We start from the raw sequence: 68421 nt of genomic DNA, 5'->3' as shown, positions 1-68421 counted from the left end.
ACGTGTAGTGCGCAACAGAACGGAACGTGGGCCTTTTTTTCATCCATTTCCGTAACCGAACCGACTCGCAGTGTAATCAATGTTGCGGGGGAACAGTTTGTGTTAATAAATTAAAATTCTGAAAATGAGGAGAAGATTTTTACCAAATAACTTTTATTTTTACGAGGATGTTTTCGTAACCGGCTTCCGTCTCCGCACTATTATCCTATGGGATCTTTGGTGCGGAGACGGAAGTCGGTTACGGAAATGGGGCCTTAAATTACCCATGAATCTGCCCATGACCGTACTACATCTTTTTCGTCGAGTGGACTATCTTGCTCGCTATAGGATCTTTGCTGCTACTCAGACTGGCAAGCAGTGGGCAGGATCTTATACTATGAATGTTACAATTGGGCGGGGTTATAATTACTAAGCATTCTAACTGGCTAACATGCTATAGCCAATGCTACATCTCTTCTATAAATGAAAAGTAGATACAGCGTTATCACTACGATGAGTAAATAAATTGTTAAATGCAAAACACTACATCTAAAAATAATGAAGTTAAACATAGTCGCCGTATCTATCAGGTGGCTTACTAACCCGCCCGGTCCGCGTACGGTAGGGAGCTGCCTCATCATCCTTTTCCTCGGAAAAGTTAAGGGCACGTCTGGGTGAACCAACAGGGCTCTGGGGGGACACCGTAGGGGAGGACCGTCGCGGGTGAACCGGGTACAAGGGGGGGTGAGGGCGTAGACCGATGCGGGGACTGGTGGGGGATAGCAGTTGCAGGCACTGGCGCGACTGGAACAGCGATCAATTTAAAGTTCAGCAGAGGAGCGTCAGGACCCTGGAACGCTGTACGTCGTTCCTTCACTGGAAGGATATGTTGACGGTTGCATCTATAGATGGTGCCGCCGACATCGACAAGGTAGGATTGTGATTCTTTTGCGGGGCCATGGATTAGCAATGTTACAAAATTTTGAGATTTTAAAAATCAAGTCTGCAATTTATCCCATCAGATAAAGCATAAAAATAAGTTTAATTTGACACCTAATTCACTTTCATATCTTCAGTATTGACTTAACACAAAAGTTGTGATCAAGGACAGTCAAATGGCCATAACTTTATTAAAAATTAAGGGAACTGAAAGAAATTTTCAGTTATTATAGATTGAAGCATTCTGAAACAAATATTAAACAATCTTACTTGGATGACCTGAAATTAAAGCATATAATTAATTAGTTACCCAATTGTAGCTAATTCCAAAATTACTAGATCTAAACATCTATCCATTTCTTAAGAAAAGATTTACATTTTTAAATCGCCTAAGTGTCCAAAGAACATTCACACTAGAATTCACAATAAAACATGATTTTTAAATCTCATTGTCATTAATTTATAGGCCAAATGGAAGGAATTTAGTGTTTAATTGCTGTAAATTAATGGCCATTTAAATCAGCTTATGAGTGGGATTTTGTGGAACGCGTTGGTTTGGAACGTTGCGATTGCAGTGATTTGAAGCCAATGTCGGCAAGAAAAATATTGCCGGTTCGGATGGGCCCCCAAGTCACCTTCTCTTAACTTAAAATTTTGAATGAAGGGATCTTAAGAAGCACTTTTAAATGTAAAAATAAACAGCCTACCTTGCCTTGTCCCCTACATAAGGTCTGTCCCGTTGTCGGCGTTCGCGGCTTTAGAGGATGATTTTTAATCTACTGTAGTAATTAAATAATCCAATTTAGTTTAGAAATAACTGCAGCGAACGATTTTCGCAGCGATTTTTCGTCAGCAACTAAGCAGGCTGAACAACCTCGATTTCAATAGCCTAGAGAAAACGGCGTTTTAAACCCGCCCCCTTCTCAAAGGCGCCAAAGTCGTGCACACGGGCAGCGGCAGAACTGCAGTTTTGCAACATACCTACATGGATGAACCCGTTTGGTATGTCCTTTGTTTGACTGTAAACGAACCACTTGGCCTTGGATTAATGGCTTACGTGGCTTGCTGGTTTTGTCGTAGGCACGTTTCTGCGCGTCTCGTTTGGATTGTACGCGCATTTGAATTACAGCAGGGCAGAGAACTTTAGGCTTTAGGTGATCCTGAGTCACGGGCAGTGGGGGTCTTGTCCGCCGGGACATCAGTCGTTGGGCTGGAGAGCTTAAAACACCGTCTCTGGCAATATTTCTCAGATTCAGCAGGTCTAGGTAGACATCAGAGTTTGCCAGGAAGGAACGTTCCATAAGTTGTTTAGCGCTGCGAACAGCGCGTTCGGCAAGTCCGTTGGACTGTGGATACTCTGGGCTGCTGGTGACATGTTTAAAGTTCCAGTGTTTGGCAAAGTCTTTGAACATTTGGCTGGAGAATTGTGTCCCGTTGTCAGTCTGAAGGCGGGCTGGAATGCCATATGCGGAGAAGTGCTGACGAAGTTTCAGGATGACTAATTCAGAGGGGATGGTTGGTAGAGAATCAATTTCAAACCAATTAGAGTATGAATCCACCAGCACAAGATAGTGTTTCCCGTGTCAGTCGAAAATATCAGCGGCCACGGACGACCACGGTAAGGGTGGAGCCGGTTGGGACAGCAGCGGTTGTTTTTGCTGGTGTGGCACTTGCCTATTGCGGATCTCGCATGACTCCGTTTTTTCCCGAATGTACCTGATCATTCTCGGCCAGTAAATCATTTATTTGGCACGTTGTAGGTTGGTCTCAGTGCCAGGGTCGGCCACCGTGGATCTCCTCGTAGTACTCCTTACGTAGAGATGGGGAGACGACCGTCTTATGGCCCTTTTCAATCACTACGTCCTGTAGCACAAGCTCGTCGCGTACCAGAAAGTACGGTCTGAGTTCGGTGGGAGTGTTGGATTGTTTGTTTGGCCAGCCGCTTTTAATGACTGAAGCTAGCAGCTGGGAGGTTTTATCCATGGCTGTGTGTTCGGCGAGGTGGCGAAGGCGGTCAGTTGGAACAAAGGAAACCTTTAGAACAGAGAATTCCTCACGTTCATAAGGATGTTGTTCGCTGGTGGCGCGTGGTGCCTGTGATAGAGTGTCTGCGATGTGCATGTCTTTACCTTTTTTGTAGACAATGCGGAAGTCGAACCGTTGAAGCTGCATCATCATGCGTTGAAACCTTGCTGGGGCAGCGTGGATTGGCTTGCTCAGTATGGTATCCAGAGGTTGATGATCAGTCTCTACCGTGAAGGTTTTTGCCAAAAATGAAGTCTTTGAATTTGGAGCAGGCAAAACCCACGGCAAGCAGCTCTTTTTCTATCTGGGCACAGCGCTGTTCGGTATCCGTTAGTGTTCTGGAAGCGTAGGATACCGGCAAAACATCGCCGTTGAAAGAGGTCTGCAAGCATGCAGCGCTTAGTCCATACTGGGATGCGTCGAAGGTGATTGTAGCCGGCAGGTTGAGGTTGAAGTAAGACAGAGTCGGTGCACTAGCGAGCTGTAGCTTTAAAGTCTCAAAAGCTCGCTGGTGGTTTGGATACCTGGACCAAGTGTTGTCCTTATGAGTTAGTTGACGTAGGGGGGCTCAAAGTTTGCTGAGATTGGGGATGAACTTCCCCAGGTAGTTAACCATGCCTAGAAATCGTTGTAGGCTGGTGACGTCAGTTGGTAATGGCAGCTTGTTGATTGCTGCAGTCTTCAATGGATCTGGTTTTAGTCCGTTGCTAGTGAACACGTGACCTACGTAAGTGACTTCGGGAACCCTGAACTTGCATTTAAGTGGGTTCAGCTTTAAGTTGATGTCTCTGGCACGGTCCAGTACTTTACGTAGGTTTGCATCGTGCTCGGTGGCATCGCGGCCATAAACCAGAATGTCATCAACTATGATAGCACAGGGGAATTCTGCAAACATTGCATGCTGGAAGACTTCTCTGGCAGAGTTGATGACAAAGGAACCGGTAATGTCTCTGGTTGATTTCCCTGTCAGCACTTGGGCAAGGTACAGGAGAGCTGCTGGGATCTGTGGAGCCGTCCTCCCTTTGGAGACATCATGTTCAAAAAGGGAGGAAAATAAATATTAAATGACTATGTTCAGCATGATATTCTGTTCATTATCTGCAAGTAATAAACTGAAGCTTAGTGCTGCTCAGAAATAAATTCAGCACAATGAAATGTTGCCTAGACAAATGTTCTTTCGAGATGAAGTCAAACAGTAGCTTATTTTTTACAGCAAAATCCCTTCTTCTGTACATGGTTAAAAACACATGTTTATGGAAAGTCCCAATATATCTTAAAGCAATCTGTTACCAGGCAAACAGTGTACTTTTTTGAGCAGTGCCATGGCAACTCCAATTAGTCGTTAGAAAGCACACAATTAAATAAGAATAATGGACAAAGATAAGCCAAAAATAAAAAAGAACAGAAGAATACTCTTTTATATGTTGCATTTATCTTTAAATGTGGTCACTACATTAAAGTGAGTGAAAAAAAGTGCTGGAAATGTAAAAAGAAAACAATGTCAACATTAACCAATCTTTCTCTATTGGATACTGCCCACCCGTTGTTCACCGTTAGCATTATATAATTATTTTCATAACCTGCACTTTTGTTATTTTTACTGTCTTGACATAGGCAAGTTATTTAAATAACCTTCAAAAGACTAATACCCTTTAAAAGAGGCAGTGCTTTTAATACTTGCACACGCTGATAGGAAGTTTAATTATTCAAAGAACATTTTCCATGAATCTTTAGGGAATAGTAACTGCTGGGATTTCACCCTCACCCAATGGACTCTGTTGGGAAGACTAACCAGAAAATGATATATCTTGACTTTGAAAGTGAATTTTTTCACACTGAAACGGAGGCCTTATATCTGGACAAGGAAAAAAGCAAGGATCTCAGGAGAGAGTTTACAGTGGATATTTGGAGAACTACATTTTAAAATATGACCATGGACAGGCAATAAATATCATTAAAGTAATAATTCAAAAAGGGGTGGGGACTGTGTGGAGTGAGAGGGAATGGACAAAATCTAACTAGAAAAGTGATTCATCTGTGGCAGAGAGCAAGTATGAGGCTTATAAAATTGCCAGAAAGCAGTAGCGCTGAGGGTTGGGGGCATTTTAAAACTCTGCAAAGGAGAATCAAGGAACTGATGAAGAATTGGAGATAGAATATGAGAATAAACTGGCATGGGACATGAAAATAATTAAGAGCTTTTAGAGATATAAAAAAGAAAAACAACAACAGAAACAGCAAATATAAATACCTTACAAAAGGCGATGTAAAAATTCATGAAGATAAATAAGGAGAGGACAGCTGAATTGATCAATTACTTCATGTCCATGAGTGGTCCATGAAAGTAGACCCTAAAATCCTACAAGAAATACTAAAAATGCCAGATAACCTAGAGTCTCAGGAGAATGAGAAACTGGAGGAAATTTAAATAACATTGTTAAAAAAAAAAAAATGTAAAGCCAAGTTTTAAGATTATTATCTTAAAATATTGTTTATATTCTGAAAATATTTCTGTGGGTTATATGGCAGAAAATGTGATCCCATATTTGAAAAAGGGAGAGAGAGAAAGCATTGAATTGTGCAGAAGGATGTTTCGTCTGGCTGAGGAGTCCAAAACCAGGGATCGCAGTCACAGAATAAAGGCCGTATCAAGGGTGCACTGACATGTGGAGAAACTTTGTAATTCAGAGGGTAAATCTTTCAAATTTTCCGAATATTGAGGGAATCAAGGAACATGAAGTTTGTGGGGGAAATGGAGCTGAGGGTGAAGATCGTGATGCTTGGCAGAGCAGATACAAAGCCTGATGGTGGACACCTGCTCCAAATTCATATATTCTAAAATGCTAACAGTCATCTTCCTTATTCAGATGCTACTTGATACCTTCTCATACACCTGGTGTAAATTGCTGAGATCCAGCAACATTACAGAGGGCAGAATTAATATTTAACCCCTCAATTTGTGCTGACTCCGTGTGACACAATACTATGAGATCATGAGCATGGAATAGGCAGTTCTCCAAGTTAAAGAAGCAGAAGAGCTTGGCAGGAGTCCAGGGTGAGTGTGGTAATGCAAATGATCTTGGTGGGGATGTAATATAAAGGTGTAAGTAAAATAAATCAGTTTCAATCAAGTCATTCATCTACCACCAAGTTTACTGTGTCCCACTCTTTCGATTAAATACATAGCCAAGGAAGAATAAAGTAAATATAATAAGACAAGCTGCACCAATACCAACACCCATTACTTACTGTGTAGGAAGGAACTGCAGATGCTGGTTTAAACTGAAGATAGACACAAAAAGCTGGAGTAACTCAGCGGGTCAGGCAGCATCTCTGGAAAGAAGGAATGGGTGATGTTTCGGGTTGAGACCCTTCTTCAGACTAGTTAGGGATAAGGGAAGCGAGAGATAGAGACGATGATGTAGAGAGATAAAGAACTGAATAAAAGATGTGCAAAAAAATAACGATGATAAAGGAAACATGTCATTGTTAGCAGTTTGTTGGGTGAAAACGAGAAGCTAGTGCGGAGCTGCGAGGTTCCAAGGAGACACGATTGAGGGCCTCATCTATGAGGGTCGAGAGGTACCCCCGCGTTCCCCAAATAATGAGGACATCTCAGATGTCTTATGGATAAAATATGTACCAAAAGTCACTGTTCAAATGCTCTTTATTATACAATTTCTAATGACTACAGTAAAAAAAACAACTTTAAAAATAAAATATAGTTATACATGTGTACATACTTTGTCAAATAGCAAAATACAGTCACATTCTGTGTTTTCTGTGAAATCACAGCATTAGCCCAAAATAACAAGGAATAATTAGCCCACAGAATCCTGAATCTCTAAGATGACATATTTTACAAAGTAACTGATGACATTATACTTATATATTCAATATTATGATCGTATTAGGAATTATCTAAACATGTTAATGTCATAATTTGAACAATAAGATTACTTTTTGGTTAGAACCAGCTTTACCCTCAACTGATTTTTCATTGGATAATTGAATACATTTAGTATAATCATTTAAAAACTGACATGGACATTGCTCATGCAGAAATTAAATGGAAACATTTTTACATTGGTATGTGCACCCTTGATAAGACTGTTCAATGTTTGTTTGACAACTTTCATTTAATCATTAACAATGTAAAGTGGTCTTACACATCTTGGTATTTCTGATCGTTTCCATGGAAAACATTTGAAAATGAAATTATGACGAATTATGTTCTTTAAATATGTATTTTCTTATTTTAAAGGCACTGTCTTAAAACAATGTGAAACATTGGTTATATATTAGATGGAGACTCATCACAGGCATAAACTGAGCTGGAAATCCATTGATCTCTATTCAGATTTGTATTTTTACCAACAAAGACAATACAAGAACACAGAAGAACATCATATATTTTTTGAACAGAGAGACAGTTAATATTATTATAACTGAAGCTGAGAATTCTTTCACTGAAAAATATGGAGTCAAAACATCTTGCTCACCGCATAAAAATTACTCACTGATGTGGGTAATCTGCATTTTGTATGATTGTTAAAGAAAAAATTTCTGTCAATTGAACCATATTATTCTGATTCTAACCATAGCTATCTATGTCTGTTTGTTGCAAAATAAAGCAGCATAATGTTCTATACAGAACCTCATTAAGTGTTAGACACAAAATGCCGGAGTAACTCAGCACGTCAGGCAGCATCTCTGGAGAAAAGGAATAGGTGATGTTTTGGGTCTCGACCCGAAACATCACTTATTCCTTTTCTGCAGGGACACTGCCTGATCCGCTGAGTTACTCCAGCATTTTGTGTCTATCTTCGGTGTGAACCAGCATCGTATCGTATAGTGTCACACCTGCAGATCCTTCTTACACACTCATTAAGTGTTAGCTCCATCTGAGTTATAAAAGTAGTGAAAACATAAGTGAAGGTACATATATCCAGTTAAAGCCATCAGCAATTTATTATGATTACAACTTCCGAGTCATGCTATTGTATATGGAGTCATTAAAGCACAGCTGTAAAATTAATAGCATTGCTACAGTTTAATCAGCTTTATGTGGCAAATTCAAGTTTATTTGCATTTGATTTTCCGAAACCATTTTGCATATCATAATTTGCAGGCAGTCTCTTCTTATGTCCAAAAGGAACCAACTTTTTCAGATCATAAACGATTTACTTTCTAATCTGAAGTAACCTGTCCTCGGGTTTTGTTGGAGCCGCATACAAGTCATCACATACTGCAGAATCCTGTTCTTCATAACAATGATTTAGCCTTGAAGCACTTAGACAACAAAACAAACCATCTTCCATTGTTGTGTAATGTTCTATCAAGGCTTTTATACTGGGAAATTGTGTGTTCAGATGCTGAAAGATAATAAGTACACGTTATGAATGTTAGAAACTATTACCGAAAGAAGAATGTCAAACTAAAAAAGTGTATTGTAATCCTACCTCAAGATAACATTTGCCTTCATCATTTGTACAGATCACGTAGTTTATCACACCAAATGGAGTCCGCATCATCAGTGTCCAGCACTTTAGAAGGCCAGAATTCGCCCAAAGTAAGAAAGCTCCCAGAACATCACGTTTTAAAAGTTCTAAGGCACAATCCCTTAATCAAAATAGTAAAAAATATTTGTGAAAAACAAATTCATGTTAAGCAACCTGCAGAAGATCCTGGGCATATGAAATGGAAATGCTCTTTGTTTTGGGCATACTACATTTCTTTCTACCTTAATAATTAGAAAATATATTTCTATAGCAGTCAGAATTACAGCCACGCCAACAGTGATCCAGATTCTGCATTAAGAGGGAATCTATTAATTTGCACGGCAACTTCTGGCATCTACACTTACGTGATAAAACAATGTATTTTCTGTTTTGCCCAACCAAAGCATTTGGTCATTGCAGACACATTGCCCATATGTTAGCAAATTTGATAATCTGCCATATTTTTGAACTGCTCGAGTCCATCTGGTGGAGGTACATCCACATTTCGGGAGTACCAGGATTTTGGAATGGTAATACATCTCCAAGTCATAATTGGAGTGGGACTTGCAGGTATTGGTGTTCCTCTGCATTTACATTCCTAGTTGAACTAGCGAACTAGAGGTTATAGGTTTGGAGGAATTACTACATGCAGCACACATGCCAGCTGCATTGTGCCATTGTTGAAGAAAGTAAATACAAAGCATCAGGTGCTATTATAACCACATGAGGTATGAAGTCATGGGTTAACACATGTTAGTGCAGCTTGCTGCATGGCCACGAGCAGAAGTAAATAGACTTGACACATTTTTAGAAGCAAAGACATACCATCCAATTGCCTGGCCCAAGGCTAGATTCAAAGGATTGGGATGGGCTGTGACCCTAACTTATGATGGTGAGAAAAGAAGCATCAGAGCACTGTGCCATGTGGTTTTGTGGAAAAGGCATCAGAATCCTACGCTGTTGTCGTGGCAAAATGATGGATAGTTGAGGCATCAGATGCCTGTATCTTTGAATGGAGCCTGAGAAGATTGTGCGACTGTGACTTTGTAAGGTCACGGATTAGGTGGTCAGGACCTGAGAATATAGGAGAATGGGGTGAAGAGGGAAAGGCCATGATTAAATGGCGGAGTAGACTTGATGGGCCAAATGGCCTAATTCTGCTCCTATCACTTTTTAACTTACTCGTGAACATGTGACTTAGGACCTGGGGAATGGGACACTGGAATAACTTGTAAAGTTTTGTTTCCATATTTTTAGAAGGCATATTTTTACATTGGAGACTGTCTAGTAAAGGTCACCAAGTTGATTCCTGGGATTGTCCTTGGGAACAATTGAGCAGATTACTGAACTCAACACTATTGGACAATCCTATTCCAATCAATTTGAGACTGTTACTTTGTTGAAAATATTAATTTTCAAATGTATTGCCATTGATCTCTCACTGACAAACTAACCTAGGTATCCCAGCGCTGGCCCAGACAGTGTCCATTAGGACTTCTTCATGCTGTAGTGGTGCAAGTGCTCTCCAGGATTCCAAGAGGTCATCTCCCCACCTGCAACTGTCTGTGGAAAATATAACAATTAATATTTCATACACACTGATGCCATTACTTGAACTATTCATGCCATTTGTTTTAAGTCTGACTTTGATTTCAAAAAATAAACTGCTTTTTAAAATCAGTTATTCAACAAAACATGTTGAAAGGGTACAAAACTGAACTAGAATCGAGCAGTCAGACAGCACAGAAACTTGCCTTTTGGCACAACTTGCCTATGCCGACCAAGATGGCCCATCTACACTAGTTTCACCTGCTGGCATTTGCCCTTTATGATTTTAAAAATCTCTCAGTCCGAAGGAGCGTCCCAACCTGGAATGTTATCTTTCCATTTCCCTCCACAGATGCTGGCTGCCCGGCTGAGTTCTTTCAGCAGTTTTTACATGAGATTCCAGCATCTGCAGTCTCATGTGTCTCCAAACTGCTCAAGGAACTCTATGGGTCAGACTGCTGACTGATACTGGATTTTGGATGTTCTCTGTATTTTGAATAGTGTATGAATAACTATATTCTAGAAAGTGCTATCTCAACTAACAATGTAGCTTCAAAATAGGCATTCCCTAAGAGTAAACAAAACAAAAGCTAACAAAATAATTAAAAGATTTGTAGAAGCTCCCAGTTATAATTTTTCAACAATCGTGTTAAAAATAACTTACAGCCATCTAAAAGTGCTTCTTGAAATTGTCTCTTGAAGGTAGAGCTCCTGTAAGCTCCTGACCTGATCCCTTTATTACGTATAGCTTTCTTTCGCACTAGTGTTAGTGAAGAGAATGGACAGTCTTCCAGTGGATCCAATTCTTTTGCTTGAGCCTAAAGATAAATCAAATAGCCATGAGTTCAGGTATATCTTCAATTTAAATCAGCATCTGCAGTTCTTTCTTACACAGCAATGAGTTTAGTTTGGCTTTCATTTGCTAGGGCTGATTTCACCTTTCCCTTCCTCTAAATTTTGATACTGTGATCAGTAGGTTACTGGAAAAGTGAATCGATAGAATTGAACTATATTTCACAGTCAGTGTTTTAATCTTGGATGTGGTTACTGGTAATAGGAGCAACAAGCATTATTAAAATCCAGAAATGTTTGTATGCATAGAGTATTACAGATGACTATTATTGGGAAGTGAGTCTAGCCTTTTTCGTACTTGGGGCCAGATTTTGTGGTCAGTAGAGAAGCAATGATGTATGCTGATGTCGTTCATGAATGAAGAAATTATAACAGAATAGAGATAGATTGAACACGTGAGCAAAAATGGAGTTGAAAGTGTGAAAGTATAAGGCAATCATTTTCTATTCCAACCTATTTGCAGAGTGTTCATCACATTCTAATGTTGTCAATATCTAATTGTTAATTTATAGATAGAACATTAGTCCATTGAAGTAGTCACATGCAAAAGTTGTGTAAACACTGATATTCGGGTTTAGTCTGTGATGCCTTTTTTCAAATCATAATCGCAAATAATAAAGGCAGATTTAGGCTAAAGAATTTGCCATCTATTACAACACATACCTTTGTACCACTTGAAGGAACATTTGGACTACTGGTGCAATATCCATAGTTTTCACTTTTAAAGGTTTCCTCTGTATCCTGCAGGTAATAAAGTATATGTTCAATTAATTCTGGAAATGTTTGATCTTTACTTGAAATCTTAAATTGAGCAAGTGACTGAGTGACCAGCATTTTGTGGCTTCTGTGAGAATCTCCTTGATAGCTGTTTTCTCTGCATGCACGGATCATGAAATTATGTGGATGTGTCTGGCCCGATTAATTTTGTATATTAAGAACAATAAGTGCCTATCCTCTCTGATTACTACTCGATACTAATCTCTGATAACAGATGAATATATATCGACCAAAATGAATCTGAGCAATAAAAATAATTTTCAATGAGGTAATAATGCCTGTTTAATTTACTGTTTTAGGTTTTAGTTTTAGAGATACAGCTCAGAAACAGACCCCTCATCCCACCGAGTCCCACCAGCGATCCCCGCACATTAACACTATCTTACACACACTATGGACAATTTACATTTATACCAAGCCAATTAAGTCAGCAACTCTATCGCTGTGCCACTGTGCCATGTTTTTTTGATAAGTGTCAGAAGTTTTACAGTTTCTTCTCCCACACTACTGTTATCTGGAGCAATGTGAAAGCAATAATGGTTTATTCATCCATATGCACAGACCTGGTCATTTTGCTTTTTTACTTCTGTTGCTCTGATTTCCTCTTCTGATATCCTCCTGAAGGTCACCAAGGCACTGACATTCAGGGAAACCTCCAGGTCTCCATACCGTTCTTTCACAAGCTTTGTTGAAAGTACTGGGGAGCCTGGTTTCACAGGAGTTTCCCGAGTAGAACAATTAATTACAGGTGGACTACTTTGTTGTTCCTTCTTGTATTTCATGCAGTAAGCAACTTGGAACATCCGGCATAGCTGTAAATTCAGAATTGCTGCCTGCAACAGAGAGAACAGTGTAAGACGGAAGTTAGAAGAAAGATATGCCATCTCAAAGTACCAGTCCAATCAATTGGTGAGTCTAAAGAATTGACAAAATCCAGGCGTAGAACTGTATGATGTCCCAACAATTGCCTCCGTTTTGGGCCGCTTGCCAGAGACAGTTTGGCATCCAATTCGGGATTGGGACTGGGTTCAGGAGTAACAGAATGCTGACATTTGGAGACTTGTTTGAAGGCTGGGTAGAGATATGGGGGCAGATGGTATATTGCCATGGAACGGAGTTTGGGTAAAGGGCAGGTAAATATCCTTCTCCAGCGGTGATCTGAATTTACCTGGAAATTGCCTCCAGGAAAAGTAAATTATCAATTGAGAAGTGGTGAGTCTCGACCCAAAACGTCACCCATTCCTTCTCTCCAGAGATGCTGCCTGTTCTGCTGAGTTACTCCAGAATTTTGTGTCTATCAGTAGTAATCCAAACATGATCAAACCTCTCGGTAACCATAATGATATTACATTTCCACTGAATTACATTTTAAATGGTATAAAGCAAAGATACTAGAATTGATGGAAGAGCAGATTTTCTTCAAGGTAGGAGTATAACAGAATATAATCAACATCCATTAGATTATCATACAAACCGAACCCATGTCAGTCAGATAAGAGAATCCGCACTGCCTGCTGGTCTGGCAATTACTCTTAACATATTGAAAATAATTGGGGATGCGCAATAAATATGCCTTATCTGTCAAGGCCATATCCCAAATTTAAAGATAAAGAAGGAAGATATGTTTCTTCTAAGAAGTTAACATCATTCTAGCTTCAGATCATCCCAAATTATTGATAACCTGTCAGCTATTTTTAAGTTTAATCACCACTGTAATATAGGAAACATGGTAGTTTGAGTTTGAGTTTAGTTTATTATCACGTGTACCGAGGTACAGTGAAAAGCTTTTGTTGCGTGCTAACCAGTCAGCAGGAAGATTACAATCGAACTCTCCACAGTGTCCAGATACATGAAAAGGGAATAACGCGTATAACATTTAGTACAAGTTAAAGCCAGTAAAGTCCGATCAAAGATGGTCTGAGGGTCTCCAATGAGGTAGATAGTAGGTCAGGACTGCTTATTTGACTATTTGCCTACTTGGTTTCAGTTAGCTTTCTCATACAGCAATATGAAAATGGGCAGATAATTCTATTGATGTTGTTAATAGAAGGTAATATAATGGGTTGAACACAGGTAATAAATGCCCTGTGGTTCCTCACATTATAACATGTCTGCAGGTTCTCAGCACTGTTGCTTCTTAAAGCAAATAACTGAGCCAGACCTACCAATACAATATACTTTACTGAAGGCAGTCATCTCTCAGCTAAAAGCAATGGTTGGTTGAATAATGATTCAAAAGTCATACTATTATGGTACATTCTATCCTTAACGGTACTCTGACATGCATGTACTTTAAAAGTCTGAACTTTGGCATGAAGCAAAGCAGTGTGAATATAATGATTCATCCAAAGGTAATATTTCCAACCGCACAGTACACCTTCAGTAATGCATTGCAGTCAGGCTATATTTGGTGCCCAAATCTCTGCAGTTTGACCTGAAAGGAGAAAGACCTTGTTCAAACTTGAAAGTATTATCAGTTGAGCCACAAATGACACTAAAATAAATTGAAAGAATGCATCTGTCTTTTTTGCAAGATTTGCTGTGTATGACAATCCAACCAGAAAACAATTAAAGGGACACAAAGTGGTGTAGTAACTCAGTGGGTCAGGCAGCATCTGTGGAGAACCTGGATAGGTGACGTTTCAGGATGGGTTCAGACTGAAGAAAGGTTCCAACCTGAAGCATCACCGATGCATGTTCTCCAGAGATGCTGCCTGACCTACTGACTCCAGCACTTTGTGTCCTTTTGTATAAACCTGCATCTGCAGCTCCTGGTTTCTACAAAAAAACAATAATATACCTGTCAGCCAGACAATAAGAGTTTAGACCCATTTCATTGTCCCGGGTTGAGAGTTCAGAGATTTCCTGGCGATCCAGTGAAGACATCCTGGCAACCAAGCCCAACTAAAATTGGCCTCCATAAAGTCTCCTCATTGTGTAGGGAGTGGATGAGAAAGTAGGATACCATAGAACGAGTGTGAATGGGTGATCAGTCGGCATAGATTTGGTGGGCCGAAGGGCCTGTTTCCATGCTGAATCTCTAATCTAAACCAAAATGGGTGTGGGGGTCACAATAACCCATGCCTGTAATTTGCAATGACCGCAACAAGCTTGCCTTTGTGCTAGCTGCAATTTAGAATGATTCCTGCTTGCAGGCAGCACTAAATAGACTGCATTTGATTCTAAAAACCAGCAGGGGGCCCAAAACATAACTTGTTTGCATGTTAAAGCTAACCTCCTGGCCCCATAAACGTGAAAGGAGTGCATTGGTGCTGGCTATCTGCTAGGCATGAAACTAAGCTGGAAAGAATGCCACAATGAGTGAATTTGGCAGGAAAGCTTTTGGGTTCTGAAAAGGAGATCATTTGTGCAGGAGAGACTAAGAGAGTTGAGAGTTCGCGTCAGCACAGAAACAAGCTCTTTGGCCTACTGACCATGCCAGCCATCAATCGCCCATCTAAACTAATCCTATATTTTATTCTTTCCACATTCTCATCAACTCCCCTCAGATTCAGCCCCTCACCCACACATTGGGGCAATTTACAGAGGCCAATTAACCTACCAACCCACACATCTTTGGGATGTGGTAGGAAACCGGAATACCCGGGCGAAAACCACAGTCACAGGGAGAACGTGCAAACTCCACATAGTCAGTAACCAAGTGTGGGCAGCTCTACTCCCCACATTACAGAACCATCGCCTTATCAGGCAACTGAACCATGCTCTCAATAACTAGAGAGCGGTCCTGGGCTACTATCTACCTCACTAAAGATCCTCAGACTATCTTTAATCGGACTCTACTGGACTTTATCTTGCACTAAACATTATTCCCTTTATCGTGTTCCTGTACACTGTGGATGGCTCGATTACAATCCTATATAGTCTTTCCGCTGATTGGTTAGTACGCAACAAAAGCTTTTCACTGTTCCTTAGTACACGTGACAATAAACTAAACTAAAAAAACTGTTGCCCCGAGTTATTGAGAGATAACCTGTATTTGCAAGACGTCCTTAAGCCTTCTAGAAACATGCCAACAGGCAGGGAGTGCAGTAAGGCATAGAGAACTATAATGCAATTCGCACGAATTTGCAGCATCAGGTAACATAGATTCACTCAGTGCTTCCGACCAAATAAAACATTAATCTCAGACACTGCTTACACCATTATGCTCCCTCCATCTCCTTCCACCATCTCCACTCTTATTCTCCAACTAATAGAATTCAGGCCAAATGTTTCACCTCACTCTCACCCATTTAGCCTTGCTGCAAGCCTTACATCCACAATCATAGTTTACACACACAGATAGCTACTTGATCAAGATATAGCCACTTCATCCAACCTGGTGCGGAATAGTCAGTGATGCACATGTTTCTTCTCTTGCAGGAACACTGCTACCTTGATTTAGCGTGACAGGTGCACTTGCCTGCATCACCTCCAAAGTGCAAGATTGTGCTGCCTTCAGTATAGAGTTGCCAAGCCTTTTGGACAATGTGCTGGTACACATCCTGTGCTACAATTAATTGACTTGCTGCAGTATCAGTAGGTGTACTGAATTGATAAGATGGTTGTTAAATTAAGCAGCATTATCCAAAACCTCTGTTATCAGACATGACTTATCTATATCCTTTTGAAGCCGCTTTACAATTACCTACTCAGAATCCCATCTAGTTTTGTATCATCATCTAACTTTGAAACATGACATTTGATCCCGTCAGCCAAATCGTTGATGTACATTGTAAATAGCTGGCACCCGAGCACTCACCCTCTGGTACACCAGTAGTCAGCCTGCTAACCTGGAAAAGTTGTTTATTCCCATTCTTTGCTTCCTGTCCGTTAATGAATTCGCAATCAGCACATTATCAGTTCCATGTGCTCTAACCTTGCTGATCAATTTGCCTGAAAAATATTATTATGGACTCTATGGCATTTGTGAATAAACTGGAACCAACATATAATTCTAACCGTAGCAGTCTTACTTGGTCCCGAGTTAAGTTTTGTATTTCAGTTAATGATCAGAAAGTGTAGTGTAGTCAACAATGATAGTAATGCCCCTGTCCCACTTAGGAAACCTGAACGGAAACCTCTGGAGACTTTGCGCCCCACCCAAGGTTTCTGTGCGGTTCCCGGAGGTTGCAAGTGGTTGCCGGAGGTTGCAGGTAGTGGAAGCAGGTAGGGAGACTGACAAAAACCTCCGGGAACCGCACGGAAACCTTGGGTGGAGCGTAAAGTCTCCAGAGGTTTCCGTTCAGGTTTCCTAAGTGGGACAGGGGCATAAGGCATGTAAGACCAGTATGTGCTAAGCTCACCACGTGACATGACTTTCAATACATTGTTGGACCACTAAGTCTAATGCCGAAGATAAACACTAAGTGTTGGAGAAATTCTGCAGGTCAAGCAGCATCTCTGGAGAAAAGGGATAGATCTTTGTTATAAACCGGCATGTGCAGTTCTTAGTTTCTAATTCTGTCTATTGCCTGGTGTATATGAGGTGTTGAATACATGGTCCTGTGCCATAGCATCACTAGATTGGAAAATGGATAGTGCTGTTCTACATACGCACGTCCTTCTGCATTTTAATTGCACCAGGTTCATTCAGAGTGAGGATGCCAGGCTGTGAGGTTACAGATCGTGGTGGTGCTCATGGCCCACAGGGTTCTCTGGATCCCCAATTATTAGCTGCCGTTTGAGTCCAGCCATTGTGTATAATGTTAGTGGCATACAACATAATGGAAATTGTCCTTATGAAGATGAGACTCATTTACATTGAGAATTGCCATAATTCACCCTCCCCACCATCAACAGCTGCTTGACCTTTGAGGACTATATTGACACAATGTATGGTTATGCGGGAGGAGATGATTCTTCCATTCTCTGACCAGTAGCAAATAAGCTACGTCTAAGGTAAAAAGAGTAGGACGTTATAAATACCAGTGTGAAAGATACATCTTCTATTTGCGCTGGGATGCATCCTCAGTGATGTGACCAGGGGGCATTTGGATGTTTCGGGTCTCACAACATCAGGCACCCTCGCCCAGGCGACCCAGCCGGGGTTGATCAAGCCCCGACTTGCGTCCCAGCAGCAACCGCCCACGGATCAGCCTGCTTAATCCAAAGCCACCTAGTGGCTTTCTCTGCTGCATTGCTTGTGGATTGAATGGCCCTCTTCTTTGCCAGCTCCGGAATGCCCAACTGGTTGAGGACTTTGCAGAGTGAGCGTCCTGCAAAGCCTCTACAGCCCACCTCTATGGGCAAAGTTAACACGTGTGTTGTTTCACAAAAGCCAGATGGCCTTATCTATTTGGACAGATTGATGATTTATATCACCTAACTCTCTGCAACTTTTTAATATTTGCTACCCACCTCGTTTGGCTGTGCAGTGACGAACAGGTGGCAGAAGAGCTCAGTTGGTGGTCTGCAGGGGTTGCGTGTGACAAATGCAAACTGGCAGTCCAAGGGTTGACACGTCGTGTACAGGATTCTTTTCAGGGCATGAGCCATCAACAGTATCTAGTCAAAACACAGTACAGCAATTGTTAGCAGCTGCACAACTAAACATGTGCACAAAAGGATGCAAAGTGATGGAGGAAATCAGCAGGTCAGGCAAGACACATGAACACTATGAAGCCTGTCCTTCCCCACCCGAGTCCACTTGCTAATCACCCTCTCCTCACCTCGATCCATCTATCAATTGCCAGCTCTTGCCTGCCTCTTCACCTTTTAACTGGCTATCTTCTGTCTACTCCTTCAGTCCAGATGAAAGGTCGACTTTCCATTTTCCTCCACAGATGCTGCCTGACCTGCTGAGTTCTTCCAGCAGCTCGCTTTTTGCTCCAAATTCAGCATCTCCCATCTCTCATGAATCCAAAGTCAAACAAGATTTTCCTGCAAGACAACACCCAATGGCAGGGAAAAAGCCCTGCCTCAAGTCAGCCGGAGTTGGCCAAATTGATGATGACATCGGCAGCTGATATAAACCTGGCATCTTTAATCAACACTGCTGGTCAAACAATGCCCATATTTGTGAAAATAAGCAAACCCTTACTACAAGTCAACATGGGTGGCACAGTGGTTCTGCAATAGAGTTGTTGTCTTACAGAGCCAGAGACACGGGTTCGATCCTGACTGTCAGTATGGAGTTTGTACATTTTCCATGTGACCGCGTGAGTTTTCTCCAGGTGCATTGGTTTCCTTCCACATCCCAAAGACTTTTGTAGGTTAATCGGCTTCTGTAAAAATTGTTGTTTGGGTGATCGCCAATGTTAGCCAATTAGAATGCTTAGTAATTATAACCCTGCCTAATTATAACATTCATAGTGTAAGATCCTACCCACTGTCTACCAGAACGAGTAGCAGTGTGAACGTATGATGACCTGCTTAGTAGTTAATGACCTGAACATTAAGATGCTTGTGTTTCAACCTGTGTGAGTTTGAGCTCTTTACAAAAGGCATTAAAGAAATGCTTATTTTATTCTTCTCAGTGCTCTAAAATTTCACATCATCCATATTGAGCATTTTACTCAGCAACAATATGCTATACATTTATGATATTGATTGGAGGGAAGAAATGTCACGACTAGATAAAATATTCCATTGCTTTGAGAATGTGTCAATGATAAATGCCACTAGCAATGTATCACAAAGTCCTGGTAATAAACCATCTGCTGTGTTGCCTTGACACGGTTTCTGAACCTTGGAAAGATGTTAATTGCACAAATGTGACTTTTCCATTTCACACACCTGTCATTTTTGTGACCACCCAGTGAGAGTCTAATTAATGTTCGAGTGAAATAGTTTATGTAAGCTTTTTGGGATTCAAACATGGATATCAAAAATTAAAGAACGATTCTGCAAAGCACTGTACCTATCATTTCCCATCTTCCTCACTTCACACCGCTCCGCTACCACCTAGTTAACCCCAGCTCTGTTTATTCTTCTCTCCCATTTTCCAGATACTTTACACGGATATAGAGTGAGCAAGATTCTCCTTAGAGCTGCCTTAAGTGTGATGGGATACGATTTCATTTTATCCCAAGTAAGCTCCATTGACACCACGAACTGCATGTGGTAAATCTCATTGATGTGCTTTGAACAAGCTTCTGGCGAGGTGTCAACGAGCCAGCCTGGGCAATGAATGTGAAATCTTTGTAGCAGCAGAATACAGTCAGCTGTGGCAGAAGGCTTGATCGATGCAATACATCGCTGTAGAATCAATTATGTTCCCTTTCGTGTGAGGATTACATTTTCACAGAAGCACGACATTGTTACAGCACAGAAGGAAGCCATTCAGTGTCCATACCAATTCCAAATAGTCCCACTTCCCCATCCTTTCCCCATAGTCAATCAAATTATTTTCTTTCAGATACATTGCATTTTGGACCTTGACCATTCACGGGTAAAAAAGGCATTTCCTCATATCACATTTGGTTCTTTTACAACAAACCTTCATTGCATTAGCTGTTTTGCAGCTGGGTTTTTTTTTGTTGCAACATTTCTGTCAAAACAGCCCAAATCTCCTCCATCAGAATTGCTCACAAACTCCTGTATTCTAAGTATATCAACCCCACCTTCTCCAATTTATCTAAAGTTTTTTCATTTCTGATTAATTTTGGCAAATCGTTTCTGCGCTCTTTCTCACGCTCTTCACATCTACCCTAAGATGAGTGACACAGAAGCGAACGCCATGCTGCAGCAGTAGCTGAAGGGTTTTAAACAGTTCACCACAAGCACCTTAATCATATACTCTACGCTCTATTGAAAGGCTCAAGATCCCATACATCTATTTAACCTTCTGCCTTGGCAATCACCTGATGTAAGGTGCTCAGCCATGCCCTCTACTAACTCAGGGCCCTGATCCACACTGTTATAATATTTTTCCTATTTATACATCTATAGTATATTTCTGGACTTCCTATTAAGTTTGCTACAAACTTTTTCCGAACTTTCTCTTTTTTTTAAACTTTCATTCTGAAGAATCTGCAATCAGTCTGGTACCCTTTGTGTTAGCAACTCTGCTTCTGACATTTGCTCAGAAAACAGAAAGGTGGATGAACTCAGCAGCTCAGACCTTTGAGTTACCCAGCAGTCTGTTTTTGTGCTCAATATTCCAGCATCTGCAGTCTCTTAAATCTCCATCCATCAATTGTTATTTTTACTGCTCCATCTTTTTATTTATCCAGGGACCTCTGGTTTTAATTCCCTGCCCTTCGCCCTTGTGGTAATGGTCCCAGAGAGGAGCTGAATCATCTCCATGCTAGGCATCTCAATGTACATTTCATGTTTGCCTTCCCAAGCTTTGATTCCAATTTACCAAAGTTACATCTGTTCTAATCCCTTTGAAACAGGCTCTTCTCCAATTCATTATTGTTTACTTTGGAAGGCCTCATCTTTTATTCCCATCACAATTACAATTGTTTTCTCATTGTGATTGCTATTTCTGAGATGTTCCCCTTTGATATGTGGTCCACGTGGCCTGATTCATGGCCTAGACTCAAGTCCTGTAAATATGCCATTTAACGGGACTTAACTGAGCTAGGAAGTTCTCCTGAATATACTTCAGGAACTCTTCTTTGTCAATGTGCTTTATATTATTGCTACCCTACTCTTTATTTGGATAGTTCAAGTCCCTTATCATGACTCTATCACTTTTGCACATTTCTAAAATTCCCCAGCAAATTGGTCCTTTCAAATCCTTTCCACTACTTGGCAGCTTATAGATTAGTCCAAGTGATATTATTTCCTGATAGAAGAATATAAAATAATGAGAGATATTGAGAGAGTACACAGTCAGAACCTTCTTCCCAGGGTGAAATGGTCAAAGTCCAGAGGGCGTAGTTATAAAGCCAAAGGGATAAAGTTGAAAGGAAATGTGCGGGGCATGTTTCTTTATACAGGGAGTGGAGAGTGGTGAATGCCTGGAACATGCTGCCAGGTGATGCCATAATGGCGTTTAAGAAATTTTTAAATAGGCACATGGACATGGAGGGATGTGGATCACGTGCAGGCAGAGATTAGTTCAACTTGGCATCATGTTCAGCAGAGATATTGCGGGCCAAAAGGCCTGTTTCCGTGCTGCATTGTTCTATGTTCTAATTGTACTGCTACTGTTTCTTAACCTTAAATGGGCAGATTCTGTCCTTGATTTTATCAGGACATATCGCAATCCTTAATTAATATTTCTAATCCCCCCTCTCTTTATCTTTATTAAATATCTTGTATCCAGGATTATTTAGAAACTATTTCTGCTCCCTATTGTAGTCAACATCACAATTCCACATGGTTAATTAAGTTTGCAGCTCATAATTGTCGCTTAATACAATTCTTGTAATTATATACATGAATTTAAATGACCTTCTACTAGTCATAGCAAAGCTAAATGCAAACAACATGCTGTACTCTAAACCACAAGCATTTTATGGGATTAATAAAATGCCTCATATCCTTTAGGTGAGGTATTATTCACTCCTGTAAATACATGAATATTAGTGTATCTAATTACTGTACAATAGAATAACCTAGAGATATGGCAGACATATCTATGCCATTTTTTCTCAATAATTTAAGATATTAGCTAAAAAAATGTGGTAAGCTGACACTCTAAAAAAATAATTGTGCTTTCTTATTTAATGGAAAAAGACAAAAAATAACAATTATGGTCAGATTAACAGTTCAAACAGCACTAATATTTATGTTACATCATGAGATTTCTGAAAGGTGAGGAAGAGAGGACATTGTGACACGTAGTAGATCATGTTGGAACTGGCACTAGGGGCAGAGGATGCTGTGTTGGAATCTGGTGGGGTTAAAGGTAAGGACTAAAGGACCTCTATTGCAGTCCCGTCTGGGCAGGGGAATGTAGGTGAGAGCAGACATGAAGGGAATGCACTTGAGGGCTCCATCAACTGTGGTAGAGGGGAAGGAAGAAGGAGGACATTTCAGAAGCCCTAGAGTAGAAGGCCTCATCTTGAGAGCAGATGCGGTGGAGACAGAAAAGTTGAGAAAAAAGGATTGCGACCTTATGCGAGACAAAGTAGGAGGAGGTATGACCACTTCCACATCGATCAGTCCATCTTCGGTCTTTTCCAATGCCACTGAGAGGCCCAAATGCTAATTCAAAGATCAACATCTAATATTGTTTGGGTAGCTTACAACCTGAAGATATGAACGTTGAATTTTCCAATTTCAGATAAGCCACACCCCAGTATTCTCTTTTCACGTCGCTCAGCTCCACCCAGTTTTCTTCTGCCTTTATTCACCTCTCCTATACTCGTTTCCACCTCTCCGATACTAGTTCCATTTGCCCATCATCTCCTCTCCGTCTGATTCCACATATCACCTACCAGCCTCGATCCCACCTCTTTCCCCCAGTACTGTTATATACTGGCCTCTTCCCTCTCAGTCTTAATGCAGGATCTCAACCTAAAATATCGACTTACATGTTTGCCTCCACACTTCTTGCGTATGTCATGCACAGCCTAAAGTTGTAGGACAACTTGTTCTATTTGATCTTATTTGATTGTGCACGCCAGGTTGATTGCATTCGTCAAAACATGGCGGACCACGTGAAGGTTGTAATCTCCCAACCCTTGTCTCCACAGATGCTGCATGACTCACTGAGTTCTTCCAGCACTCTGTTATTTTTTGTTTTTATCACTACCCAATTGCATTATTTCTTGTTTAATAAATGCCTGTTTAGAAACTTGACTCACCACTAAAGGCCAAAGATTGTGTCTCTGTCATGTCCTGAACTAGGAACATTTCCATGCAATTGGAGGTGGGGTCTTTCATGAGAACCAAGACATGCTAATAATCTGCCCATACATCCTTAAGCAAAACTACAACAATGCTTAACTCATTTACCTCCTTTCATTGGTGCTCTTTTATGTGAATACACTTTACTTTAAAACACAATTTTTAATTAAAGCTGTTTTCTAAATACCTTCAATAGAACCACAAAAAAAGGGATAAAAGTGTCCAAAATGTGATACAGTGTTCGGTGAAGCAATAAGTAGCTGTGTGATGTAGTGAGTCAACACAATGGTTTCCTATTCAATCTTCTGTCCCACCCATCATTTGTGCCTGCCATTAAAACCAGCCATTAAAATGTTATTGGACAACACAAAGTGCCATTAATTGGCTGGGTATAGATGTAACTACATTCCTGTTGTTTATCAATATATCATTCAGAATTCACACTTGTAACTGTCAACACAAGAAGTTAATTTGGGTTCAATAGTTAATTAGTTTGTACTATTCCAATCCCGAAGCAGAAATTCACCCAGGTTTTCCAACCTTGACAAATTATTTACCTATTCAGTGCAGTCTGGATACTTGGGGTGCTGAATTATCATAGAATCATAGAAAGTAGGTGCGAGAGTAGACCACCAGGTCCGTCGAGCCCGCACCGCCATTCACTCATGGCTGAACACTAAACAGACACACTTACCCACAAACAGTAGACACAAGACACAGAACACAAGACACTACCCTCCCCTTTATACCGCTATCACCCCTCTCCACCCCAAGAACCGCGTGATCTCCTGGGGGAGGCAAAAAAACGGATAAAAACCCAGGTCCAATTCGGGAAAAAAATCCGGGAAATTCCTCTCCGACCCCAATCCAGGCGATCGACACTTGTCCAGGAGATCACTCAGGTCTTACTATACTAACCATACCTAGGTCCATATCCCTGCCCTCTCCCCGTAGCCCCTTATCCCCTTGGCAGCTAAAAAACCATCTATTTTTGACTTAAATATATTTAACGTTTCTGCTTCCACTGCTCCCTGGGGCAGTGAATTCCACAAACTAACCACCCTCTGGGTGAAGAAGTTCTTCCTCATCTCAGTTTTAAAAGAGCCCCCCCTCACTCTGCAACTATGTCCCCTAGTTCTAGCCTCCCCGATCATTGGGAACATCCTCGGTGCATCCACCCGATCAAGGCCCCTCACGATCTTATACGTTTCAATGAGATCGCCTCTCATTCTTCTAAACTCCAAAGAGTAGAGTCCCAGCTTACTTAACCTTTCCTCATATGTCAATCCCCTCATTGCAGGAATTAATCTTGTAAACCTTCGCTGCACTGCCTCCAGGGCTAGTACATCCTTTCTTAAGTATGGACCCCAGAACTGTACACAGTATTCCAAATGTGGTCTCACTAATACCGTGTACAGCTGCAGCAAGACCTCCGTGTTTTTATACTCAATCCCCCTAGCAATAAAGGCCAAAACTCCATTGGCCTTCCTGATTGCTTGCTGCACCTGCATACTGACTTTTAGTGATTCATGTACTAATACCCCTAGATCCCTTTGCGTTGCATTACAACGCAGCTCCTCCTCATTTAGAAAATAACTTGCCCTATCATTTTTATCCCCCAAAGTGAATGACTTCACATTTATTAGTATTAAATTTCATCTGCCAAGTTGTTGCCCACTCACCTAGCTTATCTATATCCTTTTGCAGACTCTTCCTATCCTCCTCATCCCCTACTTTCCCTCCCATTTTCGTATCGTCCGCAAATTTTGATATATTACACTTGGTTCCCTCCTCCAAATCATTTATATAAATTGTGAACAACTGGGGTCCCAGCACCGACCCTTGCGGAACCCCGCTAGTTACCGGTTGCCATCCCGAGTATGAACCATTTATCCCCACTCTCTGCTTCCTATTTGTTAGCCAATCCTCTACCCATGCTAATATATTACCCCCAATCCCATAATTTTTTATTTTTAGCAATAGTCTCTTATGTGGCACCTTGTCAAAAGCCTTTTGGAAGTCCAAGTATACCACATCCACCGGTTCCCCTTTATCCACCCGGGTTGTTACTTCCTCAAAGAATTCGAGCAGATTCGTTAAACACGATTTCCCCTTCACAAAACCATGCTGGTTCTGTCTGATGAAGTCATGTTTATCCAAGTGCCCCGTTAGTGTTTCTTTAATAATTGTCTCTAACATTTTACCCACCACCGATGTTAGACTAACCGGTCTATAGTTACCCGCCTTCTGTTTACTTCCTTTTTTAAATATAGGTGTTACATTGGCCATTTTCCAATCCACTCTCACCCTCTACTCTGACCAGAATGCCTGGATTTTATAAGGAGTAGGTTGACATGGCTCAGGTGGCCAAACCAATATCAGCTAATTAAACTGTTACCAATGATGCCGAGGATTGGCCTCTCCCGGGTCCTGTCAGCCAGTGATAGGGATCAGAGCGGCATCAGGGGGAGGGGGCGCTGTCACAGTGTCTATCTTTAGGACTTCTAGATTTGGATATTGTTGACCCGCATCCTGCAGCACAATAGGGACCATCCAAAATAAACATGATAAATATGGCAATTAATAAAATGATAGTGAAGGTGAGAAGGGTGAGCTAAAATAAATTCAACACTATAATGAACCAGTATACAAGGAGAAAGTCTGAAGAAGAGTCTCGACCCGAAACGTCACCCATTCCTTCTCTCCAGAGATGCTGCCTGTCCCACTGAGTTACTCCAGCATTTTGTTCCAAGTCATTCAGTGATCAAGGTCATTATCGTTGGCTGCACAAAAACCAGGGCTGGTTTGTTAATGACAATACTGAATGGACATGACTTCAGAATTAAGGGATAGAAGTTTAGGGGTAACATGAGGGGGAACTTCTTTACTCAGAGAGTGGTAGCGGTGTGGAATGAGCTTCCAGGGGAAGTGGTGGCGGCAGGTTCGTTGGTATCATTTAAGAATAAATTGGATAGGCATATGGATGAGAAGGGAATGGAGGGTTATGGTATGAGTGCAGGCAGGTGGGACTAAGGGAAAAAAATTGTTCGGCGCGGACTTGTAGGGCCGAGATGGCCTGTTTCCGTGCTGTAATTGTTATATGGTTATATGAATGATACCTTCTCATGTGTGTCATCAAAATGCTCATATACACAAATATTTTACCTTGAGACTTGCAAAAAGAGTACTATATTGAAGATACAGAATAGATGTCATTATTTATGGAGTAACTATTCTGAGATATTTGTAGGCAATCTGGGCTTTGAACATTTTTTAAATAATTAATGGAATTGATTTAAAGATTGAATATAAAGATAGTTGTTGAAGAGACTTTTAAAGGTAGTAAGTAGAGTGACAGCAGGAAAGAGAGAAGTAGCAGGGCCAAGTTGCATGGAGACATCTGAACGGTCCTTTCATAAGCTAGGGCACTGTCCAATTCACCTCTTCCCCCATTGCGGACACTGGATTTTGTCTCTGGAATTGGTGCTCTACAGAATGTTGAGAACTATATTCTGAACTTAGTATCTTTCCCTGTGCTCTACCTATTGTACTTGAGTTGAGCTTGATTGGCTTTATTTATGTTAATGAGTCATAGGAGCAGAATAAGGCCATTCGGCACATCGAGTCTACACCACCATTCAATCATGGCTGATCTATCTTTCCCTCTCAACCCTATTCTACCGCCTTCACCACATAACCTTTGATACTCGTACTAATCAAAAATCTGTCAAAATCCTTTTTAAAAAATACCCGATGACTTGGCCTGCCACCCTCTGACTAAAGAAATTCCTCCTCATCTCCTTTCCAAAGGTACATCCTTTGTCTAGTATTATTGGGTTTGATTGGATAACATGCTAACAAACCTTTTCACCTTGGTACAAGTGACAATAATAAACCAAACCATGAACAACTGATGATGGAAAGATTAGATATGCTGCAGCCTTCTGGACTTGATATTGAATTCTACAACATTCCGTATCAGCTGTCCATCTGTGATATTGGCTCATCTTGTGTGTTGCTTTTTTATCTCCTTTATTCCCTCTGGGAGTACATGCCCACCATTTCCTGCCAGGCATGGCTTCCTGTCCTGCATTTCACAATTCCCATATTCTTTTGTCTGCATCGTTTTGTCCATGTTCTCACTCTCCAACAAAATATAAAGTGCTGGAGTAACTCAGCGGGTCAGGCGGAATCTGTGGAATGACGTTTCAGGTCAAGACTCTATTTTCAGACTGACTGTAGTTGGTGGAGAAAGCCAGAAAAGAGATAGAGTCTGGGTCTGGCAGGTGATAGGTGCGAGATAGACATAAAAATATTGATAGAGGGAAAGATCGAGGCATCTCCTGAGATGTTGTCTGACCTGCTAAATTACTCTAGATTTTTGTGTCTATCTTCAGTTAAAACTAGCATCTGTAGTTCCTTCCTACACAGGTGATAGATGGATACAGGTGAGGGAAGTTTGAATTGGCAGATGGGTAGACAAAGGCTAGAAATAAAAAGGCGACAAAGGGTATCAGATAAGAAGAGAATACGGGTGAAATGTAAAGCCAGAGAGAGGCATATACAGTGAAATCGCAGACTTCGAGCAGTCATTGCATGCAAAGAATGTGCAACAAAATACTAAACTACTTTCATTTACATGACATTACTGAGTCCCAAACATGGACTATATATAAATACAGTTGTAATTTCTACACAGTGAAACCAAAATGTATAAAAATTGCCTTTAATAAAATCTGACAATGTGCATTTTAACCACATGTGGTTACAACTCTCAAATTGTGGAGCACAGAGGCAAATAAATAAATGATGGGTCTTTGTCCCAAACATTATGGAGGGCACTGTAGATGGTAGGGGACAGGGAATAGATGGATGCTGTGTAGATAGTGGGAGAATTGGTGCATTCCAGGGAAGGAGGGCACAGTAATGAGAGAGGAGCTACGGGATGCAAACTGAACATTGGAGGCTTCTCACTCTCTAACTGCTTCATTTTACACACTGACCAGATAGCTTTCTTTACAGCTTATCTCCATGGTCACCCTGGTTTTACCGTGTCAGAGACATCCCCCTCCCCCACCCTCCTGAAGCGTAACAAGCTGCTTTGTCTCTCCCCAGTTCTGACAAAGGTCTTTGACCTGAAACATCAGCTCTGTTTCTCTTCCCACTGCCTGGCCTGCTGAGCGTTTCCAGCATGTTATAGTTTTATTTTAGATTTCCAGCATGTTTTGATTTTCACCTACTTGGTGAAGGCAGAATTGATTTTTTTTAAAGGAGCGCAGCAGGTTGTGATAGTAAAGATTTAACTGTATTGATAGTTATTTTGAATGAAATTAAGAAGCCTGGATATTAGAGAAGTTGAATTGGAACATAACTAACGTGTGCTTCGGGATTTTGGAGAGCAAACAAAGTGAGGCAAGAATAAACGCAAAGTGGATCTGAAATATGATGTCTAGTATTATCTAGAAGTTCAGTTGCATGTCACTTTTGGAAGAATGCCATAGAAAAGGTTATTTCGCAAGTCTGAACTCATAGTGTTAGAGAGGCATGGATAGAGGCTTGGCTAACCTGAGGAAGCGGTGATTAAGGATGAGAGGGTCATGTTCAGACTGGCAATTTGTAACCTAACTGGAGGAAGGAACTGCAGATGCTGGTTTAAACCGAAGATATAGACACAAAATGCTGGAGTAACTCAGTGCGACAGGCAGCATCTCTGGATAGAAGGAATGGGTGACGTTTCGGGTCAAGACCCTTCATCAGACAATTGGGGAGAGGGAGATACAGAGATAAGGAAATGTGAGCTGTGAAAACAAGACAAAGGGGATGGAGATCAAGGAAAATGTAGAATAGATCATTGTTAGCTAGGAAAAGGTAACAACAAAGCAAACAGAGATAAAATGTAAACAAGGACAGTCAGACTAGTCAGAGAACTGGGAAGGAGGGAGGGATGGAGAGAGAGGGAAGCAAGTTGTTACTTGAAATTAGAGGTCAATATTCACACCGCTGGGGCGTAAGCTGCCCAAGCAAAACATGAGGTGTTGTTCCTCCAATTTGCACTGGGCCTCACTCTGACAACGGAGGAGGCCCAGGACAGAAAGGTCAGTGTGGGAATGGGCGGGGGAGTTAAAGTGTTTAGCAACCGGGAGATCAGGTATGTTTAGGCAGACTGAGCGGAGGTGCTCAGCAAAATGATCGCCGAGCCTGCGCTTGGTCTCACCGATATATAGGAGTCCACAACTACAACGATGGATACTGTAGATAAGGTTTGAGGAGGTACAAGTGAACTTTGCCTCACCTGAGAAGACTGTTAGGCTCCTTGGACGGAGTCGACGGGGGAGGTATAGGGACAGGTGTTGCATCAAACTGTATAACTCCTCCCCCTTCTGTCGTGGGGTAGACTGAGACTGACTCCCCACCCTCCCCCCTCCCAAATCTTTGCACATCCCCAATCCTTTCCACTCGTCAGTTTAATTTCATGTATTTTGTGTTTTTATGACTGTTGGCAGATCAATTTCATTCCTGGGATAAATAAAGTTCTATCGTATTGTATTGTATCATATCTCCTGCGGTTGCTGGGGAAAGTACCTGGGAAGGGGTGCTGCCGGATTTAGTGATGGGACGCTACTATTTGTATTTGTATATTAATGACATTGAGGAAGGTATTCCACATACTGTAACCAAATTTGCAGATGTAACAAAAGTAGAAGCAAAGGCAGGTTGTGACGAGATGCAAACCGTTCACAGAGAGATATTGAAAGGTTAAGTGAGTGGGCAAAAAGTTAACAAATGGGGTATAATATAAACTCAAAGAATGATAAACTTGTGGGAAAATGTAAACTTGTTCACTTTAAGGGAAGAATGGGATAAAACAGATTATTACATAAATAAGGAGTAATTGCAGAAAGCTGAGGCACAAAGAATTTTGGGAGCCCTCATAGTTAAATTCAGGTGTAGTAGGAAGAACCGTGGAATGCTGGCTGTAATTTCAAAGAGGTTGGAGTATAAAGTCTTACTACATCTGCGCAATACAGTCGCGAGTCCAAATCTAGAATACCCTGGGCAGTTCCGTTCCCCTTATTTAAGGAAAGATAAATTATCGTTGGAGGAAGTTCACAGAAAATTTACCGGGGTGAGCTTGGAAATGGATGGTCTTATAGGAAAAGGTTGTGCTTGTAATAGTTGAAGTTGAGAAAAATGTGAGACGATCCTATTGAAATATAAAGAATTCTTAGGGATTGGACAGGCTGACTTAATGTTGATTTTTTTTCTCTCAAAGTGATGTGAGCTTAGAAAGATGTTGAGACTGAATCCGTGAATATATTCAAAGCTAAGACAGGTGGATTTTTTTAATAAGTACAGGAATGACAGGTTATGGGAACAGGATGTGAAAATGTTTGAGAAAAGATAGATTGGCTGTTATTGCTGCAGCTGTGTCAGTCTGTCATTCTTACTTATTGTTTTCTTCCCTTTAACCATTTTCCCCTTCATACAAGTTTTTTTTTAGATTTTAGAGATTCAGCATGGAAATAGGCCCTTCACTCCACCAAGTCCTTGCCAACCAGCCGAACCTTCCTCCATGCGGAGCAACTTTTAAATCTAAACGACTCGGTTTGTAAAACCTTCTGCACCCGATCTGTTTTTGTGCATATAGTCTTGCATACACTGGTTCTATCCTACACATCATAGGGACAATTTTACTGAAGCCAATTAACCAACTAACCTGCACATCTTTAGAAGGAAGGAAACGGAGCACCCGGAGAAAACCTACACGGTCACAGGAAGTAGGTGAAAACTCCATACAGACAGCACCTGTAGTCAGGATCGAACCCGGGTCTCTGGCGCTGTAAGGCAGCAACTCTACCGCTGCGCCGCTGTGCTGCTCCTAATATGTAACCCATAATTGACTGAATGATGGAGCATGAATTCAGTCTCAACATCTTTCTAAGCTCACATCACTTTGAGAGAAAAAAAAATCAACATTCTCCCAACAGTCAGCCTGTCCAATCCCTAAGAATTCTTTATATTTCAATAGGATCGTCTCACATTTTTTCTCAACTTCAATTATTACATGGAGCATTGGTTGCCAGCTTCTGCTGTTAATTTTTGTGATCACGCTGTAAATATTGAGCATGCACAATAGTTTGAGAGTGGTAATAAAGAAAAGAGTTATTTGTTCGTGTATGGGCAACACCTAAATAGTCAATTAATCAAGTGTTTATTGGTCATTGTTTACAGAATAGCAGTTTGAAGTACAGTGGGCAATGATTCCTGTGCAGAGAAGCCATTAACACTATTGGCAACTATCTGGGATAAAAGGTGACCAGGAATTGGGTGGGGAAGGAAGACAGAAATGGTTCGCAGAAAATATTAACCATGTGAAAGATTGGAGGCGTGGAATTTGGAACAAACCGCAATGCAATGAAAATTCAATGCAGCTGAAGAAAGTAAAACATCAGCACAAGGTGCAGCTTTATGCCCCTGTCCCACTTAGGAAACCTGAAGGGAAACCTCTGGAGACTTTGCGCCCCATCCAAGGTTTCCGTGCGGTTCCCGCAGGTGGTTGCCGGAGGTTGCAGGTAGTGGAAGCAGGTAGGGAGACTGACAAAAACCTCCGGGAACCGCACGGAAACCTTGGGTGGGGCACAGAGTCTCCAGAGGTTTCCATTCAGGTTTCCTAAGTGGGACAGGGGCATTAGATTCAATCTTTCTTCAAAGAATGAGAAATAAAGCTCCATAAACTGATTTTTATTAAACAGATTCGCCTAGGAATAATAGGTCAAGAAGACATAAGTAATTCCAGAAGCCATAAGTCTGCACTCACATAAATAACTGGTCAAGTAGGAATGGCCGTGGTAGAACAGGCCTTTGGTTGGGATGCTCTGAAAACTTTTAGTGCTAATCCCTTGATAAATGCTAATGTTCAGGACTGCATGATAGTTTCCAGCCCGGTGACTTTTGACCTTTCCAGAGAAATCTCTTGATTTATAACATATAAACAATACGACAGAATTCGTTACTGGCTTCAAGAGAGGACCAGATAATTGAGAAAAGGGATCTTAAATAGGCCAAAGAAAGAAAAAGATAAAACAAAATTGCCAAGTTATTACAATGCCATTGATGAAGCAAGTTCTAACTACTCTTGATGGAACATAATGTTCCATTACCTTCAACACTCAGGGGTTATTTTAACTTGAAGCCTTCAAGTCTAAGGCAGAGCATGAAACTGGCAGTCTGACAACATGAATGATTTTGTACACTATACCTCTTTATTTTCATTAAACATCTTTATTCCTTGTGATGAGAATTTCAGTATTACTGCCATTTTCCGAGGAAACTTCTATAAGAAAATAAAAATATAGATCGGAAACGACACATGTGAACAACAAGTGAAATCACTTCAAATTCTGCAATAAAATACAATCATAGTTCCTTTGAAAACAAAAGAGAAGCAATAGGTTGTAACTATTAATCCCATATGAACTTAGAGGCACAATTTTGGAAATAATCTATGCACCTGGAATTACTTTACTGGAAAAATTGGGCACAACGAAATCAGCAGATATTCAGAAATGACCAAATTTATGTATTTGTCTTCAGTGTTGCTATGGTGATAGTCTAAATGTTGAACAGGCCAGGAACGAACAGGGAAGCCCAAATCGGTGTGAGTTATTACTATCATATTTTATTTGAAATGTTAAAAGTGACTTTAAAGTATAAATCACTTTGAAACACTTGTGATTCGTGTCTTATTGCCAGATTTAAACTAGTTAAGATGAAGAAAGACACAAAAAGCTGGAGTAACTCAGTGGGACAGGCAGCACCTCTGGCGAGAAGGAATGGGTGACGTTTCGGGTCGAGACCCTTCTTCAGACTGGTTAGGGATAAGGGAAATGAGAGATATAGATGGTGATGTGGAGAGATAAAGAACAATAAATGAAAGATATACAAAAAAGTAACTATGATAAAGGAGACAGGCCATTGTTAGCTGTTTGTAGGGTGAAAATGAGAAGCTGGTGCGACTTGGGTGGGGGAGGGTTAGAGAGAGAGGGAATGCCGGGGCTACTTGAAGTAAAATAAATCAATATTCATTGGGCTGTAAACTGCCCAAGCGAAATATGAGATGCTATTCCTACAATTTGCGTTTAGCCTCACTCTGTCAATGGAGGAGACCTAGTACAGAAAGGTCTGTGTAGGAATGGGAAGTAGAATGAATGTGTCCAGCAATCGTGAGATCAGGTAGGTTCAGACAGGCTAAGCGAAGGTGTTCCGCAAAACGATTGGCCAGTCTGTGTTTGGTCTCGCCGATGTATAAGAGTCCACATCTTGAACAATGAATACAGTAGATGAGGTTGGAGGAGGTACAAATGAACCTCTGCCTAACCTGAAAGGACTGTCAGTGTCCCTGGACAGAGTCGAGGGAGGAGGTATAGCGACAGGTGTTGCATCTTCTGCGGTTGCAGGGGAAGGTACCTGAGGAGGGGGTGGTTTGGTTGGGAAGGGATGAGTTAACCAGGGAGTTGTGGAGGGAATGGTCTCTGCGGAAGGTGGAAAGGGGTGGAGTTGGGAAAATGTGGCTAGTGGCGGGATCCTGTTGGAGGTGACGCAAATTTTGGAGGATTATGTGTTGTATGCGACGGCTGATGGGATGGAAGGTAAAGACTAGGGGGACTCTGTCTCTGTTGTGTCTAGAGGGAGGGGGAGCAAGGGCGGAGTTGCAGGGTACCGAGGAGACACGAGTGAGTGCCTCATCTATGATGGTTGAGGGGAACCCCCGTTCCCTAAAGAGTGAGGACATCTCGGATGTCCGAGTATAGAACATGTTAGATGAACATCTCTAAATCAATTCTATACAATGGTAGCACAAGTGAATGTGGAAAGAGAACTCAAGACTCATCTTATTTTATCGATGAAAAGTATCACAATTTAAAGATAGGATAAAATTATTATCAGTTTGTATTTTCATCTACTTGAGCTAAAATTTTCTTTAATTAGAAGTTCTAGTAATTAATATTAGATACGAAGTTCTGAGCATTCATCTAATGTCCATCACTGAGGCTTTTAAGTAAAGGTATATGCTTTCAAATACCTTTTATATTTATATTACACAGTAGCCATATTATTCTCCCCACCCCAAAAACGTTGACAATGCTATGTGCAGCTTCATTTATGCCTTCACGTTCCAAATCTTATTCTGCTTTGAAACGTTTGCTATTTGGCAGTTTCTTTAATCTCCTTCAGCCTGGTAACAAAGGGAGACTGATACTCCAAGCCCATTTTGTGAAAGCCACAGTTTGTTCACGTGGCACAAATTGTCCTTGCAGCACCAGATGTTGCCAAGTTTGGTCTCAGCAATACATTTCTCAACTAAATCAATTTTAATGTCAGCGAATTTCTGTAGCTATTTTTATTTTCCAATTTCCAGAATCATGTTTCCTTGTTCTCCACTCATACCCATGGTCCGGCTGTATTATTCATCCATGACTTCCCACATTTAAGACAATTTAACCCATTCAATCTCATTTATCCATAAAGAATCTATCTCTTCCCCATCCCCCGATCCTGTAACAACTTCAGACGTTTTTTTCTCCACCATTGTATATGTGGTCTATAGGTTGATTGTTCCCGATGTGAAGAACTTCCTGACACCAGTATTAATTATTTTCTTTTGCTAGTTGAAAGCTTGTCCTACTGTCATGGTTTAATTTATTCAGCATAGTTCTACAATGCCACACAGAATGCTCTGGATCTTATCTATAACGTGGAAGCCTAGAAATTCATTCCGGCACAGCTTGTTTCGATAATTACCTTCAGAAAATGAAGCTGTTGATGGATTCGCCATGTCATTCCTTCAAGATCTTGATCCTCTACAGTAAAGGAACCAACATACTGTGGGAATAATTGCAAAGAAAACCTTCAGCCTCCATAACCTTGATTTGAAACACCACTCAGCATTTGCTATCAGGAAGCACTGGGTGAATATAGCAACAGTTATTGTGATTATGGGGCACAAGCATTTCCCCGGGTACTAGTTCATAGGTTCCCAGGATGCATATAATTTTGTCACTTAATCTGTCGCTCATTGAAGATGTTAAAGCCCCTGTCCCACTTTCACGACTTAATTTGCGACCTCTGACGACCTTAAATGACCTAAAAAAATCAATGCCGCAGTAACCTACGACCTCCTACGACCTTCCACGACTATGTCTACGACCTCCTACGACTATGTTGAAGACCCCCCACGGCTATGTTGAAGACCTCCCACGGCTATGAAGAAGACCTCCTTAGACTATGTTGAAGTCTGGCTTCGACCATGTACGTTTTACTGCTGTTTGCACTAGCCCTTTTGCTTCAGCAGCCTTTTAAGAAAAGCAGAAGGGGAAGAGCAAGGGTGAAGAGGAAGCACAAGAAGAGGTCTCAATGGGTGAATGGAGAAGATGGAACTTTAAGCACACATGTGGGCAGTGGATGGCAAGCATGCCATTCTTGTCCCTGTCCCCCTCATTTTCCTTTTCGTACAGGATGGCATTCTGCTGGAACCATTCCTCAAGGTCCCCCTCCTGCTGCCTGGTGAAGGTGTAAGGCATAACCTTCCTCCAGCCCTCCCTCACCACTAATGGGGCATCTGCCTCTGATGCTGTGTCAGACACAGGAGAAAGGGCTGCTTTGCAGCCTTCAAATGAGGCAGTGAAGGATGGGGTGGTGGTGGGGACATATACTACCACCCTGGTCTCCTCCTCCAGAAGTCCCTCCTGCACTATCACCTCCCGTGGCATCACCTCCTGCCACCTCTTGGGTGGGCAACACCTGCATGGCCGTTTTTTTTTAGGGTTGTGCCCTCCCCCTGCGCTGCTGCCTTTTTGGTGCCCCATCTCTAAAACACAAGTCTCTTCTCCAAAAAACTCTCCAGCTATGAATGAACATGCCTTGGAGTGGCCGAGGTGACGTCTGCTGTTTAAATAACCTTTTTTTTTTCTACTGACCTTTTTTTAACCCTGGAGCTATTACCTTCGACTGCCTCCGACCACCTACGACTACCCACGACTAGCATCACGACCTACCTACGAGTAAAAAGTATCGATTTTTTCCATGCCGACCTTTTTTTTTACTCGTGGACATTTTTTATCAGGCTAGAAAAACCGCCACGACCTACTTGATGCCACGAGTGCCTATGACTAGCATCACAACCTACTACGACCTACCTACGACCTCGTGGCGAACATGCTGCGAGTATGAGTCGAGGGCAAACTCGGCAGAGGTCGTGAATTAGGTCGTGAAAGTGGAACAGGGGCTTAAGGGGTGTCTCTTCCTTCGATGGGAAAACCATTTAACTGCTATCCTGAGCTCTCTTCAACTAATAGTTGAGATTAGGAGCTCAGCACCAAGTAATAACTGATTTAATTCCACATCCATAAAATTCCTTAAACTGAAAGTTCAAAGATACTTCTTGTTGCAGTAATCTATGCACAGATCTCACATGTTTTGCAGTGTCACTTCACCCAAGAGTTGAAGCATCACAACTCATCCAAATCAAGTGTTTGTTGGGAAAATATGAATACAATTGATCAGTGAATTAAATTATTTAGAGTAGCTTGTCTTTCATTCTTGATATTTAATCTCAAAATTAGGAATTAATATTGGCTGTCAGATTCTAGTATGCAAGATCTTTTGCACGTGAACATAACTGTTACCAAGTTGTAGGACCTCAAAATCAAAAACCATGATTTAATCTTTAGAACTATAAGAAATGATCTCCCACCCTTGCCTGTGCGTTTGTGGAATAATTTTCATTGGATCAGCTGGTAGGAATCTAACTTGTATGTAGCTAGAGAAATGTAAGCAAGGGACCTTGTTAGGCCAGGGCTTGAATACCGAGTCCAATTCTGATCACTGTGTTACAAGAAATGTATGATTGCACCTGAAACTGTGGGGTGCATCACAGCCTGGTTTGAAAACAGTAGTGTCCAAGATTGCAAGAAATTGCAGAGAAGTGTGGATACAGCCCAATTCATCACACAGACCAGACTCCCCAATCATCGACTCCATCTATACTTCACGCTGCCTAGTGAAAGCAGTCAATATAATCAAGGATAGACAAAAGTGCTGGAGAAACTCAACGGGTGAGGCAGCATCTACGGAGCGAAGGAAATAGGCAACGTTTCGAGCCGACTGGTCTATTTCCTTCGCTCCATAGATGCTGCCTCGACCGCTGAGTTTCTCCAGCACTTTTGTCTGCCTTCGATTTTCCAGTATCTGCAGTTCCTTTTTAAACAATATAATCAAGGACTTTTCCCATTCCTCCTTCTCCCTGCATCCGTCAGGCAGAACATGCAAAAGCTTGAAAGCCGCACCACCAGACTCAGAAACAGCTTCTTTCCCTCTGTTGTCAGGCTCTGAACGGTCCTTCAATATCTAGGGTCCTGTCCACTTCGCCTCTACCTCATTGTGAGCATTGGACTTTGTCTCTGGAGCTGTAACGCTGCAATACCTAGAACTATATTCCGCACTCTGTATTTTCCCCTTTGCTCTATCTATTGTACTTGAATTAGGCTTGATAGTATTTACGTATATAGTATTATCAGTACATGTGACCATAATAAACCCAAACCTAAACCTAATGGGTGCAGAGGAGATGTACGAGAATATCCAACACCGGAAAAATTGAGCTATGAGGAAAGATTGGATAGGCTGGAGCTGTTCTCTTTGGAATTGAGGAGATCTTTGGCATGTCGGCTGGGGGTGGGAAAGACTCAGTTGAGGTATTCAAAATTAAGACGTACCTGCAAAGAGTAAATATGAAGAACTTATTTCTCTAAGTTGAGCGGTCAAAGCTAGGGGCATAGATTGAAAATAATTGGTGAAAGGATTACAGGAGAGATATGGAGATGGTTGACCCATCACAATTAAAATGTGGACAAGTTTGGCCGAAGGGCCTGGTTCCGTGTTGTACAGCCCCAACGCTTAGTGCTAGTACTGTACAGCCCCTAAAGCTTCAGTATATTACTGAAAAGCCCTGACTGAAGTCCAGTGCTAAAAAGTGGGATTAGATCAGGTAGTCGTTATGACTGGCAATGGTTTTATTTGCAATACATTTATAAAACTTCAATGAAATTCAAAATATTGGAAGTAGATTTTGAGGAGCCTTCAAGGTGAGGAAGGATTTCTAAGGTGTTGGGAAGAAAGGAACATTGTGACATTTAGCTTGAATATATTCATCGAAATCTCAAACATCAAGATGACACAGAGTCCTTTCTGTTGAATATCAATAAAAGATGTGATAGAAATATTCAAAAGGATGATGGATTCTTGAAAAGTTAAAGGAAGATAACCATATCTAATGACAATGCATTCATAGCAGTGACGGTAGGAGTCCCTGTCATAAAGCAGACAAATACATAATCCTTGAGAATTGAAAATATTTTGTAAAAGATAAATAGGATAGAAATTGAATTGATTGAATCTAAAGTTTTTGTTGGAACAGATAATTTAATTAAATGGTCTTATTCGGTTTCTATTTTTATTCCCAACAGACTTCAATGATTAATACAGTATGTCGATTCTCGTTTATTTAGTGGTTATGGGAGGCTGAGTGATTAAACTGCTTAAGAATTCGGTGTTTTGCCGCAGTGAAATGCAGGGATGGTTCGCGAGTAAGTAGCAACGTGAATCCTCTCCCCGCGGTATTGTCTGCAAACTGGGCACTCAACTCAAGAAATGCAATCAAGTCCAAAGAGCCTCCCGAACAGTTTCCAACAGTAATTCTCTATTTTCCTTGGTAGCTTGCTAGCTTTCCATTACAAAAACACGTCATTCTTTCTCTTGGATGCCCAGTGATGGAAAACTGTTCACGCGTGTCCTCTTAGGCGCAGGATATGAGTAACGTTCAGCGGGGAGTTGGTGTGTTGTACCGCGGGCATCGCATGAAACATTCATGACTCGTCGCGACTTAAAGGAGCAAGCAACAACAAAAAAATGAAATGCGCCAGAGTAGGGCAGGAACAGAGAGAGGGATAGACAGTGGTGATTCAGCAGGGAATCTCATCACCTGCATTGATAATTTTCGAAGTTGAAGGTTTGATTTTTCTAAAACAAAATAAAAACGTGGTGAAAATAGCTGCCGTCTCCCGACACATCGCATGCACGTTAAACATTAGAAACGTGGAACATTCCGCAGACAGAGCTCAAGGCGAAAAGAACCGCGAGCACTCAATCTCCCTGAGCCACATAATCCAAAGGGAGGACCTACCTCGGCGAACTTGGTCCTGATTCTGGCTTTGGTGTCTGGAGATCGGCTCTTGGCCATCACCGCGGAGTCCCGGCGAGGCTGCTCTCAATATTCACTCCGGGATAAACTTGGAGCAAGTTTGGGGCGAGGGGCCGCCGGGGTCCCCAGGAGCTGGGGTAAGAGGGGTCGTCTAGACTGGAGAGGCCGATACCAGTACTGTGTGTTTGCACGGACAACCCCCTCCTCCCCTCACTCACCTGATCCTCCTCTCATCCCCATGCCCGTGTTGACATCAGTGTTCACAGAAGCATGCGTATTTTGCCGGAAATTGTTCTCCTTTTATGAAAAAAACGTTACTTCCACGGCTCCCAGTGTACAGTATAACAGTTCGGGGAGGGCTGTCTGGAGAACAGTTCAGACGGTGTCGACCGCGGCAACAGGATCCTCGCATTAAATATGCACGTCAAATGTAGTTTTCTATTCCAGGGAGTTTATCATCCCACCGCCCGACGTTTATTGCTTCAAACATAATTAAAAAAACGCAAAGTATTAACTCACGCCCCCTGTGAAATGTCTGTCAGCAAACAGCTAAGATCGCCGGCGTTCCCTTATAAAAAGGCTGGTTTAAATATCATTGGCCCGGCCTACCACATTTTTTAAGCATAGCATTTCAGCAGTTTTAGGATTTATTTTATCGTTGAAGTTATAATCTCCTGCCAGCTGTTTCACATTCCACTCTTTCTAAAGATCTTGTCATTAGGAAGCGAACCACGATGGTTACAGCTGTGTAAAAGCAGAAGAACAAAGCTGCAGATCCTGCAGTTCACCCTTCTACCCCCACCCCCCACCTATGTCCTCTGGTCTTCCACTCACCTACTCTGGGAAAGAGACTCCGTGCATCTACCCGATCTATTCCTCTCATGATTTTATATACCTACTAGACCAAGTGCAGACCCGTTGGGTCTGTTTCCCCAACGGCGTTTGCGGGGGGGGGGGGGGGGGGGGGCTGCGGCATCACACTCACATTAACCACCCCCCAAACACACAGGTGGGGGGAGGGGGGTGAGAAGAGGGGTGGGAGGGGAGAGGAGGAAACGGGACAGATTTGGGAGGGAAAGGAGAGCGGGGTAGGGGTGAGAGAGGGGGATGGGGAGAGAGATGTGTGTGGGGGGGGGGAGGGAGGGAAGGGGAGAGGGGTGGGTGGAGAGAGGGGAAAGAGTGGGGAGGGAGAGTGGAGGGGGAAGGGGGGAGAGAAGTGAAGTGGAAGAGAGGGAGGAGAGAGGGATGGGGAGGGGAGAGAGATGTGGGGGGGGGAGGGATGGGGACGGAGAGGAGGAGGGAGGGGTAAGAGTGTGGAGGGAGGGGGAGAGAGGTGGGGGGGAGAGGGGGGAAAGAGTGGGGAGGGATAGTGGGAGGGGGGAGAGGTGGAAGAGTGGGGAGGGTCAGAGGGGTAGGGGGAAGTGGTGGGGGTGGAGAGGGGAGGGAGGGGGAAGGGAGGGGGAGAGAGAGGGGTGGGGAGGGAAAGGGGTGGGGTGAGGGAGAGAAGTGGAAGAGTGGGGAGGGAGGGGTAGGGGGAGTGGTGGAAGAGGGACAGAGGGGTATGGGGAAGGGGGCGGGGGGAGAGAGGGAAGGGGATAGGGTAGAGAGTGAAGGGGGGTGGGGGAGAGAGGGATGGGTGGTAGAGGGAGAGGGGTGCGAAGAGGGAAACTTAGAAACATAGAAATCAGGTGCAGGAGTATGCCATTCGGCCCTTCGAGCCTGCACCGCGATTCAATATGACCTTGGCTGATCATCCAACTCAGTATCCTGTACCTGCCTTCTCTCCACACCCCCTGATTCCTTTAGCCACAAGGGCCACATCTAACCCTCTTAAATATAGCCAATGAACAGGCCTCAACTACCTTCTGTGGCAGTGAATTCCAGAGATTCACCACTCTCTGCGTGTAAAATGTTTTTCTCATCTCGGTCCTAGAAGATTTCCCCCTTATCCTTAAACTGTGACCCCTTGTTCTGGACTTCCCCAACATCGGTTTCTATAAGATCCCCCCTCAATCTTCTAAAATCTAGCGAGTACAAGCCGAGTCTATCCAGTCTTTCTTCATATGAAAGTCCTGACAATTCAGGAATCAGTCTGGTGAACCTTCTCTGTACTCCCTCTATGGCAAGAATGTCTTTGAGCATTGGGCATTGTGACATCACACAATGGAACGTTCACCATGGGCTGGGGCTCCTGCAAAGGCATATGTAAATCGATCCATTCCGATTGGACATATGTGAACATTGGGCATTGTGACATCACACGATGGAACGAATCAAAAGGAAGAAAGGCAGCCGGACGGACGGACGGCAGGCGGCAGCCACACAGTTTTAATATATAACTAGACCAAGACCCAAGAGGGAGGGGAGAGGAGGAGGAGGAAACGGGACAGATTTGGGAGGGAAAGGAGAGCGGGGTAGGAGGTGAGAGAGGGGGATGGGGAGAGAGACGTGGGGGAGGGGGGGATGGGGAGGGAGGGGGATAGAGGGGAAGGAGTGGGGAGAGAGGAGGGGGAAGGGGGGAGAGAAGAGGAAGAGTGGGGAGGGAGGAGGAGAGAGGTAGGGGGAGTGATGGAAGAGGGACAGAGGGGTAGGGGGAAGGGGGCGGGGGGAGAGAGGGAAGGGGGTGGGGTAGAGAGGGAAGGGGGGTGGGGGAGAGAGGGAAGGGGGGTGGGGGAGGGATGAGGAGAGGGGGAGAGGAGTGGGGAGGGAGGGAGGGGTAGAGGGGTAGCGGGAGTGGTGGGAGAGGGACGGGGGAGTGGTGGAAGAGGAACAGAGGGGTAGGGGAAGGGGTGGGGGATAGAGGGGAAGGGAAGGGAAGAGAGAGGGGTGGAGGAGGAAGAGGGGTGGGGTAAGGGGAGAGAAGTGGAAGAGTGGGGATGGAGGGGTAGGGGGAGTGGTGGAAGAGGGACAGAGCGGTATGGGGGAAGGGGGCGGGGGAGAGAGGGAAGGGGGGTGGGGTGGAGAGGGATGGGTGGGAGAGGGAGAGGGGTGAAGAGAGGGAAACATAGAAATTAAATGCAGGAGTAGGCCATTCGGCCCTACGAGCCTGCACCACCATTCAATATGATCATGGCTGATCATCCAACTCAGTATCCTGTACCTGCCTTCTCTCCATACCCCCTGATCCCTTTAGCCACAAGGGCCAGATCTAACTCCCTCTTAAATATAGCCAATGAACTGGCCTCATCTACCTTCTGTGGCAGAGAATTCCAGAGATTCACCACTCTCTGTGTGAAAAATGTTTTTCTCATCTCGGTCCTAAAAGATTTATCCCTTATCCTTAAACTGTGACCCCTTGTTCTGGACTTCCCCAACATCTGGAACAATCTTCCTGCATCTAGTCTGTCCAACCCCTTAAGAATTTTGTAAGTCTATAAGATACCCCCTCAATCTTCTAACATCTAGCGAGTACAAGCTGAGTCTATCCAATCTTTATTCATATGAAAGTCCTGACATCCCAGGAATCAGTCTGGTGAGCCTTCTCTGTACTCCCACTATGGCAAGAATGTCTTTGAGCATTGGGCATTGTGACATCACACGATGGAACGTTCACCAGGGGCTGGGGCTGCTTCTATGGGTGAGAAGCCAGTATTTTTTGAAATATTGGGGGGGGGGGGGGGGGGGGGGGGGGGGCTGCGGCATCACACTCACATTAACCACCCCCGAAACACACAGGTGGGGGGAGGGGGGGTGAGAAGAGGGGAGGGAGGGGAGAGGAGGAGGAAATGGGACAGATTTGGGAGAGAAAGGAGAGCGGGGTAGGGGGTGAGAGAGGGGGATGGGGAGAGAGATGTGGGGGAGGGGGGGATGGGGAGGGAGGGGAGGAGGGAGGGAGGGGTAGAGGGGTGGGGGGAGAGAGGGGAAAGAGTGGGGAAGGGGGGAGAGAAGTGGAAGAGTGGGGAGAGAGGAGGAGAGGGGTAGGGTCTGTGTGAAAAATGTTTTTCTCATCTCGGTCCTAAAAGATTTACCCCTTATCCTTAAACTGTGACCCCTTGTTCTGGACTCCCCCAACATCTGGAACAATCTTCCTGCATCTAGCCTGTCCAATCCCTTAAGAATTGTGTAAGTTTATATAAGACACCCCCTCAATCTTCTAAAATCTAGCGAGTACAAGCCGAGTCTATCCAGTCTTTCTTCATATGAAAGTCCTGACATCCCAGGAATCAGTCTGGTGAACCTTCTCTGTACTCCCTCTATGGCAACAATGTCTTTGAGCATTGGGCATTGTGACATCACACAATGGAACTCTCCATATCCCTGATCCTTTTAGCCACAAGGGCCACATCTAACTCCCTCTTAAGTTCCGATTGGGCATATGTGAACATTGGGCATTGTGACATCACACAATGGAACGTTCACCAGGGGCGGGGGGGGGGGGGGGGAGGATTTGATTAACAACGTGTACTTAAACACGACGAAATGTAATGAGGAGCGGATACTTAGAAAGAAAAGTGAAATCTCTACCGAAATGGAAAAGATGTCGGCGATTCTGCGTCTGGTTTCGGAGTTGCAGTGAATCAAAGGAAGAAATGCAGCCGGCAGCCGTCCATGTAAATGGATCCATTCCGATTGGACATCTGCGAGCATTGGGCATTGTGACATCACACGATGGAAACGAATCAAAAGGAAGAAAGGCAGCCGGACGGACGGCAGGCGACAGGCACACAGTTTTATATATGATCGCACCGACTGGGACCTGTTTGCACAACAGGCTACCAGTGGTACAGAGATAGACTTGGAGGAGTACACATCCACTGTGCTCTCCTACATCAACTGCTGTGTGGAGACTGTCACAGTGGACAAGTAAATAAAGATGTTCCCAAACCAGAAACCCTGGATGAACAAGGAGGTTCAGGATCTGCTAAGGGCACGCAACAACACCTTTAAATCCAGGGACACTTCTGCTTACAGTGCGGCCAGGTCGAACCTGAACAGAGGCATAAAAAAGGCCAAAGTCATCCACAGGCAAAGGGTAGAAGACCACTTCAATACCGCGGACACCAGAAGCATGTGGCAGGGTGTCAGGGACATCACTGACTACAAGAGCAGCCCCACCTGCCCCCACGGTGATATCACACTGGCCAACGAACTAAACACCTTCTTTGCCCGGTTCGAAACTGGCAACACCACCAGGTGTGGAATAACCCCGGCCATTGCGGAGGGACAGGCCTTAACACTGAGCACTCAGGAGGTACAGTGCGCTCTGCGTAGGATCAATCCACGCAAGGCTGCAGGCCCGGATGGAGTCCAGGGAAGAGTATTAAAGGACTGTGCTGGACAGCTGGCGGAGGTATTCACGAGAAACTTCAATCTATCTCTATCTCTGGCAACGGTCCCCAAGTGCCTGAAAACAGCCACCATAGTGCCGGTGCCGAAAAAGTCCAAAATCACCAACCTCAACGACTACCGGCCGGTTGCCCTGACTCCAATCCCTATGAAGTGCTTCGAAAGGCTGGTCCTCTCCCATATTAAATCCAGCATCCCTGCCTCACTGGACTCCCATCAATTTGCATACAGGGCAAATAGATCGACAGAGGATGCCATCTCTCTGGCCCTTCACACTGTCCTGACTCACCTGGACAGACAGGGCACGTATGTGAGGATGCTCTTCATTGACTATAGCTCTGCATTCAATACGGTCATCCCCACCAAGCTCACCATCAAACTCCACCAGCTAGGCCTCAGCTCACCGATATGCGCTTGGATCCTGAACTTTCTCACGGAGCGACCGCAGGCAGTGAGACTGGGCCCGCACCTGTCCTCCACCATCACCCTGAGCACCGGCACACCACAGGGCTGTGTACTAAGCCCCATGCTCTACTCCATCTTCACTCACGACTGTGTCCCTGCATTCGACACCAACACCATCGTGAAGTTTGCAGACAACACAACAGTGATTGGGCTGATCACCAACGGTGATGAAACAAACTATAGAGCGGAGATGCAGAACCTGGCGGACTGGTGCGCCAATAACAACTTGGCACTAAACACCTCCAAGACCAAGGAGCTGATTATTGACTTCAGGAGGTCCCATTCTGGAGAGTACGCCCCAATCTCCATTTACGGGGAAAGTGTGGAGAGAGTGTCCAGCTTTAAGTTTCTGGGCACTCACTTTTCAGAAGACCTCACATGGTCCATGAACACCGCCGTGCTGGTCAAGAAGGCACAGCAACGACTGTTCTTCCTGAGGACATTAAAAAAGACTGGTCTGCCCCAACAGCTGCTGACAACGTTCTACCGCTGCACCACAGAGAGCATACTAACGTTTGGCATCTCTGTGTGGTATCTCAGTTGCACGGAGGCGGATAGGAGAGCTCTTCAGCGCGTCGTCAACAGAGCGCAGCGGATCATCGGGACAGAGCTACCAGCCTTGGAGGGCATCTACCACACGCGGTGCCTCAGGAAGGCCCTCAGCATCCATAAGGACTCATCACACCCCTGCCACGGTCTGTTTCAACTACTTCCCTCCGGCAGACGTTACAAGGCCTTCTACGCCCGAACCTCCAGACTCAGGAACAGTTTTATCCCAAGAGCTATAGCGGCTCTGAACCGGCCCTAATGAGTGCCCCCCCACTCACCCCCTTTGGACAGTCTCCCTCAGATGGTCACGTCAATCCATTCAGCGTGCTTATTTATGTATTGTATTTATTTACCTTTCTTGTACATCAGTGGAGCTGCACACTAAATCTCGTTGCACTGACGTGCAATGACAATAAAAGATATTATTATTATTATTATTAGATAGATAGATAGATAGATAGATAGATAGATAGATAGATAGATAGATAGATAGATAGATAGATAGATAGATAACCACCTCCCCTGACTTCCCTCTTTCTGATGCAGAATGGTCAGTCCTCAGCAGAGGCCTTACCTTTGTACTCCGACACAAACGAGTTCAGAGCCCGCCATGATGTTAGGTGTAGCCATGGACACTCGGATGAACCCCAGCCATGCCTACCATTTTGTTGATTACATGGAACAGTCCTTGTTCCAAAAGTACACTGGCACCATCCCCCAACACTTTCCTTGCCACATCGATGACTGCAACAGGGCTGCCTCCTGCACCCATGCAGAACTCGTTGATTACATTAACTTTATCACTAACTTCCATCCTGCCCTCAAATTCACTTGGGCTATCTCTGATACCTCTCTCCCCTTTCTTGATATCCAACTCAGAGGACAGACAATCAAATGGCACCTATTACAAACCTACTGACTCCCACAAATATCTGAACTACACTTTCTCCCACATAATTGATAGGAGCAGAATTATGCCATTCGGCCCATCAAGTCTACGCCATTCAATCATGGCTGATCTCTTTCTCTTTTACCCCCTTTTTCCTGCCTTCTCCCCGAAATCCTTGACACTCATACTAATCAATGCATCAAACACGAATTTCATTGTTCCGTTGCCGGTACGTTGGACAAATTAAATAGTCTTGACTTTTACTGCTCTATGTAACGTCAATCTTAGTGTTCCAAGGGAGATAGATGCAGAGACATTGGTAATGTTTTCCAAAAAACTTTAGGTGCATGAATAGTTCAATCAGTAACCAAGGTCACAAAATTCCAGGGAAGAATAAGTGGAACCTGGTTAGCTTGGCATCGAATGTTGATAGGATGGTGGAGTCAATCATTAAGAAGTAGTAATGGGGCAGCTTGAAAAACATATGAGGGATGTGTTTTTACTTTACTATTACTGTCATGGCAATGGATAAACCCTGGTGCATTGAATATATAAGGGCAGGCCAGCACCTATATGGAGCATATCCCAAACATCTAAAGCATTGTCCATTAATCAATAGCAGGTACAATCTACAAAATATGCTGCATTTATTTGTTCAAATGTTTCCAATAACACCTCCCAAACCTATGATTTCAGCTAGGATTTTCAAAAGGTGAATTGCACAGGTATCTGATGGCAAGTAAGTTGCTGGGCTATTGGGAAATCGCAAGGGAATGGGAATGAATAGAAAGGTGGCAAGGACTCAAGAGACCTGAAATGATAATTTTTTGAAAAAAGTAGATACATTTTTGACAGATCAGGGAATTGAGAGGTATGGAGAACTGGCACAGAAGGGGAGAGCAGACCTGGTCAAATTGATTAACTGGGTGGGTTTAAGGGGCTGAGTGATCTCCTCTTGCTCCTGTTCTCTTTTTTTTAACCACAAGAATAAAACTGAAAGATTACTCAGTTGAATCATGAACTTTTTTTGTGCAGAACTGCCTGAACTGCTTGGAAACACTTCGTTATCCAGCAAGTGGATCTGCTGCCACATGGCTCCAGCGACAAGCATTCAATCCTGACTTGTGCTTCTGTCAGTGTGGAGTTTGCACATCCTCCCTGAGGCAATGCTGGTTTCCCCAGGGAGATCTAGTTCCCTCCCACTAAATTGCTCTTGGTACATAAGTTTAAGATAGAAGCTTAGGGAAAGTTGATGGGAATGTGGGGAGAAAATTGAGGTCAGTGTAATAGACGCTTGATTCTCAGAACAGACCTGTTGGAAATATTCAGGTCAGAATGCATGGAGAGAGGAACAGATTTAATGTCTAATGACATTTCATAAGAGTTAATGAACATCTGAGGAATGCTCATCAAACTCCAGCACTTTGTGTCTTTTTTTGTTAAGCACATTAACTTTCCATGGATAGTGCCTGGCCTGCAGAGTATATCCAATGCTTACAGCTGCTCTTACAGTAATTGTCCTCCCTTGACTCTCCTGCTAATTTCCCTCTAGCCATTGTTTCCACATTCCACAACCTAAAAATCTAGTTCTTAGATTTTTTTCCACTCATTTTCACACACCTCAAAATTTGTTTATACTATTTCTGATTTTCTTCCTTCACAGTTTACAATCTCCAGAAGTAACCCTTCACAATTTGATAAATATTGCCTTTGCAATTACCTCAACCTCACTGCAGCTCCCAGTTTCCAAAAAGATCTGAAATCTTACCCTTTGCTCTACATCTCGGTGCTTGATTTGAGCCAGAATTTCTGGTGGCATAGTGCAGTGTATGCACTCAAAATAACTCAGAACATCTACTTAGGAAGGAAGATCGAAACAGTTGAGCACATTGATCTTGTCCTATTGATCAGCAAATCTTCTGATCAGAAACATTTACCTGAATCCAAAATGGTCGACATGTTATGTTTGGGTTTAAACAAGCTGACAAAGTGCTTTTGGTTAAGAAAGTGACATAAGTTTAAAACAATGAAAATCTGAAGCATGTTCTTAAATCTGAAAAAACAGAACCTGAATAAATTCTCTCAACATGAGACCTGTAATCTTAGTGTTCCAAGGGAGATAGATGCTGAGACATTGGTAATGTTTTCCAAAAAATCTTTAGGTTCATGAATCGTTCCATCAGTAACCAAGGTCACAAAATTCCAGGGAAGAATAAGTGGAACCTGGTTAGCTTGGCATCGAATGTTGATAAGATGCTGGAGTCAATCATTAAGAAGTAGTAATGGGGCAGCTTGAAAAACATATGAGGGATGTGTCAACATGACAAAAAAATATATAGTCCACAGACCTAATGGAGGTTTATCCAGCAGATATTCTAAAGACTAGGGATCAATGCTGGGACCTGTTGACTTGAATGAAAATGTAGATGGTGGAATTGTGGACAGTGAAGAAGGCTGTCGAAGGATAAAGCAGGAGGTAAATCAGTTACAGATATGGGAGGAGAAATGTCAGGTGGAAGTTTAATCAACGCAATTATGAAGTGTTGCACTTTGAGAAGTCAAATGTAAGAAAGTATACAGTTAATGGCAGGATTCTTAACAGATCTGAAGTACAGAGGAATCTTGGAGTCCAAGTCCTAGCTTCTCGAATGTAGCGACATGAGTGGTAAAGGCGGCATATGGTTCAAAAGTGATAGGAGCAGAATTATGCCATTCAGTCCATCAAGTCTACTTCGCCATTCAATCATGGCTGATCTGTCTTTCTCTTTTAACCCCATTTTCCTGCCTTCTCCCCAAAACCCTTGAGACTCATACTAATCAATGCATCAAATAAGAATTTCATTGTTCCATTGCCGATACGTTTGATAAATTAAATACTCTTGACTTTTACTGCTCTATGTAACCTCAAGGCGTATCTCTCACTTTACTATTACTGTCATGGCAATGGATAAACCCTGGTGCATTGAATATATAAGGGCAGGCCAGCACCTATATGGAGCATATCCCAAACATCTAAAGCATTGTCCATTAATCAATAGCAGGTACAATCTACAAAATACCAAGCATTATTTGTTCAAATTACTCCAATAGCACCTCCCAAACCTATGATTGCAACTAGGATTTTCAAAAGGGGAATTGCACGGGTATCTGATGGAAAATAAGTTGCTGGGCTATTGGGAAATCGCAAGGGAATGGGACTAAATAGAAAGCTGGCAAGGACTTGAGACCTGAAATTATAATTTTTTGAAAAAAGTAGATACATTTTTGATATTGACAGATCAGGGAATTGAGAGTTATGGGGAACTGGCACAGAAGGGGAGAAGAGACCTGGTCAAATTGAATAACTGGGTGGGTTTAAGGGGCTGAGTGATCTCCTCCTAATCCTGTTCTCTTTTTTTTAAACTTGTGGTTTTATTCTATGATACAAATGAAAGGTTACTCAGTTGAATCATGAACTTTTTTTTTCAGAACTGCCTGAACTGCTTGGAAACACTTAGTGATACAGCAAGTAGATCTGCTGCCACATGGCTCCAGCGACAAGGATTCAGTCCTGACTTATGCTTCTGTCAGTGTGGAGTTTGCACATCCTCCCCGAGGCGACACTGGTTTCCCCACGGAGATCTAATTCCCTCCCACATCCCAAAGACATGCAGGCAAGTAGGCTAATCGGATCATAAATTGCTCTTGGTACATAAGTTTAAGGTAGAAGCTTAGGGAAAGTTGATGGGAATTTGGGGTGAAAATTAAGATTAGTGTAATAGACGCTTGATCCTCAGAGCAGACCTGATGTGCTGCTGGATGGCCTATTTCTCTGCCATGTAATTCTGTTATTATTATTTATTCTATAACATTTATTCTACCTGTTTTTACTGAAATTGTATTCACTAAACTCTCAATATTAATTTGAATTTTTTTACTTCCATGTAGTTAGTCACAAAATATTTGGTTGACTGAAATCTCCACATTGAAATGACATTCAGCTTTTACATTGTTGATTGCACCTGCTAGCTTTCTACTCTGACCCAGCAGTCTGCAGCAGAAACCGGAGAATTAATTACTACTAATTGTTCTGTGCTGAAGATAGCCAGCTAGTGAGTTGATTGTATAATGACTGCCTAGCATGGAAACAACCTCCCACATGCTTCTGGTAGATGTCTTTTCTAGCTCATTTTATCTTTCTTCACCACTGCTGTTGAGATTTCTCACATTGCAGGAATATTTTTGCAAAATCCTTTTCTCCTGCCCCACACTTTTCCCTCTGAAAGCGGTAACTCTGGACGCTGGCCCATTTTGGGGGTCATTACATCTTTTAATCTCCATTTCAAAGTAAAGTACTTGTTATTGTTATGCCCTGAATTATTACAAGCAGGAATGATTAATGCACCATCCACAGTTGCTGCAGTTGTTGCAGTCTTCATTTTCCTACCCGTTTCCTCAATGACCGATGGTGGAAGATTAGCTTATTGCCAAAGTGTTACAGAGATTTGTAGACAAATTGTTTTTCCTCTAAGTATGTATAATTTGTGATAAAACTTTAAGATTACAACATTTCAAGGTTGAACATTTTTAGATACTTCTTTATGAACCAACGTGTATTGTCTGTTTTGCATGATTGCTGACATAAGAACTATCATTTTTGTGTCAGCTTCAAGTAAAATACTGATAACTAAAGATAAAAATAAGGATGAATATAATCTAATAATCCAACATGGACTCAAAACGAATCTTCATAAATTTTGTTTGCAACCTAACGTGCATATCTACTTAAATGGAGGAAATCCACATTTTTACAATTTAGAGTACACATTGGCCATTTTATTAATTTGTACTTTAAGCTTTTTGGGCTTGATATCTGTGGGTATATTGTTATGATTTAATCTTTCAGTGGTAGCCATTGGAAAGAGGACAGCTATCTCATAATGTTCCAAAGTACTTTGTCACTATTTTTGACAGCTTCCCATTGCGGAAATGTAGGGAACCATGTCTGGCAGCCAATGCTTGTTGAGCAACACGTCAAAATAGCAAAGAAATTGATAAAATGTTATTTTATGAAAGTGACCCTGGTTAAGGGATGAACATTTGGCAGAATATTCATGGAACTCCTTTGGTGTCTTTGGATGGAGCTGAGGGATTGTTTATGTCACTGGAGGAAAAGGGGTGGGGCGGGGGTCTTAGTTCAAGATCTCATCAGAAATGTTGCTTTCAACAGTCTCTCCATGACAGCCCCCACAGCCTTATTCAAGTCTGTAACCGTGGCCAGGTTATTTAACTCGGAGATAAATGCTTCAATGAAAGAGGTGAAGCTGACGATTCAGCATCAAGCACTGCAGGACGGTCATCAACGATGAAAGACCTTGTTGACTTCCCAGCAGTTACCGACTGGCCAGATCCAGACTGCAGGAGTACGTGCTGAGGGATGCACCGAAACTCGGTGCAACCAACACCAAGGTTCTGTGGGGGAGGACAACAATCTAGGTTTCTTCTGCTGCTGGTCATTGGAGAGCAGGATGGGGTGGAGACGCCCTTCAAACCAGGGAAGGGGTATCACCCCAGGGGGCAACATGTGTGGCGAGGGTGCCAGGTATAATTCCGTTTTTTGGGAACACTATCAAATAGAACACTAACAAATGTATGTGTAGCCGCGGAGAATGTCGGAGGAACTTTGCACATTTCTGGTTCTGTACATATTTTTTATCCCGAATAAAGTTTATTTTGATTTTTTTAAATGTTGTGGGCTGCTTGTAACTACTTTATCAACATCCAAATTACTGAATGCGTCCTTCTGTGGGAACAAATATGAAAACCGGGTTTTATTGGTGCAGTTTTAGGTTCAGAAAAAATGTTATAAAAAAAGTGAACTGTAGTTGCATACTTAATATTTTAATTGGCTCCACACCTAGGCTTGGAAGAGGTCCATACAGCACATACATTAAGAAAATATTGCTTTTACAGCTAGCTGTATTGTTAAACCACATTTGGTTCCTTGTACAACATACAAAGAAATGAATATGTGAATTCGAAGAAGCTGAAGATCACTCACCTGCGAGTCCCCTCGGTCGGTAAACATAGAAACATAGAAAGTAGGTGCGAGAGTAGACCACCAGGTCCGTCGAGCCCGCACCGCCATTCGCTCATGGCTGAACACTAAACAGACACACTTACCCACAAACAGTAGACACAAGACACAGAACACAAGACACTACCCTCCCCTTTATACCGCTATCACCCCTCTCCACCCCAAGAACCTCGTGATCTCCTGGGGGAGGCAAAAAACCGGATAAAAACCCAGGTCCAATTCGGGAAAAAAATCCGGGAAATTCCTCTCCGACCCCAATCCAGGCGATCGACACTTGTCCAGGAGATCACTCAGGTCTTACTATACTAACCATACCTAGGTCCATATCCCTGCCCTCTCCCCGTAGCCCCTTATCCCCTTGGCAGCTAAAAAACCATCTATTTTAGTCTTAAATATATTTAAAGTTTCTGCTTCCACTGCTCCCTGGGGCAGTGAATTCCATAAATTAACCACCCTCTGGGTGAAGAAGTTCTTCCTCATCTCAGTTTTAAAAGAGCCCCCCCTTATTCTGCAACTATGTCCCCTAGTTCTAGTTTCCCCGATCATTGGGAACATCCTCGGTGCATCCACCCGATCAAGGCCCCTCACGATCTTATATGTTTCAATGAGATCGCCTCTCATTCTTCTAAACTCCAAAGAGTAGAGTTCCAGCCTACTTAACCTTTCCTCATATGTCAATCCCCTCATTGCAGGAATTAATCTTGTAAACCTTCGCTGCACTGCCTCCAGGGCTAGTACATCCTTTCTTAAGTATGGACCCCAGAACTGTACACAGTATTCCAAATGTGGTCTCACTAATACTGTGTACAGCTGCAGCAAGACCTCCGTGTTTTTATACTCAATCCCCCTAGCAATAAAGGCCAAAACTCCATTGGCCTTCCTGATTGCTTGCTGCACCTGCATACTAACTTTTAGTGATTCATGTACTAATACCCCTAGATCCCTTTGCGTTGCATTACAACGCAGCTCCTCCTCATTTAGAAAATAACTTGCCCTATCATTTTTTTTCCCAAAGTGAATGACTTCACATTTATTAGTATTAAATTTCATCTGCCAAGTTGTTGCCCACTCACCTAGCTTATCTATATCCTTTTGCAGACTCTTCCTATCCTCCTCATCCCCTACTTTTCCTCCCATTTTTGTATCGTCCGCAAATTTTGATATATTACACTTGGTTCCCTCCTCCAAATCATTTATATAAATTGTGAACAACTGGGGTCCCAGCACCGACCCTTGCGGAACCCCGCTAGTTACCGGTTGCCATCCCGAGTATGAACCATTTATCCCCACTCTCTGCTTCCTATTTGTTAGCCAATCCTCTACCCATGCTAATATATTACCCCCAATCCCATAATTTTTTATTTTTAGCAATAGTCTCTTATGTGGCACCTTGTCAAAAGCCTTTTGGAAGTCCAAGTATACCACATCCACCGGTTCCCCTTTATCCACCCGGGTTGTTACTTCCTCAAAGAATTCGAGCAGATTCGTTAAACAGGACTTCCCCTTCACAAAACCATGCTGGTTCTGTCCGATGAAGTCATGTTTATCCAAGTGCCCCGTTAGTGTTTCTTTAATAATTGTCTCTAACATTTTACCCACCACCGATGTTAGACTAACCGGTCTATAGTTACCCGCCTTCTGTTTACTTCCTTTTTTAAATATAGGTGTTACATTGGCCATTTTCCAATCCACTGGGACCGTTCCTGCCTCCAGGGAGTTTTGGAAAATTATCACCAATGCATCCACAATCCCCACCGCTATCTCCCTCAAGACCCTTGGATGTAATCCATCAGGCCCAGGGGATTTATCCTCCTTCAGTCTCATTAATTTCCCTAATACCACCTCCTTGGTGATCTTAATAGTATTTAGCTCCTCCATTCCTACCGCCCCCTGTTTATCCAGCGTTGGAATATTTTTTGTGTCTTCTATGGTGAAGACTGATACAAAATACTCGTTTAATGCCTTTGCCATTTCCATGTTCCCCACCAACAACTCTCCAGTCTCACCCTCCAATGGACCAACGTTCACCTTAGCCACCCTTTTTCTTTTTATATAGCTATAAAAACTCTTACTATTAGTTTTTATGTTGTTCGCTAAATTCCTTTCATAGTCTATTTTCCCCGTCTTAATTAATCTCTTAGTTATTTTTTGCTGACCTTTAAATGCTTCCCAATCCTCTACCCTCCCACTATCTCTGGCTACCTTATATGCCCTTGCCTTCAGCCGAATACTATCCTTTATAGTTTTACTGAGCCATGGCTGACTGTTCTTACCCTTACCCCTTTTTTTCTTCATAGGAATAAATTTTTCTTGAAGGTTATACAGTATACCCTTAAACGTACACCACTGCTCATGTACCGTCTTATTCTTGAGTCTGCTATCCCAGTCAACTTTGATCAGCTCAGTCCTCATACCTTCATAATCCCCCTTATTTAGACTAAGCACCCTAGCCTGAGTTTCAACCTGCTCCCCTTCTATTTGAATATGGAATTCGACCATATTGTGGTCACTTGTTCCCAACGAGTCCCTAACTATGACATTTTTAATTAATCCTGCTTCATTACACAGAACCAGATCCAAGATTGCCTCCCCCCTTGTCGGTTCTGTGACATACTGTTCTAGGAACCCGTCTCTAATACATTCTATAAACTCTTCCTCTAGTCTACCCTGCCCAGTTTGGTTTGCCCAATTAATATGAAAATTGAAGTCCCCCATGATTACAGCAGTTCCCTTTTTACATGCGTCAACTATTTGCAGATTTATGTTCTGACTAACAGCGTCACAGCTATTTGGAGGTCTATAAATTACACCCACTAGTGTTTTTTTCCCCTTATTATTCTCTATCTGTACCCAAGCTGTTTCACTATCCTGATCCTTCAACGCAATATCCTTCCTCTCTATTGCCGTTATTCCCTCCCTTATTAAAAGGGCCACCCCTCCTCCCTTTCTTTCCTGTCTATCTTTCCTAATTGTCGAGTACCCCTCTATATTTAACTCCCAGTCCTGATCCCCTTGCAGCCATGTCTCCGTAATGGCCACGATATCATAACTATATATACTTAATTGCACCGTTAATTCATTTATCTTATTACGAATACTCCGTGCGTTTAGATAAAGCACTTTCAGATGATTTTTACTACCCTTCCTTTCCATTTTTGCCCCTTTTACATCTAGAGCTTTATCTTCACACATTCTGTCTCCTGTCACATTTTGACTTTCCGCTTCCCCACTGATACCCTGCTCTATTTCCTCTACCCCTGCCGTTATTACCCCCCTTGATACCTCCCCCCCGCTACTTAGTTTAAAGACCTCTCTACTGCCCTAGTTATATGATTTGCCAGGACCCCAGTCCCAGCACCGTTCAGGTGAAGTCCGTCCTTACAGAACAGATCCCCCCTGTCCCAGTACTGGTGCCAGTGGCCCAAGAAACCAAACCCATTATTCCCACACCAGTCTTTGAGCCACGCATTTAGCTTTCTAATTTTACGTACCCTCGCCGATTTGGCCCGTGGCTCAGGTAGCAATCCGGAGATCAGTACCCTCGAGGTTCTGCTTTTTAATTTATTCCCTAACTGCTCAAACTCCTTCAGCAGATCCTCCTTCCTCGTCCTTCCTATGTCATTGGTCCCCACATGGACCACGACCACTGGATCCTCCCCCTCCCACTGCAAATTTCTCTCCAGCATCGCAGAGATATCCTTAACCCTAGCACCGGGTAGGCAACACAGCCTTCGGGACATGTTCTGCTGGCCGCAGAGAACCTTATCTACCCCCCGAATAATACTATCCCCTATCACTACGGCATTTCTTCTAACTCCCCCCTCTTGAATGGCCTCCTGATCCACGGTGCTGCAGCCAGGTTGCTCATCCCTCCCACAGCCCCTGATCCCGTCCTTACATTGAGTAAGAGCCTCGGTCATGCTCGTCAGGGACAAGGGCTGTGGCTCCTGCCGCATCTCCTCCTGGTTCCCCCTACCTGCCTCGCTTATGGCCACACCTTCCTTTCCTTGCTCACTGCCTACTGAATTAGTTAAACTGGTCGGTGTGACCATCCCCTGGCACAAAACATCCAGGTAATACTCCCCCTCCCTGATGTACCGCAGCGTATGAAGTTGGGTCTCCAGCTCATCAATGCGGAGCTGGAGTTCCTCTAGCCTCAAACACTTACTGCAGCTGTAGGGATCTTCTACATCAATGGTGTCGACAAATTCCCACATCTCGCAGTATTGGCACATCTCCTGACCGCCCATCTTATATAAGTAATTAACTGGTCCTATTTAAGAATCCCCTACTGTATTGATACACCCCTTATTTATATAATCCTACCTCCTATAAATGGGAAAGTACTCACCCCAGCCGTAAATTACCTACTGGTTTGGCTGTCTAGTGGTAATTCCTTCCGCTCTTCCTGTCTGGTCCACTGCTCCCTTGCAGTGCGTGGCAAACCTCTTTGCCTCTGTTAGTCTCTGTTAGTCTCTCGAGTCTCTCGAGCCGCGGTGAGTTCCACCTCCTGTAAAGTTTACACCTGTAAAGCTACAACTAAATACTGGACTCCCTCATTTAATCAGATCGCTGATGATCAAGTCCACATTTTTCCGACTGATCGGTAGTCTTTAACCACTTGCTTATCAAGAATGTCTCCAAAAATGCCATAAAAAGATGCTTCCGTTTCCCAAGAAAGCTCAACCCTTTGAATTAAAGGCAGTGGGCGGAATAGTGTTCAGTTTTCATCACCCTGCTATAGGAAGGATGGCATTAAGCTGGAAAAAGTGCAGAAAAGATTTACGAGGATGTGGCCAGGACACGAGGAATTGAGCGGCAGGGAGTGGTTGGGATGGCTAGGACTACATTCATTGCAGCACAGGAAGTTGAGGGATAATCTGATTGAGGTGTATAAAATCACGAGGGGAATAAACAGGGTGAATGCAGAGTCTTTTACCTAGAGGAGGGGAATCAAGAATGCGAAGACATAGATTTAAGGTGAGAGGGTAAAAATTTAATAGGAACCCAAGGTGCAACTTTTTCACTCAGAGGGTGGTATATGTTTGGAGCAAGCTGCCAGTGGAGGTAGTTGAGGCAGATACTGTAACAGCACTTAATAGACACTTGGATGGTACATCAATAGGAATCGTTTAGAGGGATATGGGTCAAATAGGACCAGCTTAGATGGGGCATCTTGGTCGACATGGCCAAATGTGGCTTAAGAGTCAATTTTCGTGCTATAAACCTATGGCATATGGTATGCTTGCTTTCAATGGTCGGAGCATAGAGTATAAGAGACAGGAATTTATGTTCCAGCTTTATCGGACTTTGGTTAGGTCACATTTGGATTATTGTTTGCAGTTATGGTCACCCCATTATGGGAATGATGTGCAGATTTTGGAGAAGGTGCTTAAGAGGTTTACCAGAAGGCTGACTGGATTCAAGGCTGTTAGCTACTGTATAAGGAGAGGTTGGAGAAAGTTAATTGTTTTCTCTGCAGTGTCAAAGGCTGAGGGGAGACCTCATAGAAGTATACAGTATTAAATTATTAGAGGGATAGATAAGGTTGACGGTCAGAACCTTCTCCCAGGGTGGAAATGACAAGATTTGAGGGCATTAGTTTCAGGTGAGAGTGGCAAAGTTTAAAGGTAATGTGCGAGGCAAGATGTTTTTAAACAAAGGGCGGTGGGTGCCAGGAACACGGTGATGGTGGAGGTAGATGAGAGAGTGAGATTTAAGAGGCTTTTGGAGAAGCACATGCATATGTAGTAAAATGGACGGATATAGATCCTGTGAGATTAATTTAACTAGGCATTATGTTTGACATGGACATTGTGCCCCCGAAGGGTTTGTTCCTGTGCTGTACGGTTCTATGTTCTATGAAAAATAACCTAATTTATGTATTTAATTGCTTAGTAATACATTTTTTAAATTGTTAGCTTTCCCCAAATACCATGCAAGCCTTTTATAAATCATGCACAAAGACATCAAGATCACTCTGCACCTCCGATTTCTATTTATAAAATAAGTTTTTTTAAATTCTATCTTGCAAAATGGACATTTCACTTTTACAGGTCTTTGCCTACTCACTTTAGTTATGTAAAGATGTACGTATCTATATTTCTCAGTGATTTCCTTGTGTCTACCAATATGTCATCAGCAAATTTAGCAGCCATGCCTTCCGTCCCTTCTTCCAAGTCAGTCATATAAAGTGTAAAAAGTTGAGGTTCCACCACAGATACCTGTGGACACCACTTGATACATCTTGTCAACAAGCAAAAGACTCACTGATGCCTACTCTCTGGTTCCTGTAAGCCAACCAATTAAAAAAAAAATTTAATATATATTTTATTGGAAGCAATTGTACAAAAAACTTGACAAATTTACAACTCTGTGCACAGCTTCAATTTTAACATTTTTTAAACCAAACGTTAAATTAACAAGAGAAGAAAGAAGAAGGAAAGAAAGAAGAAAGAAAAATATATCCGTCGACCCATCCATGTGCCCGCTCACACAGCCCTACGATCAGTTTCAAATTTATGTTCAACCATTGTGTTGTTCAAGGAATTCAATAAAAGGAGACCATATTTTTAGAAATTGTTCTGGTTTATCATTCAAGATAATTCTCTCTAGATGTAATGTATCCGTCATTTCTGTAATCCACATCTTCACTGAAGGGACTGTTGTCTTTTTCCAGAATTTGAGTATGTTTTAGCCAACCAATCTTTAATGCACAGCAATATGTGTAGCATTAAAGAAAAATCACATCTAACCAACTGCACTTGATGTGGTGCGTATAATGCCATGAATTATTTTCCTCAATACCATGAGTTACTTTCCATAATAAAGGTCCTCCCCATGTTATGAAAGGTTTCAGTTGCCGAGAGGTGTTCATACCCCGAACTGTCTGCAACATGGAATAGTTCTGCCTGGCATTATATTTAAATAAAGGCACAGGGCAACTAATGGAAATGGAAAACCAAAGAATGGAAAAAGAGACCCTACAGAAAATTGGGCAGGAGGAAATCTAAGGCCAATATCTAAGGACTGACAGTGCTTGGCAAACGCACTGGCTGAAAACCTAACTCCAGAAAATAAAATAGAAACCAAAAATGATTCATGTGAACGCAAAGAAAAGGTTGAAAGGTGATGGAATTTGCCAGTTTGGGTTGAGCAAGAAACTGCATCATTCATGTCATTAAGGTCTCTGAGCAAGATGAAAAGCAAAGGGCCTTGCTAAGCCCAGAACAAAGAATGTTCCTCATCTCCCACAACAAACCAGGCAGAATTAGCATCCATATAGATCTCCATGACAACACCTTCCAATTGGAGGAAGTGAGGGCCCTCTGCTTCCTTGAATCGAGGAGAAAACAGTTATCCTTCATTATCCTCCTCCACAAACTTCTTCCCACATTGAGTAACTTCCCCTTTGATATTGTTCACTTCCTTAGAATAAAGGGATACAAAATGCAAGAGTAAGTTTCACCAAATTTTCACCAAAATCCGTGAATGGGATGCCCTATGGCAGCATATTTTGAAATCTCATTTGCTTTTGTGGTGTCATTTGTGTTTTATGTGGCTATATAACATTTCAAGAGATTCTTGTTTTTGCTTAACAGTTGTCATTACATATTTGGACTTTTGGGAGATAAGATTACTGTATAATTAGGCTAATTCAGCACGTACAATATGATGAGGATGGTTGTGGTGGGATTAGGGAGGGGACAGCCAGTATTCAGCCGCAAATAGCCAGAAGCATCTCACATTTTAGTGACTCCTGCCATAATTCCCAGGAGCTGAGTGATTGCTGACAGCTGGAATTCCCCATTACATTGAGGAATCTGCCTCCTTGATCATGTGTCAGCCAGATGAGGCAGATTATCGGAATTCCCATTAATTGGAGATTGGAAGAGAAAAGATAGGTTATTCATTTACTTTCAATATTTTAATTACTACTGTTTCATTCTACTTTGTACATTTTTTTAAACTTAGAAAGTGTGATTAATATGTTGAATTATTTGAAACAATTTGAATGAGTTTTAAATGTTTAGTTTAAATGTTTATTTCATGGCACTGTCAAGAGCATGTTTTGGCCATATCCATTTGTCCTGAAGAGGATAGACACAAAAAGCTGGCGTAACTCAGCGGATCAGGCAGCATCTCTGGAGAGAAGGAATGGGTGACTTTTCTGGTCGAGACAGGAGGCAATTGAGAGTCAACCAAGCTAGTTGATTTGGAGTCACCCACAGGTAAGCAAGGTAGAACCCCATCTGTTTTTTCCTGAAAAATATCAACAAACCAGACGGTTTTGAGGATTTCATAGTTGCTGTTACCAGGACTAACACCTTTCAATAAATGACAAATTTAAACTCCCCACTAACCTGGGGGAAATTGAACTTGGGTTTCTAGATCAATAGTCCAGAGCTCTGGCCACAAGAGCAGCAACTATGCCACTCTATCCTTGCAGTTCCAGGATTGGCTTCTCAGACAAAGCCGGTGAGGACAAGTTACCACCCAATTCTGGGATGTAAAGATTGAACCCACGTAACTAGGTACAGATGTGGGAAGGGCAGGTTGGAGAGTTGGATGTGTAGGAAGGAACTGCAGATGCTAGTTTAAACCGAAGATAGACACAAAATGCTGGAGTAATTCAGCGGGACAGGCAGCATCTCTGGAGAGAAGGAATGGGTGGCTTTTTGGGTCGAGACCCTTCTTCAGACCTTGGAGATTGGGGCATTGACCAGGACTAAATTCAGTCAATGGGGAAAATGAAGGAGGATTCTTCAATGATGGGAGGGGATTGGTCAGAGTATTAAGGGTCTGTCCCACCTCGGTGATTTTTTAGGCGGATGCGGCGACTAGGCTGTCGCCACACGGTTGCCGGGGTGTCGCCTGTATGGTCGTTAGTAGTCTCCTCAATCGCCCAAAGAGACAGAGTTTTTATGGTCGCCGCTGGATTTTGAAATGTTCAAAACTTTTCGGCGACAGTCAGCAGCCGTGGGCTTGTCGTAGCTTGTCTTCTCCTGACGTAGGTGCTGTCGTAGGTTGTCGCCAGGTGACATAGGTTGTCGCCGGTGCTGACTTCGGTGAATTCCATTGTCGTGGTCGCCGGCACCTAAAAAAATCGCCTAAGTGGGACAGGCCCATTAGTTTAGTTGCCGGTTTTCCTGCTACAACTATGACAGTCGCCTAAAAAAAAAAATCACCTAGTGGGACAGGCCCTTTAAGTCCTGCAACACAGGGTACAGCACTGCAGAATTTAAGGATATTACTTCATTTTAGTTCTATCTGCATTGATGGTGTTTGTTTTATATTGTCGCCATTTAAAAAACATTCAAATTTGGAGCTTGGCAGTCCAGGAGATACTATCTCCAAGAAAATATCCAGGAAAATATAAATAATGCATCAATGCCCAGCTGTTAAGTTGCTGTTAAATGTTTATTCCCAGGGGAATGCAACTGCCACCAGTTAATTTCCAATCCAGTGACTTTAAAATAAATAGCTCAGAGACCTGATTCTTATTGCAACACAAACTCTCACGGAATATATATATATATATTTTTTTAAACTGCCGATGCTGTAAATCTGAAATAAAAACAGCAAATGCTGGAAACACTCGGCAAGTCATGCAGCATCTGTGGAGAGGGAAAGAACGCCAATGTTTCAGGTCCAAGGTTCTTCGTCAGAACTCAGCGTCTCTGATGAAACATGGCAGACCTGAAGCATTAGGTCAATTTCTGCCAGTCCAGTATTTTTTAATTTACTGGACTAAAAAAGAATAAAAATTCTGCCTTCTAAAGCATGTGATAACTAAAGAAAATTAGCTATGGCGGTTGAAACTGCAGCTTTTTGGTAGTGCCTATTCCTTGTAAGAACAGAAATATAGTAGTAAGTCATTTAGCTACAAAATTCATTCAAGGTCATGGCTGATCTTTTGTCTTGCGAAATTTTCCAGACTGACTCCCGAACCTTTGATTTCCATAATAAACAAATCTATACCTTCACTGACGGAATCTACACAACCCTTGAAATAACGGATTCTAAAGATTCATTATTCTCTGGGTGCAGAAATAACTTCTCACCTGGAACCCCTTGTTTTGAGATTGTGACCCTTGGTTCCAGATAACCCACGCAGGGCAGACTACCGTGAATGTACGATGTCACATCCAGTAAGGTTTGTTTCGAAGAGGTCGCCTAACTTCTCCTCAGAGAACAATCTCCCAGTCCACAGGAATCATTTGCTGTACTCACACTGTAAATAGCTTGTTCTACGCTCCCCCCAGTCTAGTTTCAGTCAATAAAATACTGAATCAAGCACTTGAGCAACTAAACTTTATTTTGGATAACACAGTTACAGTTCCCCTATACAATACCTAACCACCGCAGCTTCGATCCTTGTATCTGCTTGGCCAAGCCCTTCCAACCTCGTGCAAGCAGAGAAACTCCAAAAGGTCAAGCAGTCCCAAGGGTTCTTCCAGAAGATCGACATCGGACCTCGTGGGAGCTACCTTATATAAGGTCCCCGAACCTTGAGGGGCCGAACCAAATAGGGGTGGTCTCTGTACGGTCCAATAACACATATCGATTACAACAGTACATGATGGACAGTTTCCCAACCCAATAACATAGTAACCAATACATTGTATTCGAAAGGAGCTTCTAGAAAGAAGCTAACACAGATGAATAATGCAACATGTGCCCTGAGATTCAGGCAACCCAGACAAAGCTTAACATTTCAACCAATCAACAACTATCCAAATAAGGCTTCGCAACATTATTTAAAATATGTAAATTTGGTTTGCATTGACCCAATCAGTTCCATGCATTTTACACCTCATTGTAAGACCTCTGCAGATGTCCCATTCTCTCTCTGCAGCTCTTATCTAGGCCACAGACAAACTAGCAGCTTGTCTCATTCTGCAAAGGCACATTTAACTTGACCAAAATGGCCTAGCAGTACATCAGCCCTTACTCAATTTTAATACCATGGCTGCTCCAATTTAGCCAGGATTAACAACACTACTGGAAATATATCTGATTCTGCCTAAGGATCTTCTATCTGAAACATTAACTATTTTTCTCTGTCCACAAATGCAGCCTGACTTGCTGAGTGTTTCTGGAATTCCTATCATATGGAATGAATCGAATAGTTAAAGGCTGGTTTCTGCTTTGGCGAGACCTCTGGATGATATCGAGTTAGATAATCCATGGCACTTCTGATAAAATATGTTTGAGAATGTTTGTCTTGTCGTGAACAATCACATACTGGTGGCTCTTTTGAGAATTATGATGCTCCTTTCTCCTGTAGGGTTGGCGCTTCCATTATCCATCACCATTCACAACTGGATGTGCCAGCATGGCAGAGCTTTTGATTTGACCCATTGGTTGTGGTCTTTATACAATACACATGCCTTTGCCGTTTGTCATACATACAGTCAACGATGCCACTTCTTTAGACTGGCACCACCATTTTTAGATACACCTGGTGTTTCTCCACAAATCCCTCCTTGCACTGAGATCCTGGCTTGACAGTAATGGTAGAATGAGGTGCGGCGGGAGTGCCCCGGGGAGCAACGCGAGCCTGATCCGCCCGCCAAACAACCCTGCCGCCGACCGGAACGCGCCCCGGTAGGCCCGACCCACCACACAGGCCTCCCAGGGAACTGCGGAGAAGCCAGGCGGCACGGCCTGCCTGGGCCGTGGGAGCCTCAACAATTACCGGAGCCTCAGCGGCAACCGTAGCCTCGTGATCAGTGGTCAATGAGGGGGGGGGAGGGGAAGACAATGAGGACCTGGCATGGGTGGGCAGCCATGAAGAACAATGGAGGACCCGACATGGGGGGACCGCCGTGAGGGACGGTGGGAGAACAAAGGGGGACCCGGTGTAGGGGAGGGCACTCTAGTTTTAGAATCCTCTTCCCAGGGGATAAGCCTGCATTTGTTTGTTCGTTGAACAGTTGCTTGTCTTTTTTGTGTACCTTGTTGTATGTTGTGACTGTTTGCAGACCAATTTCCCTCTGGGGATGAATAAAGTTTATCGTATTGTATCGTACAAGGTTACACATTGTGGTGCTGGGATTCCCTCAGGAATGCGCAGAGTTGTCGAATGTGGCTGAGTCTATCCCAATTAGCACGATGGTTAATGGTATACAGTACAAAGGCAGATATCTTTTGAATGAAGATGGAAATTGATTTCCTTAGAACTGTGCAGCAGGATCACTTCCACTAAGCCTTTTATATCTGCCTGACCCGCTGATTTACTCCAGCTCTTTGTGTCTATCTTTGGGAGTGCTGGTGCAGGATTGCCCATCTGTGACAATAGGCAAATTGCCGAGGACAAACTGAAATAATTTTTAGGTGTTGTTGGTTCACTACCTACTCAAATCCTGTCTGCCACCTTTGCTCCATGATTTAGCCAGTTCGATCAGTGGTGGCGCTATTGAACCATGTTTAATGACAGGACATTGATATCCTCACCCAGAGTATATATGAGGCTTCTTGGAGTCAATGATGAGGTTTTTTATTATCACTGCACTACCACCTCTGGATCACAGGGACTGCGCTGGGGGAGTTTGGCGTCATCTGTGAGGTTTGATTCTGTGAATGCGACTATGTCAGGCAGGCCTGTGGGACATATTTCCCAATTTAGACACCATTTCAACACGATTCCCCCACGAGTACAGGCCACGAGCCATCAAATACTCCTCATACGTTAACCCAATTATCCCCAGGCTCATTTTTCTAAACCTTCTCCAGACACTCTCGAATGGCAGCACATCCTTCCTCAGATATGAAGCCTAAAACTGCTCCAAATATTGTGAATGTGGTCAGACTAACACCTTATAAAGCCTCAGCATCACATCCTTGCTTTTATATACTAGTCCTCTCGAAAAGAATGCTAACATTGCATTTGCAACCTGCAAATTAACCTTTTGGGAATCCTGCACCAGCACTCCCAAAGATAGACACAAAGAGCTGGAGTAACTCAGCGGGTCAGGCAGCATCTCTGGAGAAAAAGGAGGATGACATCCTCCTTTATTCGTATGTGCCTTTCTCGTTCAAACTTTAAGATAAATCATGAAAATTAAAAACATAAGGCATCTCCTGCCAAATGAATGGAAACAAATATTGTACTTACTTTTCAGGAAATTTGCAGTTCAACAACAGGCAATTTCATGCTGCCGGAGACATTTCCCATTTGCAATGGCAGAGTATTGCTCAACTTGCCATGTATCTACATGCCTCCTGCAGCTAACGATTAATCTTCCACAGGAAATTCTACACTCCAATTTACTTACATAATCCCTGAGGAAGTAGTTAGTAGCACTAGATCATAATCCAAAGACTGTTTATGTAATAAAGTACTTGATAAAGATTTATCAACCAGCTCTCCTGTTGCAGTTTTGCAATTTGACTTTCGCCAACTCTGTTTGTACTCATAGAATGTGTTTTCCAGGATCAACATTAATAATCATCTGAAAATTCTAGTTGTGAACACTGCCACTTTTCATTTCACTGCACATCTCGTATGTGTATGTGATGAATAAACTTGACTTGACTTGAGCGTGAAAATAAGGAGCAAAATAAGGCCCTGGTCAGTGGAAAAATCACCAGTTAGTTTCCTTTAGATTAAAAAGTTATTTATTTGTTTGTCAAAGTTACACAAAAGGAAAATAAATCAGTTGGGAGTTGGCAAATATCAAAGGATTTTACTATTTTGCAAAAGACATTTTAACTTCTTGCAGACTCCCCCATGCAGACAAAGAAACACCAAAATATCCAATTTGATTATTCTTACAAAGGAGTGAAACACAATCTTGGTCACTGCACTGATCACAGTATGAATTGGCATAAACCAATATCAAATGGATGAAAATAACCAAAAGCCTGACCAACAGACCTCAAAATTCAGTATGGTCAACATACTTATTTTACAGTCGAACATAAACCACTTGACAAACTGGTTCACAACTGGGCTTGACCTCGCCTTATTGGGTGATAATCTGAAGAAACCCTGGGATGCATTTTATGCATTCTGCCTGATTTGAAAATAGAAGCCATCTAGGCTACATCCTGTAGCACTAAGCTACTTTCTGACTGAACAACATTTGAGAAAAGCTTATCTGCAAGCTCACAATCTTGGTTTTCTGTTCCAATATTTTTAATATTTAGAAAATATAGCTCTCTTTCTTATATTAAAATATTATTTTTAATTATTGTGGTGTGGGTAATTGCACACGGTACATTTCAAACTGATTAAACAATATAAAGAATTGCTAATCATAATTTAACTTAATGTAATTGATCTAATTATTTTATCCATATAGAAATAATGTTGATGGCTGATGCAATTGTTTTAAAATTAAATACACCACAGGCTTCATGATTATTAAAAGATATTGCCAATTTAAAAACATGGGATTTAGAAATTCAGAGGAAATGAGCATCATATTTAACTTGTCTTAAAAACTCACAGAAACAAACAAGGGATCTTGAAAACAGATAAAATGTGGAAGCTTAAATATTACAGCCCTTGTGGATGTGATACCATTTACATCTTTCCCTTTCTAGCCCATCACCCCCATTTTCCAACTAGAAATTAATTGTTAAACAATTTAGTGGAAAAGTAAATGAAGAGGAAGATCCCTTGGCATAGCCTAGAGAGAAACAGATAAATTTCACCGACTCAAGGCAATAAAACAAATTACAAAACATATGGCCCCAACAGAGACTGTGCTGGCTAGGTGTTTCTTCCCTGCCCTAACTGGAGTCTCCAAGCTGGCTCGAAGATGCTTGAAGATAAGTGGCTCTAAATTGAAGATTATTCCTATTCAACTATGGTACACAGTATTGCTTTTATTAGTTGCTGTCCTGTTTATTCCTAGCCATCTGCAATTCAATTATTACCATATCAACACATTAGATTATGTTCAGAAAAATCTGCAAATAATCAGCACATCAGGCAGGATCAATCGAGGGGCAACAACAAAGTCAGTGCTTAAGGATTACAACATCTGCAGTAATCTGTATATATAAATGTACCTGTAAGTAGATGAAACCAAGGCTTGCAGGGGGGGACTACAAGTAGAGAATATAAGGTCCACAGAAATGCAAATATTTTCAATGGCATGGTTTGTAAACTCTTGGAGAGGAGGGTGGTTTCTTTACACTGGCTGGCCAATGTGAACAACTTTTATACAGCATTTTATCTCGGATTTTTTTGAAATATTGAACAAAAGTGAAAAATAATTTACATTCACATTCTGAAAATTTTTCATAAAACATGAAAGCTTTACCTGTAAATTTACCCACTACAATTAAAGGTTCTGATGTTAAGAAATAAAAAGTGTTTCCTTGGCATGTTCTTTAGGCATTGGAAAATATTAAAATATTGCCCATTTTATAATCATGATTACATACAATATTTTTGAAAGTAAACCCATTTCAAATAATAAGATTTGTAATTATCTAATAAGGGAGAACATATATAAGCATCTACTTACATTAATTTGCCAAGAGGAAAAACACAGGTGGAACTTATAAATGA

At 42.5% G+C, this 68421-nt stretch overlaps 1 protein-coding gene across 3 annotated transcripts; it reads right to left on the bottom strand.

The window, feature by feature from the left end:
* Positions 1-8005: 8005 nt before the first annotated feature.
* sh2d5 (SH2 domain containing 5) lies at positions 8006-40307 on the bottom strand. Of its 3 annotated transcripts, none has more exons than XM_033048060.1 (10): positions 39610-40307; positions 35172-35252; positions 32629-32703; positions 17982-18128; positions 12185-12454; positions 11508-11585; positions 10657-10810; positions 9899-10007; positions 8406-8565; positions 8006-8318 (listed from the first exon to the last, which is right to left on the bottom strand). In XM_033048060.1, exons 1-10 carry the CDS (start codon positions 39664-39666, stop codon positions 8127-8129), a joined length of 1323 nt encoding a protein of 440 aa, XP_032903951.1. In that variant the 5' UTR covers positions 39667-40307; the 3' UTR covers positions 8006-8126. The 3 variants fall into 3 exon arrangements, with proteins under 3 accessions (XP_032903951.1, XP_032903954.1, XP_032903953.1); XM_033048063.1 differs by having other exon boundaries at positions 39846-40307; XM_033048062.1 differs by lacking the exon at positions 35172-35252.
* Between the last annotated feature and the right edge of the window lie 28114 nt (positions 40308-68421).

This window comes from Amblyraja radiata, chromosome 31 (assembly GCF_010909765.2).
Source record: "Amblyraja radiata isolate CabotCenter1 chromosome 31, sAmbRad1.1.pri, whole genome shotgun sequence".
NCBI classification, from domain to species: domain Eukaryota; kingdom Metazoa; phylum Chordata; class Chondrichthyes; order Rajiformes; family Rajidae; genus Amblyraja; species Amblyraja radiata.
Note: the sequence above shows the minus strand (reverse complement) of the source record. Positions and strands in the feature narration are given on the sequence as shown.

Bases quoted from the DNA above. Each gene is read 5' to 3' on its own strand.
- sh2d5 (XM_033048060.1), bottom strand. From the start codon at position 39,666: ATGGCCAAGAGCCGATCTCCAGACACCAAAGCCAGAATCAGGACCAAG. The intron at 10,811-11,507 runs GTATGTGTTGTA...ATTTATCTTTAG, and splicing joins TTCCTTCAAGTGGTACAAAG to GCTCAAGCAAAAGAATTGGA. The intron at 8,319-8,405 runs GTAGGATTACAA...ATTATCTTTCAG, and splicing joins AAGGCAAATGTTATCTTGAG to CATCTGAACACACAATTTCC.